Source organism: Rissa tridactyla, chromosome 1 (genome assembly GCF_028500815.1).
Source record: "Rissa tridactyla isolate bRisTri1 chromosome 1, bRisTri1.patW.cur.20221130, whole genome shotgun sequence".
NCBI lineage: Eukaryota > Metazoa > Chordata > Aves > Charadriiformes > Laridae > Rissa > Rissa tridactyla.
Window position 1 is genome coordinate 169,865,153 of NC_071466.1, and position 71,747 is coordinate 169,936,899.

A 71,747-nucleotide genomic window follows, 5' to 3' on the forward strand; every position below is an offset into this window, starting at 1 on the left:
CTCTCTTCTGGTAAACACTGAACAGAGAGAACTTTAAAAAATGGAACACTTATTTATTTCTAAATCATGCTGCTGCATAAAGCAGCTTTTATATTATAAGTCCCACATTGTCTTCTCCCTTAGAGCCAGATCTTCATCTGAATCTGTTGTAAAATGCACTTGAAAGAGAATACACGTACACGGTCTCTATGATAAGGGTTGCATTCCCCATCCACAGGGCTCCCTTATTTTCAGATGAATCTAGAGCACCGCTACAGCTGCCAATCAATATCTTTTCCTTCGTTTTTTTCACAACTTATGTGAACTGTATGCAATACACAATTACTGTCTGCCAATCCAGCTTTATAATCCTGCCTTTTATGAAAAAGTAGAGTTAGTGTTGCTTTGATGTCTGGTAAAAGTGTCCCTCCAAGTAAAGGCAGGGTTTTGCATTAAATGCTTCCAAATGGGCATAAATAATACTCGCCAGTGAATGAAAAGGGGGAGAGCAATTAAATACAGCTATGTTTATTTGAATGTAGACATCTGAGTGTGTTTATTTTTATGTATTAAGAGTATTATATACTTTTGTGTGCTTTTATGGATTCAGTGAATCATGGTTGGTTTGGAATTGCTTAAAATCGAACTTTTAGCAAAATAGAAAAAATAGTATTTTATAGAACTGCTTAGCATATTTTATTGAGCTTCTACAATAAAGCTAGATTGACAATACTCAATTTTGCTAAAAGTACCTGAAGAAGATTTTAACTGATGCAAAATTCCTTTGTTTTTATCATAGAGACAACATAAACCCCCAAGGATTTGGCCAGACTTCATGAAATAAGTAAGTATGAATTAAGATCATTGCTGTGTATTTCATATTCTCTGTGAGATTATGTAATCTTAAATTTTGGTATAAGCTCCTTAGCCTGTAGGGCTTTGTTAGTGGGATATCCTATTGTTTAGTTTTATGTTCATAAATATTCTTTCCATGAATAATGCATTTCACAATTGGGTCCTTAGTATTTTCTCCTCCTTAGTTATGAATTCATTGTCATAATACTCTTGTTTTTCAAGTTTTGAGTTAATTCTGGTAGAAGACTATTTTTGGTGTAAGTGAATGTAATTTGGAGAGACTGTATGAGTTACTAGGCTTGTTCAGTAACAAAGTTATGCCTTCCAGTGATTGCAGTGAAATCCTGCTTTACCCGTAAACATTTAAAATCATGTGCAGTGCCATGAAGACTGTTGTAGTATGAGTAGGCTCTTCATTGGTCCTCGCTCAGTTTCCTGAATAAAATAGGATAAAATATGTCTAGGTTTCAAGGAGTTTGGCTTCTTGGGAAAATAGGACTTCACTGACTCAAAGCTGAGAAAATACCTGAATTGTTTTGGAAGTCTACCTGTGGTTAACATGTTATCCCTCCCATAGCAGCAGCAGCAAGCCTGTACCAAATATCAACTGCCCCAGAGTCCTATTTTAATGTACAGAGGAAATGGGACTGTGAACTTGGTTGCCAAGAGACGGGCACATGTTCTGTTTGGCTAAATCTACTCTGCTTTCCAGCAATGGGGTGAGGTAAAGGGTTGGTAGTGGGATTACGTCAAAACCATGCAGTTCTTTCTGGCAGAGCCTGTCTCTTGGATGTAGGTAGTTGCATTGTATTATTAACAGATGCATCAAAATGGAAGCATAGATGGCCATTTAAGCAATCTTCTTTCCTAATCTAACGGAAGTCTGCTTGGCTAGACTTGGCACTCAAGTCCCACAGAACAGGTCACTTATTTATTATGTTTATTTTGGTATGTTTGTGTAGCCAGGTTACTGACTATTTGAGCCTGTCTATTTCTGATATGACACTATATAAATCCAGTAGAAGAGCTTGTCTGATAATGCACATCTTTTTTTATTGTGTAGAAAAGCATAGTAATTTGTGGCAGAAAAAAAACGGAGGCTTAGCCAAACTGTGCTTTCTGAGGAACTGGGCTACATAGGAGTGGAAGCTATTCTGTGTAGCTCTGAGTTCAAGAAATACTTGAGATAATTCCATGTGAGAAGTAAACAGTGATGAAATTTTACTCTTATATCTGGTTCAATGTCAAAGGTAAATCTTGGTAGTAGAGCATAGCAATTTCTTAAATATCTGAACAATATTTTGAGTGCTGTTCTGTTGCAGGATTCAATCAACTTACTGGAAAAAGTGATTACTGCAAAGGTGTGGTGGCAGAGAAAGCAATAAAAAGCCCTGTATGTTCCTCTCCTCTGTTTTCATCTGAAGGCTTCATTCCAAAATGTTGGCTTTTGACCCTTATGTGTTTAGTCAGGTTTAACCTTCCTTATATGAAGCAACCTTTAAAAAAAGATCAGATCTACAGGTCAATATGGGTGGAGTAGACTCATAATAGGTACCCCACCAATTTTTAATCGTAGTTAGTCATTATCATCTTTATGGGCTACTTGAAAACACCTAGACATGCAAGCTGATCATTGCTGTGTTTTTAAGAAGGGTATATGATGACTGAATGTGTTACCAGCTTTGGAGCCAAATTACAATGGGGCCTGGTATTATGACTTTTATTTCAGTGCTTTTGTTTCAGACCGTGGTCTAGCTACTGTTGCTAAATATATGCATCAGAGCTGTTTGCAGTTTAACAGTTGAACCTCTTAGTGTTAGGAGGGCCAGCAGAAGGTAGCATTTTAAGCTGTGCATAAGGGCTTTGCTGGGGTCAAAGGCACAGATGTGTACCTGTTTTGTTTTTGCATGTCGAGAATTGTGGGCAGTCAGAACATTTGCACGTAAATTTACATGTTGGTAGCAGTAGGAAGTCACTATGGTGAAAATGGCTCTGGATTTTAGCCTAGCAATTTCCATATGCATGGTGTTCTGTTGCTCAGCTTCTGAGCAGGTGGAGTATGTTTTCTGTGTATGGTTACAATAAAATGGCATTGATACGGAGGATGGAGAAAAAAAAAAATACGTTATTAGAGCTATCTAGGACTTCTTTTTTCCCTAGAAAAGAAAGTTTTACTGAGGAATTGTATTTATTTTGACAAACTGTCTCTGGAAAATTTTCCAGAAACAGAATTTGTACTTGAGAAAGATCATCAGAATGGAAAGGTGGTTGGAGCGTTGAGACCCAGTAAGCTTCAAATTAGGAACAGCCAAGAAGGGGACTTCTAGTTGTTTCTCTGACTGTTTTTCTTTATGGCACCATCCATATTTATTATTTATATTTAAATTATTTAAATTGCATGTTTTGATAAGTATCTGTTGAAACTTATTTGTTTATCATTTTGTACGGATTTGGTTTTTTTCCCTCATACAACTAGTATGAGGGGAGTGCAGTATATGGATGCAGGTAGTCTTGAGAATGCATTCACTAGCGCTATACATTTTCTTTATATATCTTAAAACATCTAATTTAAAACATTTAAAACATCCCAAGCTTTAGGAAGATAAATGGGAATTGAAGTTATACAGAATAAAACCAAGTTTTCCTCCTGGAGTTCCTCCCAAAGTTAGTAAATCGGATGTTAGTTACCACATTATCATAACTACTGCTCATTCCCAATAGAAGCTGAGTAAATGGTTACTGAACAATGTCCGGAGAGACAACAAATGCAGGCAGTTTGAAATCAAAGCCTGGGGGTGTTTGATTCTGAAGCGCAACTCCTTATTGAGATGTGTGTTAACATCTTTCAGTGTAATGAGGCTCTGGTTTTACTGTTTCTTGATGACAACTGGTAAAATGTTGATGGGAGTGATGTTTCGTGTAAGTATGCTGTAAATTAATACCTTTTGCATTGTTACTGCTTGTAAAGTTGAATCACAGTAAGAGTTAGTTTGTCCATTGTTTTATTAAAGTTTGCTATTTCCTGAATTTGGGAACACATCCAGCTCTTTCAAACTCCTCCACAGAAAAAAATGTTCTTTAGTGTGGTGATTAAGCCTTTTTCAGGAAGAAGAGGAAAGTCTTGTTATCATTTTAGGATTTTTCTGGTCTGTCTGTTGCTAGTATTGATAGACTGACTATGTCTCTTCAGCTTGTTGCTATTGTATTGTAATTGTCTTTTCGCTCATCTGATGGCTGCTTTTTTTTCATTTATTTACTTTTGCTATATTACTTAATTTGTTGTCTCATAAATTAAATAATTAATGCAACGAATTCCAAACCTCCACTGTGCTTGTGCAAGTTATATAACTTTACCTCACTGACCAAATTAGATACAACTGTTCATGTAATCTTAGTTGACTTATGTTATGACATTGTAGCTCTGTATTTATCATAAGTTTTCCTAAAATGTTGTTTTCAGCTTTATCTCAAGGCTTCCTTATTTGTGTGAGCATGTGTGTGAATTTTCAGGGATGCTGCTGAGTCTACCTGATTCTCAACAAATCAAGTGGGAGCGTAGAGAACTTACAAAGTTTCAACAGTGTTATGCATGTATATCAGTACTAAAATCATACTTTAAAAGCTTCATTTTCCATTTAATATAGATTTTAGTATTGCTTTTACTGGGATAAATGAGCAATAAATGAGTAACATTTCTTATTAAATGAAAATTGATTCTTCTGAATGAGTGCTTAATATTTTCACTCTGGGCAAAGTGTAGGTGAAAAAAAACCTGTAAAATTTCTTAAAAGACAGTGTATCTTAGTCCATAAGCTACATTTATGTAGATTATATACCAAAGTACAACTCTGGCATAAGAATTTAGAACACACCTTATTTCTTATGTTATTTTTGTAGCCAGTTTTAATATTTCTCACAGGACATAGGAGGCCAAAATTGTAAAAGGATGAGGTGGCTTCTGATTTTTATATTATCTCCTGAGCCTTACTATTACCATTTTTAGAGTTTAGATAAAGCATCTTTATATGTATATAAGAAAGACAATTCTGACAATAGCAATGCATCACCAGAAAGATAAACTGTGACACAAACAGCCTCTTTTTTTCTAATGGCAATTATGGACCTGATTTCTGTGATGCACTGTTTATCATGCCTCTCTTCTGCCTTAGCAGAGACTAAGGATCCCATGGATTGCTAGAATTAGCAGGAAACCTACAAGACCAACCCACCTAGGGCAGTGCTTTACTACAGATGTTGTCATTTTGAGTTTTAAAGAGATGAGGTTATTATGGTCTGAATTAAGTTTGGAATAGGGTTTAGAATTTGAGTGTGGATGTATCAAGTTTAGATGGTTAGAAGGCATAAGCTTCACAATTCATATCCTGATTATGTAGATGCTAAAAGATCAGTTGTATTTGCAACTGCAAATTTGTTGCTATTCAAAGTGGTGATGTCTTTTGAAATCATCTATTAGAGTCAAGATTCTTGCCTTGGAATGTGGTTGGAACCAGATTTTGCAACTGGATACTTGGACTCTGCAATCGGGTACTAGTTTTCCCCTGATAGTAGGACCAAAATTGTTGACATAAGTGCAGATAATTCCTAGAGAAGAATCGTAAGTGGCACCAGAGTTCAATAAAATAAATGAAAACTAACCAAATGAATTAAAATACTGTAATATAAATGCTAAGCATGTGCTTTTTAGCCTTTACCTCTCCTTCCTTTTATGATTTTCTCCAATTTTACCAATGATGTTTCCTTTTGTCTTTTATCTTTTTTTTTTTTTTTTCCCCCTTGGGAAGTGTCATCCCCTCTGTATCAGTTTTGTGTCATTCATATCTAGGCTGCTGCCCGATGGACTTTCACAAAGGTCTGTTAAAGTCTTTTGGGACTTCATGTATGTGAAAGTGACCTGAAAAAATTCAATGTAGAATTGGGATTATGCTTTGTAATAGTGCTGTGAGTTTGATCTGTAAGCATTACCCCAGTATTAGAGACGATAAGGCCATTTCATTCTGGAACACTGCAAAATGGCATACTAATTGTATTATGTGGACTCCAGTTGTACGCTTTCCTGGTTCAACAACAGCGGAGCAGTCCCATTTAACTATGAAGTAATGTCTGCTGCTCGATTTGTCCTCAGCTGAACTCAATGTACAGGCATCTTATGTAATAAGGTCTAAAATACAAAGAATGAACATGTAGTAAAAGTACTTTACTACACAAATTTAAAATTCATGCTGACACTACCCATCCTAAAGAGTTTTTAAATATAATGTGCATGCATTATACAGAAAAGTTTGTTTGAGGTAGGATTAGTTATTTTACCAAGTTCCCTGTTAATGATGATTTTGATTCATGCAGAGAAAGTGCTTCAGTAGACTCATTTCTAAAGGTATTGTAAAATTCGTGCTTATGTTAGGGACTATACTTCTACAGATGAAACCATAATATTGCTCTCTTGGCAGACGCTTTAAGAGATCTTTCATGTCTATAGCTATTTGACACCTTAGGCCTTAGGAGCTTTAACTTAATGCGCAGTGTGTTACCTCATTGTATTTCTGAATGAATGGACTTAAAATACTAAAGGCAATTTCAAATGTAAAATGATATAAAGAAACTGGCCTTTCAGGTATTTTCTTTTTGAGTAATGCTTTATGAAATAAGTATTTAGGAGAAAAGTGAATGGAAAGATATGATCCACAGCTGAAGTTCAGCATAAACTGACAATAGAAGTAAGATTTTGGTGTATATCAAGACAACTCACTAAGCTGGGAGCAAAATTTGCATTATGATCAGCAGTCTTCCCCTGCTGTACAGTCAGTGTGCTGTAAACTAAATTTGTAGTGCATCCTGAAAAAAAAAATAAGCCTGACATATCTACAAGTTCTCTTTTACATAACTAGGAAATAAACTAAACTCATTTCACTCGAAGATACAAACTGGATGGGAATCCAACTCCTTAGATAATGTTATTTCATTGTAAGAACACTGTGGAGCACCTGTTAAATGTGGATATAATATAAACTCAAAGAGGATGTTCTTCCATGTTCACTTTTCAAGTGAACCATTGGATGATTCTACTTCGTAGACCGCTCACTAATGCACGCTTCACTTTACCTTTTCTTTCTGTGGTTGCAAGATAACTTCTTAACACATTGAACTTCCGCATTTTTACTAGGTAACATTCATATCTAACAAAACTTTGAAACTCCAGCCTTGAGAGTAGCATATTTCTGCTTTTAAAAATTGAACAGTGCTATAGGAAGAAAAGGGTGTGATTGAGTGAATGTGGGGAAAAGAATGTGCTCAGAAACAGCACATGTAAGGCAATGTGGGTGTTAACCTGGGCGTGTAGGTATGTAGGGTTGTGCCAGGGAATGAGTGAGTCTTCCTGAGTATGCAAAAGTGGCAATAAATATTTGTTAGGGGCAAAGAGAGAGACACAGTTTAATGTTACTGCATAGGAATAACTAGCATTTGTGTGAATGAATTGTCACTGTGTAAGAGCACAAAAATAAGTTAAAAACTCAATTTGAGAAGGAGTAGTAGGTAGCTGGATTACCCTACAGAGTGCTAACAAAGAACAGGTCCTGACTGAGGCTCTAAGAATGAGAGAGAACTGCAGCTGGTAAAGAAAAGACTCATCCAAGGGCCAGAATCAAAGCAAAGAGTGCAATGAAGGTAATGACTGCTGAGGTGGATGGTTAACCCCTCAAAAGCTAAAATGAGGCACAACAGCTAGACAGAAAAGAGTAGTCAAGAATGGAGCAGACCTGTAGCAAGGTCTGCAAGCAAGAAGGGACTCCTGGGGAGCTGGGTGTTGTGGTGGCCTGATTCCTGTTGAAGTTTGGAACTTTATTTCTTAAAAGGAAGAAAAATTGCTACTTAATACAGAACATAAATATGTAAAAAGTTTAAGACTGGGAGAAAACATATAGAATATACATCAAATCACCTTGCTTTTAAAAAATTCTGTGTTCTCAATTTCCTTTCTGCTTTTCCTTTCTTCCCTTTATGCCTGCTTCTTTCTGTAGTGATCAGATTATCCTGGCAGTAAGGAAGTTATGAGCCATAACCATTCCTAATAGAAGGATAATGATCCCTGTTTCACCGTGCGGAAGGGCTGGTCTGTTCAAAGATTACTTTAACTTTTATCATAGTTGATTGTACTCCAACAGACAACAGTAACAAAAAAAAACAACCCAGGAAGCTGCTAATTAATGTATATTTTTAATGTTTCATTTGCATTTTATTTACATTTAATGTATTTAATGCTTCATTGCTCTTCTTCCAGTTCCAGACAGCTTCTCTGAATAGCCTGAATCAGTATTTATCCTTATGGTATACATCAAATACATGCATCTTTGAACACTTCCTATAAAAATGCATAGCTTGGAAAAGACACACAAGCTTTTTTTCCTTCACAGAGGCTCGAAGTCTTCAAACATGTTCATCAACTCTCTTGAAATATGATATGTCTCAGTTACTCTACTGTAGAAAAGCATACAGAATGGTACAGTGTCATCTATGAAAGTCACATCAATCCTACACTAATAACTACAGCTCATCCCCAGGGTGGGTGATCAGTGTTAATGCTGTCCATTCCCCATCAGGAGATCTTTCAGGACATATGTTTTTAGTCAATGGTATAAAGATGTTGCAGAGCTTGGGAGGGAAAATTGGAGGCTGAATTCTAGATGGAAAAAAGCAGAATTAGATTTTTTTTTCTTCTGTGGCTCATTTTGATGAGCTGTATAGCTTAGTCTGTTGCCTTAATCCTTCCTACTAAAAATTTTACCCAGGCTAATTATTGATTGTGTGTGCCGTTTAGAGATTGGAAGTAGGATCTACTTTCTGCCTTCATCTCTTATTATATGTATTGATGACCTTTATAATTTGATGACCATGCTGTCCTTGTCCCTTATTAGTGCTGGATAAAATATTTATTTGATAGGTTTGTGCTAATATGTGCATTAGTGTTTTCTGTATACATTTTTAAGGGAATAGAAGACTTCAAAATACAAAATTAAATGGATGTAGGTGGAAATGTTGTGTAAGCATAATTTGTGTCTTGCTGCACCTAAAAGTGTTCAATATGTGGTAACACTTTTCCCCTACCCACCTTCTGCTACAAAATAAATCAGTCCTGTTTCTGTATTTTTCATTGTCATCATTGAAAACCTGGAGAATTAGGCCCATGGTGATTTTCTCACATTTTGTACTGTTTTATATTACCCAAATTGTTTCTGTATCTGTATTTTGGAATAGCTTTTACTTAACAAAGTAAATGTGGGTATCTTATAAAAGTTCAAATAAAATTAAGCTTTCCATTCTCAACATTCTCTCATCTATCTTTGATAATATGTCTTGCTACATGGATATAGATGAAGAAACCAGGAATAACTGAAGTCAAGTCTGAGAATTCAATGTAAAAATAAAATCATTCCCTGTAACTAAAAAGAGAATTCCCATACAGACAGACGGTTATAGAACTTGTCATAGAATCATTGAATGGTTTAGGTTGGAAGGGACCTTAAGGATCATCATGTTCCAACCCCCCTGCCATGGGCAGGGACACCTTGCACTAGACCAGGTTGCTCAAAGCCCCATCCAGCCTGGCCTTGAACACTTCCAGGGATGGGACATCCACAACTTCTCTGGGCAACCTGTTCCAGTGCCTCACCCCCCTCACAGTAAAGATTTTCTTCCTAATATCGAATCTAAATCTCCCCTCTTTCAGCTTAAAACCTTTACCGCTCGTCCTATCACTACACTCCCTCATAAAGAGTCCCTTCCCATCTTTCCTGTAGGCTCCTTTAGGTACTGGAAGGACGCTATAAGGTCTCCTTGGAGCCTTCTCTTCTCCAGGCTGAACAACCTCAGCCTGTCTTCATAGGAGAGGTGCTCCAGCCTTCTGATCGTTTTCGTGGCCCTCCTCTGGACTCATTCCAACAGGTCCATGTCCTTCCTGTGTTGAGGACTGCAGAGCTGGACGCAGTACTCCAGGTGGGGTCTCATGAGAGCAGAACAGAGGGGCAGAATCACCTCCTTGACCTGCTGTCCACAGTTCTTTTGATGCAGCCCAGGATGTGGTTGGCTTTCTGGGCTGTGAGCGCACCTTGCTGGCTCATCATCCAACAACCATCCACCAACACAGCTTCTCATCAACCAACACCCCCAAATCCTTCTCCTCAGGGTTGTTCTCAATCCATTCTCTGCCCAGCCTGTATTTGTGCTTGAGATTGCCCTGACCCAGGTGCAGGACCTTGCACTTGTCCTTGTTGAACTTCATGAGATTTGCATGGGCCCACCTCTCAAGCCCATCCAGATCCCTTTGGATGGCATCCCTTTCCTGCTACATGTTGACTGCACCACAGCTTGGTGTTATCAGCAAACTTGCTGAGGGTGCACTCATTCCCACTGTCCATGTTGCCAACAAAGATATGAAGCAGTGCTGGTCCCTGAGGAATGCCACTCATCGCTGTTCGCCACTTGGACAAAGAGTTGAGCAGAACTCTTTGAGTGCAACCATCCAGCCAATTCATTAGCCACTGAGTGGTCCATCCATCAAATCCATATCTCTCCAATTTAGAGAGAAGATGTCATGCAGGACAGGACAGGGCTGTCACTTCAGGGCTTCTTATAACCTCCTTTGAAGGATTTTTTTACAAGTGCTCATGGAAACAACAGGATCACTGACTTATCTGTTAGCATTATTGCTATGACTTTAATGATAATCTTGTGCAGGAATGAGCTACAAAATGACTTAAGTAGATCATGTAGACTCACATTAGCCATGACACTGATTTTACCAGTAAGGAATATTTTCAAATAGTAATCCAGGCCAGACTGGCCTGTGTAAATCCTAAACAATTATTTTGCAATGGTAAAGTGAAATTAACCATTTTTACTGTGTTTTGAAATCGTATACAAAATTTTTCAACTTTCTTTTTAAAAGTGCCCCCCCTGCCCCAGCTCTTCCAGCAGTGGAAACATCTCAAATTGCCTGCTGCTGTGCAAAAGAGGACTGGAATAGTGGCAAGTTAACTCCCTCTCTCTTTTTTTTAATTTATTTTATTTTTTTAGCTGTTGCTCCTCAGCTGTTTTCTGGAACAAAATGGTTGTCCTTTGAGAATAAGTAGGCAGCGAGTTCACTGTTGATCTGAAAGTCAGGTGAAGTGGAAGTACAGAAAGAATTTCTGAAAACTAAAGTAACAAGAGTGAGCATCAAGAAAAAGAATGGAACAGAAAGAAAAGGCAGATATGAATGGGGAAAAAAAAAAAAAGAGAACAAAGATGCTTTATGGTGCATACTAGCTACAGCTAGTAAAAATGTTATTTCATTGGTCCATCTGAATTAAGATTTTGGTCGATGAAAGCATGTTTTCTCCTGCTGCCAGCTACCATTTTGGGAACCTCGTTGCATATGGTATTTGTGAGATTTCCTCCTTAACAAAGAGCCAACATTTTGTTCCTAGTGATGACTAAACAGGAGAATGTCTCTGAAAATGTGCTTAAGTTTAATTTTTTTACACTGGGTTTTTTGTTACGTAGAAGTAATCCGTAGAATTGCAGTAAGAAAATACAAATATCTTCAGAAGGGAAACAAGTTCATTCCACACACTGTACATAAATATGCTTAAAATCACATTGTCTTCAGGAGGAACACAAAGCATCCAATTACTTAAATGGCACTTCTGTCACCTGGTAGATTAAACAACATTGATTCCTGTTGTTCATTGGTGAGAAAGGAATATTTGTTTACCTGCGAGCTGGACACGTTGACTTATATGTCTAATGATACCTGTACTTTGGTACAACATTTGTAATAGATGCAGAAAATAAAGCAGGTATTTTTCTGTATTTTTTTATCAGACAATTGTTAGCTGTTCTGATGTGCTGACAGCATACCAAATTTTTGAAAGCCAGTGTAAAAGCCTGCAGACCTAGGCATTCCTGTATTCAGGAATTTTCATACTAAAAGCATCACTTTCAAGGCACAACACTACAGCTTACAATAACCTCCCACAGATCAAACCATGTAATTCAAGTGCAACTCCTAGAGTATCACTCTTCATATTTTTTCCATAATTAGTTTGCAGGGTGGAAACCTTGTCTGGGATCGGGGAGGTTTGGTTTCACTTGTATCTTCTAGTCATCAGATCCAGGCTATTCTAGATACAGACTCAAAAATGCCAAAATATAATTTAAACCCTAACAGTCCTGCCTTGAAGTAGAGGAAGAGGAATGGACCAGATGACATTTCAAGTCCTACTTTTTCAAGTCCTTGTTCTAGAAAGAAAGATTTTTTTCTGATTCTTTGCCCTTGGGAGCAGGCTAATCCAACCAGTAGCTATGTCTCATTTATACAAAAGGAGATAAATTGTCAGTCAGCTGTCACTGCTGAAGATCTGTGATGACACTGTGGCATGCAAAAATAAGCGATGTCTGTGGTGGTATGTCGATAAACCATTTAAGACTTTAAGCATTAAAAGTAACATAAGTACTGGTTATCATTTTGCATATTTCTCTCTGTTTCCGCATCAAGAAGAATTTCTACTTCAAATCAGGGTTTCTTAGGATAAAACCTGTTTTTGGAATGTATTTTCTGCTAATACGCTGGAGAGCAAGACTCAGCATGTGCCTGCATTCTCAATTTTCTTTGACATTCATGATTTCTAGCACAGTTGCTTTTTTTCTTTTCTTTTTCTTAATGGATATCAGATCTTCATAATGCCAGCAAGGATGTCCTGTTGCCAGGCAAAAAAAAAAATAAAAAAAAAATCTTGTGTGTCAGTAAATGGAATTGATGTATTTTTTTTTTTAACTCTTTTTACTCTTAAAGTAACTTGAGTAGCATGCAAGATTTCAGAACAAGATGCAGTATGTGTTTATTTTGGTAATAGCTGCCATGTGCTATTTTTCTTTTTTCTTCGATCATCTCCTCTCATAAGGGGGGTTGAACACTAACAGAACATAATTCTAAAGAGAGTCACCTTAAATACATTCCATTGTGTTATTATAAACTGATGCAATCAAACTGCTTGACAGCCAGGGTAACTATACCCAAATACATTTTGCGTATAAAATAGCTGTTAAACATAACACAAATGCAGGGCCTTACAGCTAGCTTTCAAAGATATCTGAAAGAAAGAGAAGGAGAATAGGGATTTCCTTAATATTGGTCTGTGCTGTCAGAGTTTCTGAAAGAGATAATATAGTAGCAACCAGACAGTGCTGTCACTTACTATTAAAAGCCATACATAATGATATACCTCGTGATATATCTTTTTGTCGTGGCTATGTGGTTATCTCCTTGCAAAACAAACATGAATCATGCCTAAGACATGCATGTATTTTTCTCCTTTTTTCCTCAAAAGGTATTGAGGCAGAAACAGTGTAGGACAAAAGCTTCTCTGCTGCTGGAGTGCAAAGGCAGTAAAGCTGAGACTGCCAAATGCATTTAGGAGCCTGATTCCCATTGAAATCAATAGGAATCGGATGCTTAAGGGCACTTGGAAATGTGAGTCTGACTTCTGGCAAGGCTGCATAACAATGTTATTGGGAGGAACCACGGATGGGATGGGATCAACCAGCACGTTTTGGGTTCCACTTCCATTCTCATGTTGGTCTCTCCCATTGTTTGAACAGTGCTAGTCAGCCCTTGGACCACCATCAACGATGAGATTGCTGACAGCTTGTTCTTTGTGACAGTCAAGTTGAGCTTTCCATTGACAGTAGCCCACAGCAGAGACTCCTTAGTTTCTGTGTGTCATCTTTCCTTATTTTGCTTCCTGCTTCAGCCACGGATGTCTCAGTGCATGATGTATGTTGTCTCTCACTTTTTAGCTTTAAAAGATAGCCCTTTCTGCAACCAGTAGCATGCATTTTGCATTTGTATTTAAGAAAGGGAAAGGTTTCATACTTTGGAAAGCTGTTTGTTTCTTGGGTTGTTTTGTTTATTCTCTATTTGTGTGCAATTAAATCTAAATGTCCCCTCCTCCCCTATTTAAAAAAAAAAAAAAAAAGAAGAAGAAAAGATTTTAATCCTGAATTTGTGTGGTAGCATGATTTGTAGCTATGTCATGAGAGGCTTTTGTATTCTTTTTAATCAGCTGTAACAAAGGTACTTGACCATTTTTATCCACTGCTTTTTCCAGATACGGCACAGTCACCTTGCTTGTAAAGGGGAATACAGTGTTACTATAACAATGTTTATTAGTCTTGTACCAGAGATGGGTGATGTTGGTCTAATCATTTAATCTTAGTTAGCATTAGCTCTACTAGTGATATGCTTGGGGGTTTTGTGATGTAAAAATTCCTACCAGTTTTATTGCAGGGCTACTGAGAACCACAGTTGTTGCAAAAGTGGGGTGACAGCACTGACTCTGGGTCTTCCACTCTGATATTTGTGTCCCATTTCCTGGATGCCCACAGTTCACATGCTCTGAAATTAAATTTAAACTGTGCTCAAATAGTGTTTATATCTACTGTCACTACATTGTGCAAACATAGCCATCAATGTCTTCTGAGCTGCAATGTGCCTTGAAGAATTTCTTGTGGTGCTGCCCACACAAGAGGTTTTGCAGATGGAAGTTGTAGCACAAGCTCCTAGCCTTTGCCTTCTATCCTGAGGTTGAAACTGAAGATAGAATTTGCTTATTGGCAGATAAAAGAACCATAATCATTTGGAACAACCTGGATATATATAAAACAAATTTGTATTATAACAGATGTGGATGTGTGCAAGGTGATATGGAGGCAGTAGCTCTTCCAGCAGCGCCATTCTGGACGGGATGTGTGCTTGGGCTTGGGCAATAGGAAGGTGGCTGTGCTATTTTGTAGCCTGTTCCATCTCCATGTGCAGCATGGCCTCTTGTTTGTTGCTTATAAAAGCATCAGAGCTGAAACTGAGTAGAGGATGAAAATCCCAGAAATTATAAGACATTTTTAAGTTTTAGCATTTTGTTAGCCTTGGTTCTCTCCTGGATGCTTGGATCACCAAAGTATTTTTTTGCAAACAATTTCTCAGTGGGGCTGCATGTGTGTAAAATATGTTCTAGTCTATCTTAAATATATACCTGCACTGCAAAGTAAAATTACACGTTGCTATGATGTAATATATTGCTTTCAGAAAAAGGGCAAGACTGTTGTGTGCATCAAAAGGGAAAATTTATCTTGGCAGACTAATAGAAGCTTCTCATGGCTTAACTGCTTCCCCTCAAATTTCAGTACAACTTGAGCTCATGAGAGCATTAGGTTAGACAATCAAAATGCGGTACAGAGAATGTCTAGCATCTCCTCATTTTGAAATAGCAGTCTTTAGTATGTCTTGGAAGTCTGGCAGTTTTCACTGAGATAGATTTAATTCCCAGTCTGCTTCTCTGCTTTGTCATGTCATTTACCCCATTGCAACGTCCTTCCAGCTGTGATCCGTAGTTTTGGATAAAACCTATCCTAGTCACAAAAATTTAGTGTCTCAAATAGTTGAGAAGGCAAATTGCCAATTTTGGTCTCTATGTGAGTTCAGAGCACTAATGAGCACTATCTGTGACTGTATCTACATTGCAGTTAAAGGTGTGACAGCGATGCATATAGATATTGCTTTGCACATACTGATCTAGCTAGCCTAGGCAACAGCGCTGAAGTTACAAGAGCCTTGAATTTGGCTTCAGCTGTACAAACCTGGGCAGTATCCTGGTACTATGTTGTAACTGAAGCCTCTGCAGTCCTATTTCGCTTGTAGCTGATGAGTTTTCCTGTAAGTCAGCTTCGGTCCTACCTTTGACTGCAACTTACAAGAAGCCTGAAACTCATTCTGAAGAAAGAGGAGATAGTAACAGTACTGAAAAGGATTAATTTGAAGAAAAAAACAGTCAAGATGGAAGAGGTGATGTTGCATCTTATGACTACTTGCTTGATTTTACAACTGCTTTCTTGATAGGGAAGCACTAATGTTGCAGCATCAGCAGCTAGACTATGTCTGTCTGGCTTTTGGTCTCAGCTTGACCAAGAAGCTGTGTTTATATGCAGTTCATATAGACCATCCAACTATTTTCTTAGTCTTTTTCATCTCCAGACTAAACTAATTTCAGCATGCTTTGTGTCAGTTTTTATTATTGCCATTATTGCACTTATTATTGTCATTAATGCCACATATGTGAATCAGATTCCAGGAGCTCATGCAATTTAGAAAAAATCCATGCACACGTGACTTCTGTTTGCTTCCCAAGGTTTTGACTCACTGGAGGTTCACATTTTTAAACTTTTCTTTAGAAGCATGAACTCCATTATAAATCCCTTTTAAAAAGCCCAATGCCCTCGTGCTTCCAAGAACAATGTAACAATCTGGGTTTGAATCCCCTCAGCTGAGTAGTCTCTTACCTCCCTGAGTATGCCAGCCTTTAGACAACCACGTAAAAGGTGGGGGATGCCACCTTCTGCTTTGGTAGCGTTTCTAAGTGAAAGCGTGTGTTATACCCAGTGTTATAATCTGGTCTTGGTGTGGCACTTGTACTACAAGCCTGTCTATTGGGTTGGTCAGCAGCTAAAGCACAGGCCTGACAGCTTGCGATCAGTAGGCATGAGATGGGCCCTTGAAATGCTCAGCTAAACCAAGATCTTGACATGCAGAGTAGTAGAACGTCTGGCACTCAGCTAACTCCACTGGGTGAGAGTTAAAGCACCAATGACTTCTCAGGTGCTAGAGCTTTGAAAGCAGATTTATATTTATAAATACGAATGTTACTCAGAGCAGAGCCATTTGGTATGAGGTAACAAATTACTGTGCCTCAATAGGTCTGTATGCTCTGTGCTCTTGATATGTGGCAGGCACAAGTGATTTCCGTGAGCGTACTCCATAGCGTAGGGAGCTGAGCTGCTGTGAGTTACATTGCACTTTTTTTGTTGACTTGCACAGCCAGTTACTGTAGGTCAGGTGAGGTGTGATACTTGATTAATTTCCAGTAATTAATTTGAACCTTTGAGCCTTCAGACAGCTAAAAATCTCTGTGGATGAGGCACTAATGATGTAGAAGCAACTTATCTGAAACTTCTTTCATCTACTAGTTGATCAGGGAAGACACTTAAGCTTACATTTGTATGAAAGGGGAGCAGCTGGCAGGGCATTTTTCCACACTGCTTTGGAACTCGCACTTCCCCCAATACCAAAATAGTTCTGGGACATGCTGCAGTGGCCCACTTGTTTTTCTTAGCAGTAAGGGCTTGGGAGGATTCTGGTGGAAGATTGTAAATATATCTTTTCAGCTGTTGAGCTATGTTTATTATCAAGTAAAAGGGAGGTACTGCTTTAGTATATCTTTATAACTGACACTCTAAAAATATAATCTCAAGCAAAGGGTAAGCGTCCCTTTCTTCAGAGTGACTGAATTTTTATGGAGTACCAATGAAAAATCATACATCAGAAAGGAGGCAAATCCATTTTGCTGAGAACTGGCAGAATGTGTAGCAGTATATATATATCAAGATACTGAGGATAAGATTTGCTAATGAATTGAGGGTAAGTTCTCAGTGAACCGATATTTACTCTGTAATTTTAGCTACAGTAAATCAACCTAATATTGGATTGCCGTTTGCTTCCTTCCTATGAACATACATAATCACTGTAAGTAGTGAAATATTTAAGGGTGGAATTGTGGTTACAAAAGACAGAAAATGGGTATTATTTTTTCAGCTTATTTTAGTTCTGTAGACTTTATTACTTTCAGTCAAAAAATATCACCTCCCACCACTCTGCACATCATATATTCGCTCCAATAAATGGAAGATAGGAGAAATGATAGTGACTTGAAAATAGGCATTCACATATTAATGGCTGTAATGGCACAATAAATGTCAGGACTGAAACAGTGTCTTACTGAAAACAATGTAACTGCAAATAGTAGTAAAGAGCACAAAACTGCCAGTGGATTGCTCAGTATATGAGAGTAATTTCTCCCACTTTGTTTTACAACTCTCTTACCTCACTCTCCTTCAAAATTTTAGGGAGGGTGGGCAGAAAAATGTAATATTACAAGGCTGTCCTAACTCTATATAGAAGATGATGAGCTTGTATCTCATGAACAAATATATCCCAAGCTTCAAGATGCCACAGGATCATATTTCATTTACATCATAAGTTATAAGTGATCTCTGCATTAGCTTTCCCCCTCCTTCCATCACCTTCTACCTTCCATAGTTCTTCTAAATAGATTACATCTCTTTAGAGTTATATTTGCTTTGCTAATGGTTATTTTTGGCTTATCAAATGGCCTGCTCTACTGCTGAAGCTCTGTTTCAGTGTCTTCTCTAATTTAGGAACTTACTTAGAATGGAAATATCAAAGCCCTGGTGTTCCATTTTCATAAGTGACTGATGAGCCTAAGTCACTTCTGCTACTTTTGAAAATTCTAACCCAGACTTTTTTTTTTTATTTACAGTGAACTAGGTACAAGCAGAGAACAAGTCTGAAAAAAATTTCTCATAGGCATGGTTTAAAATGCAGGTTTATGGTTTGTTTAGAGAAAGCCAAACTCACCTACTCTCTGCTGAGTAGTTTTGTATGTGCTGGACTAACTTGAATTAGATCCTCTAACGCCTAAGATCTTTCTACTTCTTAGGGCATCTTACAGAGGCTGCTGAAGATTTCCTGAGAAAAGCAGTCTGCAGCATCAAAGAATGCGCATGGGTGGAAATACAGTCATAATAAAAAGACTTCAATTGATTTTTGCCTGGAAGCAAAATCTTAATGAAATGGCTGTAGCCAGCATGACATAACCCTATTATTGTGATGAGGATGCACAAAGGTGCCTCACATCTGTTACCCACAATAGTATGGACTGTAAGCATAGTGCAGGTTAAACACGAGTCTCCTATTGTATTACTTTCTCCCATTTAGTCTGGCAGGAGTAATCAAGTGATCTGTTACCTACAGAGAATGAAGAAAATGTTTACAATAGACAGAAAAGAGAGGAAGGCATTAATATCATATTTTTTTTGGAGGAATAATGTGTACCATTCTGCTCTTCCATGTTCATGAAGGATGAATTAAAACTGGAAAAGGTGCAGGGAAAGTCTATGAGAGCGATCACAGGCATGGACAGCATATTATAAGAGCCCATAAAAGCTTTGTTTTCATGCGCTAAATAAGCCAACATCTCTATAAATATATGAGAGGGGAAAATATACTTAGAATGAAAAACAATGTGGGGATAAGAACATGTGGGTGTGAACTAGGCTAAAATAAATTCGAGTAAGGTTTTTAAAACCACCTAACCTTCAAGTAGGAGGTGTGAGAATGGGAGCCCTAACTTCATTTAGGACTGATTAGTTTAAGAAAGCAACACTTTAACATTGAGAATATGACAGCCTGGAGATTGGGGTGATTCTTTTCCACCCCATTCCCATGTAGCTTTTACAAGGAGAAACGGTAGCAAAAATGTTAGCAGTATCTCTGTTTTAGAATTCACAGAATGGTTGAAGTTGAAAGGAACCTCTGGGGATCACATAGTCCAACCCCTCCTCAAGCAGGGTCATCCAGAGCAGGTTGCTTAGGGCCGTGTCCAGATGTGTTTTGAATATGTCCAAGGATGGAGGCTCCACATCCTCTCTTGGCAACCTGGTCCATGGCTTGATCACCCTCACAGAGCAAAAAAAAAATGGTTTTGTGTTCAGATGGAATTTCATGTATTTTAATTTGTCCACATTGACCCTGTCACTGGGCACTACTGAGAAGAGTCTGGCTCCCTCTTCTTTGTTCCCTCCTATCCACTGTTTACACAGATGGATAGGATCCCCCTGAACCTTTTCTTCTCTGGGCTGAACACTTGCATCTCTCAGCCTCTCATGTCAGGTGCTCCAGCGCCTTAATCATCTAAGTTGCCCTTTGCTGGACTCAATCCAGTAAGTCTCTGTCTTGCACTGGGGAGCCTAGCAGTGGACCCAGGACTCCAGCTGTGTATCACCAGGGCTGAATAGGAGGGAAGGATCACTTACCTTGACCTGTTGGCAATGCTATTCCTAATATTGCTGTCTCATGGTCAACACATTGGTTGGAAAGAACCCAAGGTCCTTCTCTGCTGAGCTGCTTTCCAGATAGTCGTTTCCCAGCTTGTATTTGAGCCTGGGGTTATTCATGCCGAGGTGCAGGAGTTCGCATTTCGCTTTATTGAACTTCATGAGGTTTCTCTCTGCCCGTTTCTCCTTCCTGTTGAGGTGCCTCTTGGAAGCAGAGCACCCATCTGGTGTATTAGCCACTCCATCCATTTTTGTATGTTGTATCCATCTGTGAACTTGCTGAGGGTGCATTCTGTCCCTTCATACAAGTCATTAATGAGAGTGTTAGACAGTACTGGCCCCAGTATTGACGCCTGGAGTACACCACCAGTGACCTGCCTTCAGCTGGTCTTTGTGCCACTCACAACCCTCTTGGCCTGGCCTTTCTTGTTGTCAGTCCACCTCACTGTCCACTGATCTAACCTGTATATTGTCAGCTCGTCTATGAGGATGTTAAACAGAGACAGTGTCCCAGGCCTTACTAAAGTTAAGATTGCAAAGTTTCAGTAAGTTGCCAAGAAGTGACTGTTAATAGCACTTAGACAAAGTGGAATAGCATAAGGAAAGTAGTGAGGGTAAGAGAGATGTGGTGATGAGAAATAAAACCCTCGTAAGGATAAAAGTAAAGATCCTTATGTTTTTCAAAGCAAGAACTGAACAGACTGATTCCACAAATTATTTTGTGTACTTTGCACAACAGCTTGAACACCAACAGCTGTTGTCTTTAATGTTATTGATATAGAAATATACAGAATAGGATTCATTAATAAAAATATATATTACAGTTACAACAAATTAGTATGTACAAAAAGTTGATCGCTGTTATCGGTATTAGTCTGTTTCCAGTGGTTGAGCATGGTGAAAAATAAAAAAAATTAATGCCCTTTGCAATGCCATTTGCACCATAAAAGAATGCTCTATCTGTCCAGTGGATAAAGCTGACTTTTGGAAACAGGATTCCTTGATATTTAAATTACAGGAAGAGAAATCGCGTGATAAGAGGGAATGATTGTAGTGAGGTCAAAGGGAGTAGACCAATAATGCAGAGTTATATTTGATTCTGCAGGCAGTTCAAAAACAGCCTTAGGGTATGAGTGTCCTGTACTCCTGCATTAACTGTGATCTACTGATGACACTAAAGTCAGATTTCCAGGTTTAAGTGTTTAAGCATATATTTATGCCCATATGAAGAAGCAATAATGATGGTATTCTAAGAGAACATCAAAAAAGCAGTATCTTCGAGATAATGTAATTACTCTAAAAGAAGTATATTTCATCCTTTTCTGTCAGAAGTTATGTGGATCCAAAGTTTTTAAGCTTTACCAAAGCATTTTAATTAAAAAGCAAAAGCAGAGCTTGGCTTTTTAGAGAACCCAGTGCTGCCAGTTTCAAATGCCATGCTACAAGGCGTGAACAGGTGTTAACAACACTGTTCATCTTTCCATAGGAAAATTAAAGAAGCACAGCTGTATGCAGTATGCCATTTTAAAACAGGCTTTCTGTATAATTTGAACAATGTTTCAAGCTTACTCCATTATATTTTAAGAAGAACAGCTTCTTAAATGACTTTATAAGTGTGGTTTTTTTAACACACGCAGTTTTAGTGAAGTTTGCATAGATACTCTTTTCAAAGCCAGAAAACAATTTTGGTAGTTCTCAGGCATACAGGCTATTCTTTAGTAAAAATAGGTCCTTCCAGCTGAGGTACTTAATGCTGGAAGAAAAGCCAGTCTCAGACACTCCTTCTAAGAAGAGGAAAAAAATGCTTACAAATCCAGTTCAGGCTGTTCAGATGCTCAAATTATGTCATCCTGAGCTTGATGTCTTGAGGTCTAAACAGTCTTTTAGTTGACAGCAGTGCATATATGTATCATGACATGCCTGTTCCCTGAAAAGCTTAAAACAAGAAATGTAGAGATGCCTGTAGACTCAGAAAGCTTGCAGTCTACGCTCACAGAATAGCACATAAAGTATTCATTAAGCCAGAGTTAGCCCTTAGCTTGTCTCAGTCACCAGAGGCATAAATGAGAAGTGACAGCACACCATCACTATCCCAGAAATGCCCCTAATTAAGGAAAACAAAAAAAAAAACCAACCAAAAAAAGAAAAGGAGAGAATTACCCAAAAGATAAGCTTAACTTTGATTATCAAAGTTCATATAACAAGAGGTGTCTACTCAAGACAATGCTAATGGGACTTACAGTTTCTGCATATTCTATTCAGCAATGAAACATCCACCAAGATTTAGCCAAGCTATCACTATACTCCCACCCCCAGGCCAGAAAACATGCTGAAGGAATACCACACTAGTTGTCTCAATCTCATCCTAACCTGCACCTGCTCGATTTGTGCTTTAAATAGTATTTCAGTGGAGGTGGAGCTTTAAAGTAACATTAACCCCAAGAGGTCTCCAAAATATCTTTCTTGCATCCGTCCTACATTTCCTATTTGGAGTTTAGTAAGGCCATAATGGGAAAACTACTTCCTGCAGCCAAAAGAACAGTTACAGATTACCTTCAGTTTAACATACTAGTCATTTCTAACATTTGAGTGATAAAATGTTTATTTTTTGCGTGTTATGTACCACAGGAATACTTTTTTTTAATTGACCTGATTTAATTGTACTCTACTGAGTGATTCTGTTAATTCTTTAGTTTGAACCACTTGTTTTAAAGCAGTAAGCTCAATAAACAAAAATATGTGAATTCATAGCTGAACTTTTGTGTTACCCAGCTAGCTTATAGCTAGACCTGGATGGAGTGTGGTCTTAGGTCTGAGAAGGTGTCCTAGAAATACTGGTTAGAGTAGTGATTTTCAGAACTGACCTGTTGGTGAGGCATAGGTAAAAACATGAAGGTATTGCAAAAAGATTTGTCTATAACAATTATCTAAAAATGTCTTTTGGAGTATTGAGATTTAAATGGGCTGTAGACCAGATTCTCTCTGGCATAGGTGGATATCAGAAATATCTCCTCGCAACAGTGTTGAAGGGGGAAGAAGAAGTAGGTGGGGAGAATATCCATCTCTATTGAACTAACCAACACAAACCTTGAATAGCTGCATTTTTCAACCAGAACTGCACCAAAGTTTAAAGATCTGAGGATTCAGAGGGCTGGCTTACATTGTACTTACTTTGATGGTATTTTTATGTGCTCCATATGACTGTGTGGTAACTACTTTTTAAAGGAAAATTATTTCACTGAAGGTGCAAGTATTACTGAGTATGTGTGCATCTCTAACAGATCCCTTAACAGGTGGATTACTTAACTGATGTCAGGATGAGCCAATCCTGTAACCATTAAAGTCAAAAGCAAAACTCTCACTAACTTGTAAAATGAGGTGATTAAAGAGGATTTCTGAAAGGATTTAAATGAGAAACATAATTCAATTTACATTTTAAGTAAAGTATTTCCATAAACATATTTTCTAATTACCTCGGGCCTTTGCAAGTGTTTGCCTAATAATCTGTACAAACATTTAAAAGAAGGATATTGAATAATAGGAATGGAAAACTTTCTTCAAAATGCTAGTTTCTTACAACTTGAAACTTGGAGAGAAACTTAAAGTTTGTTTTCTTATGCTGATACCTCTCAAAGAACTAAGACCTGCAGAAAGCAAATGGTATTTGGTATATTTCCTTATTAAATTTGAATTATACCTTTAAAAAATAGAATAGATTTTCCAGGAATTACTTCATCTTTCAGGGCTACAGAGTATATTGTTACCTTGATATTTCAACCTACACATACTGAAATTCAGTATGTGTAAATGGTCTCTCTAGGCAGTTTGGTGATGGACACCTCACGTTTCCTCACCAGTTATTGAATGGCTTCAAGGCGATCATGAGGTTCACCCTAGTTTTTGACAAGCTTGCCACCCTAGGAAATCCATCTAATTTTTACCCTCAGCCAGTGCACCCTGGAAATATGTTCTTTCGGATTTTCTCCTAAAATTGGCAGAATTTATTTTGCCTCATTATGAAAATGGGTTCCTGAAACATCTTGCTGCCTTAGAGGTGGTAGACTGTAGTACCTCTAAGTCAGCAGCTGTTTTCATATCTCTTTTTTCTCCTAATGATCTTGATCAACTTGATTTAGTTACTGTTGGGATCTAAAGCAGAACAGATTTGGGAGACAAGAGCTTTCCTAGCTTTAGGATCCTGAACAGAGAACATCTAATTGGAGTTCATTGCAGTGGGGATCACTAACTGTAACTCATCTGGACGGAACCATTTTGCTATTGAATATGTCTGTCCAGTATAAATTTTACAGGACACCAGTAGTTCTGTAAATACTGTATAGTGTTTACCACAGAGAACAAATTATTAATTTTGCTCATGTGGCTTCCGAGGTCAACTTTTCTATAACACTGTTACAATAGTTCTGGTGGACATCATGGAAGTTTTTACATTTTTGCTTGTATCCTAGTATAGGCATAAGAAATGGGATCCATAATCAATTAGTTTCTTATTTCTGTTTGCATACAAACCCCATTGCTACCTTAAGGCGGGCATTGGCTCTTTTGTTATTTCAACAGAGCCCACATTTTAGTCTATATATATCATCATAATATTTGAGCGCTGTCCTGTAGTCCTTTGGGTGATCTGCCCACACATCTGTCCTCTATGTGATCTCTGTCATCCTCTCCCGAGGGGGTGAAGATGATCCGCTAGAGTGTTTAATTTGACAGAAGGTTTGGGTTGTTTGTTTGTTTTGCTGTAGATGTCTTGCTATGAATAAGTTAAAGAAGGCATTGCCAAAATTGTTATAGGTTCATCAATGTACTATAGTTTCTGTAGGGAGGATTCCAGGGTAACTGTAGCTTCCTCGTGCTAACTTTTTGATTTGTCAGCAATTACATCTTCTTCTCTTGCATACTTTTTCATTAATAAAGTCCCTCTTAATAAACCAAAAATGTAAAGTACTTTCTAATGTTTAGCTTTTCTCTTGAAGATAGAAGCAGCTGAAAACACAAAACATTTCTGATAAATTAAATGTTGTAAATTAAATGTATGGGAAAATGGCAAATCAGATGCCTCATCTGAATCTTTTATGTGGTTCAGCACCACATTGTCCTTAGGTTATTCTCTTTCTTTTTCTTTGGATAGACTTTTAAACCCTCCAAAAAAGTTAAATCAGAATCAGTATGTTCTCACAAAGTTCCTTAATCATTGAATTAGGAAACACCAACAACAACGTCTTTTCAGAGAACCTTCAAACACCCTGAATCAGCACTTAGTTTTCCAGCAAGGTAGTTTTATTGTTGGGACTGCAAAAGGCAAAATCCTAGTGTGAAACATAAACAATGATTTACCGGTTTTGGTATCATGTTACATCTGTCCTTTTGATTTGTACTAATGCACAGCCTGTAAAAGGATGGTGTCTGCTGGGTGACACGCTGTAGTAGTAAGCCTGTAATGTCTGTAGCAGCATATGAAACCTTGCAGACTTTTTAAGTAAGTCCACATTTATGGAGTTTAACGTCATCTCATTAGGCACTCCCAGATATTTGCAGCCTTGCATTTCCATGGTTCAGTACGGATGATGGTGTAAATTGACATGTTGACTAGTATTGACTAGTGACTAAAAACAGTTATGAAGATAACCAGTGTCACCTTGTTGGTCGCAAAATGTTAATCCATCCATTTAATACTGGAATCTGACAGAGAGTCTGAAAGACAGTGGAAATCCGCAGCCTTTTCTGCATGAGATCTATCTGGCAAACAGTCAGTTGGCAAAGTGCAGCTAGCAAGTTCTTTTGGCAGAATGCATTCACATTTGGCTGCTTCTGTTGGCAATATATTTCTTCATGGCTTCAGATTGTATTGGCAAAATATATGTAGCATGTAAAAGGATCTTGGTAACTGTCTGTAATGCTGTGCAGTACTCGTCTTGAAGCCGAATGTGCTAACTATTCATTCTGCACTTGTTAGGGTGTCATTATTGCTGAATCTCGGGATACATAAAAGCATCTGATTCTCCAGCAGGAAAAATATTGGGTAGTGCTGGAGTTTTAAAGCTGTTTCAAGAGTGTCCTTACTGCTATGTGGATAGGCTGTGTGCCTGTGTGCCTAATTCAGTTGTCTGTGCAGATAAGATGGTTCCTTGTCCTTAGGAAAGTTGTGTCATCGCTTTCTGTGAAGGGTGGTGGGGTTTGTGGACTATGTGTATAGCCAACTATATTAACATGCCGTTATCTGGTGTGCAACTAGGTGAGGCTACTTTTGAATATTGAATACTGAGTGAGTATCCTTCAAGAACGGAGGGAGCTGTGCGTTAAAGCCACAGAAACTGCTTCCTCAAGGCTGTATTTAGTATTCTCCACACCTGCTCCCATTCCCATCATAAAATCATAAAATTATTTAGGTTGGAAGGAATCTCTGGAAGGTCACCTAGTCCTTGCAGGTGATTCACCATCCCTTGCACAAAACAAGTTCAACAGAGTCAGGTTTCTCAGAGCCCTGCCTGCTTGAGTCTTGACCACCTTCAAGGACATAGATTCTATAACCTCTCTGGGCAAGCATTTTTTTGACTACTTTCTTATATCTACTTGGAATTGCCCCTTGTTCACATAGACATATGTTCAGCTTGTGTCTATTGCCTCTTGTTCTGTTGCTGTGCATTTCTGAGAAGAGTATGTCTCCATCTTCCTTGTGTCCTACAATGAGGTAGTTATAAGCAGCAATAAGGTCTCCTCTAAGTCTTCTCTTCTAAAGAATGGAGAAACACAGTTCTTCCATCCTCTCTATATACATCATGTGCTTTAGCTCCCGATCAACTTGGTAGCCTTCTGCTGGACTCACTCCAGCACATCAATGTCTTTCTTCTGATGGGGAGCCCCAAACTGAACACAGTACTCAAAGCCATCTATAAAATAGCAAAGCTGTACTGATAAGTGGAGTTATCCTTTCTGTTGTAGGATAGGCAAGACTTTGTTCTATAAGCAGAATCAAGATGCCCAGAATGAGTAAACACCAAAGAACAACAATGTCTAATGAGAAGTCTGGTATTCTACAGGTGAAATGGTTCTGATGGTGAATGCCACGTGTTGTATGCTACATAACTTCTGCAACTGTCATGTCCCTTGTGGGCATGTTCAGGTGGAGAAATAAGTTGTTTTTACTAACTGTTGAAGTCAGAGATGCCAGTTCTGTATGCCATATGTACCAATTGTTTGAGGGAGCGTAAAACAGAGTATTGTGATGGTATGCACTAACCAGACAGTGATTTTTTTTGTTATCACACATGCAGAAATTGTTTTATCAATTAATTTGGGGAAATTTCCATCTAATATGAAATAACATAAGGCAGCATTTTCAGAAAATAGACCTTTATCAAGCTCAACTTACAATATGGGCAGTGTAAAGTGCTGGCCTTGGCATCTATAGCTGCTTGTGAGTAGGAAGATTCATAGCAGATCTTCTCCTCCATTGGTCTTCAGTACTGCTATAAAACGTAGCGAGGAAGATGATGTAGCTCTCTGACTAAAGAGGATTATTTATCATGCTGTGTCATGGATTCTGTGTTGCTAGTATTTCAATTTTCTGATCAAGAATGCAGCTTAGTATGTATTTTTTTTTTTAATTTGAAAATTGTAGGATATATTCATGCACTTTCAGTCTTTCAGTTTTTGTTACAAGACTCAGCAATGGGAGGGAGTTATGTTCCCAATTTAGAAAAGAGAGCTTCTCTGATCTATTTCATTCCCATTCACCATGTAAAATATTCTACGTGTAGAGTATTCTACCTGGTAAGGTGTACCCTCCAGATCCTTGGCAGTCCACACAGTAGAATCTGATATCTTAGAAATCCTAGAATAGCTTTGAATGTCTGTGATTCCACTGTCCATCTAGAGCTCATCGTAGAGAGACTCGGGTTGCCCAGCAGTCTGGAAACGATGGAAAGTGTAACAGCTCTAACAAAAGGCCTCTGAGAGGAGTGAATGTATGCCACAGATTTACTGGGTGGGATTCATTTTACCAAACACAGATGATTCCTCGTCTGGACTTCATTTATTGTGTATGGAGGGAAACAGGCATTTCTAGGGCTTGGTTTTTTTCATTTTGCAGCACAATTTATCTTATCCCAATGTCACTGTCTAAAATAAGCCAGATGAATCACTCGTTAAATGCCTGTTTTCTCCATTGATTTCAAAGGAGGCCTGAGATGACTCTTTCAGCTCTGAAAGTCTGTGCCATAGCTGACTAAAGCTGGTGTAATAGGTTGCTTTTTATTGTAATAGCAACAGGCCAAGGGAGAACTTACGTTGCGTGGGGGAACTGGTTTAACTTTCCCAGCTTTTTGCCCCTGGTGTTCCCAGGGGGACTGGAAGTGGGTCAAGAATACACACAGACTTGCGCTGGCTGAAAGTTATTTTTCCTGGTTAAGAGTTCTTTATTGTCTGATGACTGTTCCAGAACAAAGTGTCAAATTCATCCATGCCTCAAGTTTTCAGTGTTTCAACCTGTCTTCCGGGGTTGATTTTTTCGAGCTTATTAGGAAAGTAGACTTCACACTGTCAGATGTTTAGACATTAACTATCACGTTTTCAGTGTACAGGACTTGGTCAAGAGTTTCATATCCTTGAGAACCAAGTAACGAGTGCAAAATCTCACTAGTACTTAGGATACTGGCTTTGCCACATACTTGTTTGAACTCCTCTATTCTGCCTGATGAAGGAATTTGATATGCTTCTGCTTGCTCTTCCTGGGTTCCTCCATCAACAGAATAGCATTGGATATACACATGAAAATGTATTTCCACTTATTTCTGTGAAGAAAGGACATTTCATGAGAGTACTGGGGAAAGACTGTGACCTTTTCAAAACTTAAATCTTGGAAAATTCAGATTTGTATTTGCTAGATTTGGCTAACCTACTGTTAAATCAAAACATTATATAATCTGACTTTCCGATCTTTTCCTGTCTGTTCTCTTTTACTTGCTTTTCCTTCTGTGTTCTGTTTGTGAACTTCCTGTTGAAATAGTTCTTTTTAATCAGTCCTTTAAAAATGTTTTCAGTTTTACTTTTCCATGGTTCCTTTTTCAAATATGGGGTTTTAGTATTTCAGCTAGGGTCTGATGACCGTGTTGGTGGTTGCGACTTTTTGAGCCAGTTGAAAGACTTGACAAAAAAATCAAGAAGCAAAAGAGCCTTAAAAATTGCATTTTTAATTGACTGTGTCTTCACAACTTTGTTGCCTTTGTTTTCTTTTTCAGTCCCCAGATTGAGCTGAATAACTAACCACTGTATATTGATGTTAACTGTATCAGAAGATTCTGTTTGGAAGTAAGAAATTCAGAGGACTTTACAACAGCAGCAGTATAACAGAGACCTCTTGTATATATTTAAACCTAGTGGTCAGCTATTGCTTAATGCCACCACTTTTTGATGCTGGAGATCTGATATCATCTTCCAAGTGACTTATACAATCAGCAGTGCAGATACATGAGGGAAGCTGTAATTGTCAGCAGACAGAAAAGATTAGTAAGTGTAACTTTTAGAAAAATAACTCTTCTACATACTGCTTCTCTTTCGTATCACTTAAAGTGAGTTGATAAGACAGTAAATATCTGTCATTAATACTATTGCCACCCTTGCTTCTGCTCACTTTTGAGTTGCTGTTATTGTTGTTTTTCAGACTGAGGAAATAGGATGGTGAATTTGGGAAGTGAAGTTGACAAGAAGCTGACAGGAAGTTAACACTGTGCTGATAAAGGAAAGGAAGGTATGTTGGGCTGTCTTAACCACAGATGCTGCTTCTGAAATATGCAGAGACTGAAGTTTAGAAATTATCTGTTTCTGTACCCATTCACTGTAGTTCATGCCAGGCAGTTTGTATCAGTAGGTGGATGCAATTTTTAGCAGGAAATTAAGGAAGCCACCTGGCTTCACTGTGTCCCCATTCTCTCATGACATTACCTTTCTTTAATTCTGGCAGCCACAAGAAGGTGCCATATCTTACTACAAAGATATTTACATAGCAATCACATTATGACTCCATCTTACATAGAAATACTTAAATTAGCTTTAAGTTAATTAACATCAGTCCAATACTACTATCAGTATAGGTTCAGCAGCAAAGAATTCAACACAGATTAACTTTCTGAATTTGCTTTTCAGGCAGGCACACAGGTAGTCTCTGTGTCAAATTCTGTAATTTCAGTGCTACGCTGCTTGCAGTCCACATGTTAAGTATATGAAGGATATGATACAGTCATGCCATGCTGGAAATGTAGGCATGCCCTATTAGACTGTATAGCACCAAGCAGAATGGGCTTCTCTCATCGTTACAGTCTTTTACTATAACTTTGAAATACTTAATATAGCTGATATATTTTGTGATTATTCGTGCCTGTAATTTTATGGAAGGAAGTCCAAGTTCCAATGGCATAAAATTAGATGAATGCTGAAATTAAGTTTTGAACGTATAAGCAAAGCAATACCACTAACATTAGTGATTAGAAACAGCAGGGTGGGCCAAAGTTTTGAGGTACACGTATAGAACCGGTGACTGCTGCAAAATATACAAGCTATTAACTATAAGACTGTGGCACTCATTGAATTTCTTGCCATTAGCAATGTACTTTCTAAAGAGATCTGGTTATAATATTTGTTGCCTTGGAATAGTGAAAATACTTGTGTTCAGGAAGGAAGCACTAAATGGACAGTATTGAAAAACTATCAACCAAAAGCTTAACAGCTGCTGAATGCGCATGACTAATAGTCTAAACTAACTGGCTAGGATGACCTTATGAAATTGGAAAGTCTCTTGCTGACTTCTACACTTAAACCAGTTTTCTGAACTGAGTGCTGTGAGATAACTGAGGAATACTTGAGAATATCCCTGGGCACTGTTGAGGCTTTCACACTGAACGCTCACAGATACAATGAACTAGAAATATCCACGTGTCATAATAAAGCATAACTTGCAAAAGCTGTTGTGTGCCGTGAGTTTTTGAGCCAGAACATTTAAAAGTTGCTGTTGCAAAGGAACCTAGTTGCAGCTTAACAGTATTAGAACTGGTTTTCTTAGATGGTGGTAATAACGGACTTATTTTCACAGCCTTTCTTGGATCCATGAGTTACTTGAATGTGAGAGTTAATGCGATTAGTCACAGCAACATTTGCTTAGAAAATATTTTCTAAAAGAAGTCTAAGGAAAAAGACCCTGGATCATCTGTGCTCTAAATGTAAAGGCTTAGGATGAGATACTTCTCTTATAATTTTAGCCAATTAAGAGTACAAAAGTTAGTGCCCCTTTTATAGCAGATATTGTAAAATAAATGGGCTGAATTGCCCTCCAGAGGTGTCATTCCTCTCAGACACCTATTTTAGGGTAGGGGGAATTATCTTATTGAACTCTCAGAACTTTTTCTCTTAGTACAGAGTGTCTGTACAGCTCGTGAGAATGGACATCTAACTTCCATCTAGCTAGACAGATTCATCTGGACAGATGGATCCCACCCATAGTAGTTAAAGTATTATTTTTTTTACACTAAGAAATCATAGAATCATAGAATCATAGAACCATAGGGTTGGAAGGGACCTCTGGAGATCATCTAGTCCAACCCCCCTGCCAGAGCAGGGTCACCTTAGAGCAGGTTGCACAGGAATGTGTCCAGGTGGGTTTTGAATGCCTCCAGAGATGGAGACTCCACCACCTCTCTGGGCAGTCTGCTCCAGTGCTCTGCCACCCTCAAAGTAAAGAAGTTCCTCCTCATGTTTAGGTGGAACTTCCTATGCTCAAGTTTGTGCCCTTTACCTCTTGCTGGGCACCACTGAAAAGAGCCTGGCCCCATCCTTCTGACACCCACCCTTTAAGTATTTATAAGTGCTGATAAGGTCCCCCCATAGCCATCTTTTTTCCAGACTGAAGAGACCCAAATCCCTCAGCCTTTCTTCCTAAGAGAGATGTTCCAGTCCCCTAATCATCTTTGTAGCTCTCTGCTGCACCCTCTCCAGCAGTTCCCTGTCTTTCTTGAACCGGGGAGCCCAGAACTGGACACAGTACTCCAGGTGTGGCCTCACCAGGGCAGAGTAGAGGGGGAGGATGACCTCCCTTGACCTGCTGGCCACACTCTTCTTGATGCACCCCAGGATGCCATGGGCCTTTTTGTCCACAAGGGCACATTGCTGGCTCATGGTCATCGTGTTGTCCACCAGGACTCCCAGGTCTCTTTCCACTGAGCTGCTCTCCAGCAGGTCAGCCCCCAGCCTGTACTGGTGCATGGGGTTACTCCTCCCCAGGTGAAGCACCCTACATTTGCCCTTGTTGAATTTCACAAGGTTCCTCTCTGCACAAATCTCCAACCTGTCCAGGTCTCTCTGTATGGTGGCACAGCCTTCTGGTGTGTCAGCCACCCCTCCCGGCTTTGTGTCATCAACAAACTTGCTGAGGGTGCACTCTATCCCCTTATCCAGGTCATTGATGAATATGTTGAAGAGGACTGGACCCAGTACTGACCCCTGGGGATCACCACTCGTCACTGACCTCCAACTAGACTGTGTGCCCCTAATCACAACCCTCTGAGCTCTGTCTTTCAACCACTTATCTATGCACCTTACTGTCCATTCATCTAACCCCCTCTTCCTAAGCTTCCCTATGAGGATGCTGTGGGAGACCGTGTCGAACGCCTTGCTTAAGTCAAGGTAGACCACATCTACTGCCCTCCCCTCATCTATCCATCCAGTCATGCCATCACAGAAGGCTATCAGATTAGTCAGACATGATTTCCCCTTAGTGAATCCATGTTGAGTACTTCTGATAGCTTTCTTTTCCTCCACATGCCTTGAGATGACGCTCAGAATGAGCTGTTCCGTCATCTTTCCATGATGGAAATCCTAAGTAGTAACCACTGTGTGCTCTCAAAAAAGGGAGAGATCCTATTTCTTAGGGCAACATTTTACTATTTGTTCAAATATAGTGTTTTGAATATATCTATAGGAAATATGCAGTGGGAAATGTAATCCTTTACATTAGGCATAACATGTGGAATATAGATGGAGAGGGGTCCAATTTTCCGTTCCCTGTAAGTTTCATCCAATTTAAAGGCTGCTCTGTATTCTGTCAGTCCCCTAGGGACATTTTCCTAAGGGAATGGGCCAGATTATTGAAGAAATATATACTTCGACTTCTACCCACTTCTGATCCCAATTTAATAATATATTCTCATTTGTTGGCCTGTCACCACTTAGGGGCTTCCATATGGATGGGAGGAATGATGACCACTATCTGTTTTATTAGTTTCACTGAGCAACTCAGAACCAAACATACACAGTTAAGTTTTTGTCCCACTGAGTGCATTAACAAAACTGCCATGGATTTTTAGTGGTATTAAGATTTCACCTCTGCTTTACGGCCACTCTGAACTTTGTTTTCTCTGCACTTCTGCCCTGCTGTGGTTCTTTTTGGAGAACAAGAGGAAGTGGCTACCCCTTTGTTTAAGCCAATAAATCTGAATAGGGTTTTGTTGTGACTGGAGTTAAAGCACTGCTTGAGGTTACTGCTGTAATATATAATAATATGGTGTAACAAGGTACCAGCCTTCGGTTATTTACTGTACCATGTTTCACACATGTGACAGGAATCTAGAGGCACCAGACAGTTGTTCTGACAGGTGATTTGACATCAAACTATTAAAACTGTCATTCAGGTCTTCCCAGACCACAGAACTTATTGAGCAGATGCTGTTTTACTTGCCATTAATTCACTAAAACTTTGAACACTGTTGGAAACTTGCCTGAAGTTTGGAGGACCATTGTCAACTTCGATTATGCTTCTGTCAGAGTATTTTATTTGCCACTGTAACTGAGTGGTGGTGGCTTTACTGGGAGAGTTAAAACAGCTGTAAATCCTACTCCCTGTCCCTGCCTTTAGCACGGCCCGGTGTGGTGCACACTCCTCATCTTATGGTGGGACACTCTCATGTGGCAGTGTGAAGCATATCAATATGTGAAGCACGTGTAATCCAGTGCTGGTTATGACTGAAAACTAGAATAATTGACTGAGCCTTTGGGGTTGGGGCATGTGGGCAAAGGTGAGGGGAGAAAGGAAAATAAACCCCAGTTCTTAAATTGTTTAGGCATTTAATAGTGTTTTCATTATAAACAGAAAAAGGTGAAGAATTAATTATACAAAATGAAGCCTCATGTTTGGAAGCTGTGCAGAGCTCTGTTGACTTAACCAGATGAAATTCCTGCAGAAAGCCTTCTCTTTTGCCAGCTGGGTAAGTCTAATAGCCTTTCAGGCTAAACCAAACATTTAAGGATTTGTAACAACAACTTGCCATGGTACTATAGAGACAACAACATGTGTATAAATTGAAACTAGTCATCTGACAGTGCCCACTTGTCTGACCTACTTTCTACTTGCACTCTGTAAGGAACCACAAGAAGCAAATTTGGGGATGACAGAAAAAGGGGTAGTCGGAGGGGCAGACGAGAGGCAGAAGGTTAAGTAACTTACACACACATTGTATCTCATCTTTAATAACCAAAAGAAAATGAGTGAGGGGGAATGATGAAAGCGTACTAGTGTCTTATGAAACATAAGACTAGAAGAGTGATTCCTTTCTCTTGGCTATCCAGTGGCTGATGTGGGGGTGGCTGTCTCTAGAGTCATTGTAAGAATCTCACTGCTTTTTATCTTCCTGAGATGGATGGAAAAAATAGTCTGTGTTGTGAGAAAAGCTTCTTTCTCAAGTGTTCATGTTCCCCTTGCCAAATGTTGCTATCCCAAAATCCAGGATGGCAGAATGTGTGTCAGCATGTCAGTCATCCCAGTCAACAGTCTGGTTCACAAGGTGGGTTTTGTTTATCTACCAGATGGTGAGGTGGAGCAGCTAAAGCATACTTTGCCACACTGCTGTATGCAGCTAAGTATTGCCTTTTTGGCCTCATTGAATCCGTAGCTGAAGGTTGAGCCTATGTAGTAGCTACTCAGCCACATTCTACACATAGCAGCAATAACAAAATCTTACTGGATGTTGGTTTGGAACGTTTGGCATATAAAACGTGCTGATCAGTGGATTCTTGAAATCCCTGCTCTTTATTACTAAGGCAGGATATCTGTTTTACTCAGAAGCTGAAAGCTAAAAGAAAGCACTGGTCGCTTTCTTTTTCTATTGAACTGAAAACTCAAGCCACTGTTTTCTTAATAATGGTGCTTTTTTCCTGTTCTTTGCAATTACTTATGGCAAATATCCATGGCTAGTTGTTAACCTGCTGCAAAAACTATTAAAAGTCTTACTGAGGAAAGGCAATTTACTATTAATACTAGAGCAGCCTAGATCGTAGCTCTGCTAACACAATGCACATCCTGATCTGCCCTGGCTTTTGACATTCAGGAAAATGATTAACTTGTAAACTTGTATGGTTTTCCTCATGAATGAATTCTGCAAGAGATACATGTGTAATTACAGCTTCAATGCGTAGACAAGGCAAATATGCGAACGTTCAAAAGCACCATTATGTTCTCCAGAATATTTACAGGGCAGGTAAATAAAGTTATGAAAAATGCAGATTCCAACAGACCTATGCGTGAAGGGAGCCCTTGAAGTCAGTGAGAGCTGTACGCTTGGACCTGGTGCAGTACATAGCAGTCGGTTATGAAATAATTGGGCAACAAGACACAGTGACCATGTGAACACAGTAATTAATACACTCAGCAGTGTTTATGTGATGACTGCCCTCTTGCCAGAGCTAAAAACAAGAGCTGTGCCAGTCAGCTAAGGAGCAGAAGTTCTAGAGTAGGGAGCAGGAATCACTCATGTTCTCTCTGGATTTCCAAAGGGGAAAAGGTGTTTCCACACTGGGAGGACTAGAGTGACACTCAGCTTCCCTTCCCCTGAGGGCTGCTGTGCGCTGTCCTGGCTCCACCATCCTTTCCTCTTCCTTCCTTACCTACTCAAGAGACACACTAACTGTTGGGGAACATGGAGGCACTGCTGTTCTCAGCAGCTGTTCCTAAAGTAATATAAAGTCTGTCTTATTCTAAGTCAAATTTTAAATGGACAACATTTTTGTTTAAAGCATTCTCTTGCTTTGCTATTTGCACTGCTATTGCATTTTAACTATATGAGGGATGCTAACCACAGCTGTGCTAGCTTCTGCGGCTTTGCCAGTGAAGTACGTGATACTATGGCAGCTTTCATTAAATCCTTAAAAACGTGTACTTGAGCCTAGGCTATATAAAGCCTAAAGAGGGAAGAAAGGGCTGTAGGGCAGGGCAAGCTGGGAGAGATGGAGACTTTCACCTTCTGGAACATCTAAGAGCTGAGATAATCTGAAGCCATTAGCATTTAACATTTTTTATAGGGCCTTTCTATAATTAGTTGTTGCTTTTATTCTAGCCTACAGCTGACATACTGTAAACAGGACCAATGGGCTAATTAGCAGTCTCAGAGGCCAAAGAATGTCTGGATGTGGGGTCAAACTCTTTCTCTAGTGACTAGAGGTTCTCCAGGGGTGGCAGCATGGCCTGGTTGAAACATCTGAGAAGAACAGGTCATGTCATATTCTATACTGTAGCTTTTCTACATGGGTCAAGATAGCTGCTTTCGTTAGATGGCATCTCTTTGTTTTCCTTTTCAGTTCAGGTTAGGCTGATGTGAAACATTGACTAATGTTTTACGTACTATTTGCACTTTTTTTTTTACACAGCTAATTGTAATACTAGCACATTTTCTTCTGCAGTGAGAAAAAAGGCAGAGCCAGGCAGAGAAGGAAGAGGTTGCTTCTACTTCTTTTGCATCTAGCAGTTAAATGTCTTTGCACAGCAGACACTTTACATCCTTTTGCATAAAGTTAACTCTGCACTGCACACATTGAATCTCTCTCATAAGTGACTGGGGAAATATCTCCAAGTCTGTCCTATTGATGCCTGAGTTAAAGAGCTGTAAATAAAGGTCTGATCCTGCCTCTTCACTTTTCCTAACTAGAACCATGGCAATCTATATCCACATTTTGCTGGTTTATATGATGAACAAAGTGTAAGAAACAGATGCATTAGATCTATAGCAATCTCGTGGCCCTGGACTTTTTTCATTTGCCTTAATTTTGTTATGCATTGAGGTCGTCCTAGTGCCTTGATTCAATCCAGTAAGCTCTTATTGGTATATTGTTGATTTCTGTACTGGCAGTATCACACTGACTGCAGAGTTTTATTAGCAAAAACAGAACACTGACAGATCAGGACCCTCCTTCTCTATCCCTAACAGAAAGCAGGTGCCTCTTTATTAATGTATGAAAAATGTCCTTTAAAAATGTAAAAAAAAAACACCAAAGAGACCAAGGACCTAGCTTTTGTCAGAAACAACCTGAAAAACAATGGAAAAGAGGAAGTCCCCTCCCATGCTAAAAGCATAGGGTCAGTCACTTACAGACAACTTTGTGGTGGTAATGAGAAGGCTTTATAGGCAGGAGCGGAAGTAGTGGGAGGCAGGCTGTGAAATTTCTGGGCATTGGTCTTTCCATTAACTGGTCATGTGTGAGAAACACTTGGCAAAATCCCAACAGGGAGAGCTCATAGCCTCTTTTCACTTATCCTTTTTTCTCCTTTCTTTATGTAGGATCAAATGGGGAAGATCCAATCTCTGATTCTGCCCTGCTGTTCCCTTGGTGAGAGGAAAGCAATCAACAGTAGCTTACTAAAGGAATTGTGTTTTATTATTCTTTTTAATCCAGGCTTGTGGATTAGTCTAACTCAAGCCACAGAAGAAAACAAAGATATACTGCCTGATATAAAATGACCAATATTGACTTCTATACATATCATACCTCTACAGCTATTTTTCTGTGTTTGATATCCATACAAATGCTACTCTGCAGCACGGAGTTTTCAAGCTATACCCCAAATGTGTTAACCAAGCTCGCAGCAGCTTGACAGCTAAACCCGCTGAAGTCTCGTGCTAATCAGCAGGGGTTGGCTGCTAACATGTCATTTGCACTGTTCCTTAGCAAAGGTACTGAAGGTCATAATTTTGTGCAAACCTTAGTGTTGACAGACAAACAAAATAATACTAAAAGCTGGCCTTGTCAAACTAAGATGGGCCTCCATCTTAGAAAGGCCTTTTTATAAGGACCATCTAATGTCTATGGACTCTCGGTCATCAGTGGGATATTCAGTATGAACGTTTTGATAAGGGTCTGGAAAAAAATCGTCTACGATGGACTCTTTTTTTTAAAGTGTATCTTTGGGCCCACAGGGAACCCAGCTGTTTATACTAGTGTCCAGAAACTGCTGCCAAGGTTTTGTTGGTCTAATCTAAGAAAAAGGAGCATTAGGTCAAATGCTCGTGTTACAGCACCGTAGAAAAAATATTTATGAAGGCCTTATGTAGGAGGTTTAATCCACAGTTGTTTGTTTTTTAAAATAGAACTTAAAATAATTCAAAACTTTTCTATAAATATTGTAAGAAAATATAGTATATAATTTAAAAAAAAAAAAGTACTTCACAGTGGTAGGAGAATATCTAGGCATGTGACGAGTTTTAATTTCAGAATCTGGCACTTTATGATGATCTTGATTCAGAAACTGTTTCTCAGCCATAGGGAACACTTGCTGACTGGGTGCAACCTAATGACACAGACTGTCCCTTCAAACTGGACTCCTGTTGCAGCAGATTCAGTCTTGTGCATCTTGACAGTGAGTGAGTGCCTGAATCTGCATCCGTTGAAATGATGCGCTGTATAAATTCTTCCACACTTAAACAGTCTTTCACCATATAAATTCTATACTGGCTCATATGTCAATAAGGTAAGCCACATGACGATTTAACCCCGCACTCTGCTAGTAGATCCTAAAGCAGGTTTAGAGCACAGATACTCACCATTGCACAACTAGCAGTGTTATGATTAAACTGGCTGTCTGCAATGTTGGTGGCTGGGGAAGGAGCAGCAAAAAGCCTGTCAGTAAACAAACTTTATTAATAGAAATCTTATCACAAATGTCAACATATAAAAGCAAACGTGACATTAAAATACAGATGTTAATTCACAAGGATTAATTAAAACTTTTTATAGTTCAAACATCAAATTTTGAGGAACAGCAACAAGCAATAACTCTGGCTGTCTTTTCCAACTACTTAATGCATGTTTCTGAAACAAAATTATTTCCATGGTACTGCACAGATTGAGTTTGGTGCATGAATGGCATGTACAAGCACCTGCACTATGCAGAAGTATCTCCTTGGATCGCGATGATCTCAGCTTTACTGGTCCCTTGTGAACGTGCAGCACTCCCAATGGCATCACTGGCAGTTCCACACGTTCAGGAGAAGGATGGAGTGGTCATGCAGAGGACTAATGTGAGGTGTAGCAGACCTGCTGCAGGTTTCCTTCTTTGATTCTGAGTGGTCATTTAAGCCACTGAACCTTCACTGACTGGGGCCAGTGTGGATTATGTCACTGACTGAAGCAGAGTGGGAAGTCCCCACGTTTGTGCCTATGCTGTGCCCAAGTGGGTTGGATTACTGAGAAACCTAATGCTGGTTTGATCTCTCACCCATTTCTATGAAGCCACATTGTTACCCGCTAGATGCCTTTTGATAAGTGGGTGTGGGTCTCCCAGGCTGTCTAAAACTCCTGTCAGCTGCCTTTGCAATGTGTGATGCCTGAACTCTCTTAAGAGGTGCTTAGCAGCTGTATTGCAAGAAGGACAGACAGACGGGATAAATGTTGATGGCCGGCTAAGTGCAGCCTGGTCACCCTGTCCATATGGTTTGCACACGTGTACACTTGGACCCATGTGAAGGGGAATGTAGGTCTGAGTTTTCTTCCCTCAGTCTTCCCTATATCTACCTCATGTATGTGACTGAATTTAAAAGTTAAACCAAAGCACAATTTTGAGCTCAAAAGATTGTGTAGGTGTAATGTCTGTACTTCAATTCCCCATCTCCAAAAATGGATGAAATAGGACATTGCTGCTGTTTCACTCTTAATGACAGTACCACTGCATATTAAAATGAAAAGCTGAAGTACTTGAGTACTACAGTGACTGGTGTCATAAAAGTACCATACATGACTATGTTGTAGTTATGCTTCTTGTTTCTATAGCAACATTCACCCAAGAATCTCAAGGCCCTTTACAAGTATTCATGAATTAAACCTATGAGGTAAGGGATGGTGATTGTTTTTATTTACAAATAAGGAAATGTAGAGGTTAAACTACTTGATCAAGGTCACACAACAAATCTGTAGCCAAGCCAAGAATAAAAGCTGACTCTGTGGTCTGCGCTTCAGTCACCAGGCTGATATTCTCTGTTGGAAGGCCTGCGCAGGGCTGAGAGGAAAGCCTCGTACAAAGTCTACAGATTTGTTCATTCAAAATGTACATTCCAGCTCAGATTGCCTCACTGAAGTGACCTTATATTTTTATCTCTTTGTCTATCTAAACTTTGCCCTTGTGAAAACATCATTATATCCAGTCAAAGCAGGAGTAACATGATTTATGATTTTGACGAGAGTTTTGCAAATCTCTGACAAAGCAAAACTGAAGTCTATGCTAAAAAAGTGTAACAATCTTTGCATGTATGGTTGCTAATCCTTCAATGGCAATTAGATAAACAGATCCAGTACATGCCTGGTTCATTTAGTGGCTACATAAACCAAAGTAAACAAACATATTTACACCAAGAACAGCTATAAATATTCTCTGAAGTTACCGCAGAGATATGGCATTATATGATGAATAAATGAGGCTTGTTGATAGGCAGCAGGAAAAAAAAGCGCCTACTCTCCTGGGTTTCTTCTTAAAACATAAGAAGGGAAAACCTCTAAACTTGTAAACCTTTTTGGTATCCTGCCTCTGTTCCTCCCTCTGTACGTATTCTTGCCAGCGCCAGAATATTGTAAATGGAGGTATTAGAGGATAACAACAGCCACACCTTTTTAACTCCGTCATCCCACTGGATGCTGTTAGTAGAATCTAAGAGAGGAAAATAGCAAGTATGCTCTTAGGGATGTTCTATTCTAGTCCGGGCTAAATAGTATAAAATGCTTTCTTGCTTCCTGATCTGTTAGGCATATAGATGACTGACCTAAGGCATGATTCTTTTCTTTCTTTCTTCTAGATACCATGCCTTACAGTTATTATGTGGATGTTGATCTACTTGTTAGCTTTATCCTTGCGGTCATGCTCTTTTTTTGTCTGGGTGTCTGTGACTGAAACTTTTACACTGCTTGGAGGAACAGTTTGCTGTTTTTTTCTCAAGATCCCTGGCTACTATGGCTGTATTACAGTTCTGCTGAAGAACAAATCAGCTGGGTGAATGGCAGTAATTTAGTGAGGAAAAGTCTTGTGAGAGCTGAGGATCATGTTTAGCAACGTTTGCAAGTCTGACTAAAAAGTTCACAGATGCGCTAAGCAGAAAGGAGGCTTATTGGACCGGTCTTATTGCTTAAAGGGGGAAAGTAGGGATGGGATAAGGACAGGAATGGGGAGGATCAGCACTGCCCCCCTGAAAAATAAAGCAGGCCTGGAAGCATATAGCCATATATATCCCAGTTTGAATCAATATCTGATAATTTTCTCAGCTTCTCAGAAATACCACATACATAAGCATTGAAATCAGTGAAACACTGAAAGGATAAAGTGTAAGTGTCACACAAGGTCAGGTAATTAATCTGCATTTTGATCACTGTGTTGAGTGACAGCTGCACCTCAGCTGCCACTGTGCCCTCTGAGCTGGGCAGTCAAAGATAGGGATGACTGGAGATCTTCCTCAGTCTCAGTGTAGTGCTACTTCTCAAATTTTTCAGTTTATTTCTCAAACTTTTTACTAGCGTTTTTCTGAAATTTTTGTAGCAGTCAGAGTTGCTTGAGAATTTGTATGCAGCCAAAACACTCAGTATTACCGGTCCTCAGCTTGCGTTACAAAGGATCGCTTCAATGTACAGTGTCTTTGTCAGATAGGTACGGGGCCAGACGTGTCAGCTGATTTAGACTAGCTGTGGATCCAAGTATACTTAAGTTTTACAGGTCAGAGAAAAATCAAATGGGAGAAATGTAGCAATAGAACCTACATGAAACTTTGACTCTCTGCTTGCCAATCTCAGGCTCAGGCCATTAAGTTCTTCTTTTCAAAAACTATATCCACATTAATCCCACATAGATCTTTACAGTTGTGGCAGTAAACATTTAAGTGGGAATACTTCAAAGAAATGAAATGACTGACTTTGTATTAAAAAGATCTAGAGATCTTTCAGTAAATTGAGATTTTTGAGAGACGATGGCTCCTTCTGTATGTATGTAGCTTTGCTCTGCATTCACAGATTGGAGATGAAGCAACCCACTGTAATGAGGTGTGTAGGGAAGCCCACCTTTTAGGTCTTTTGCCTGCTGTCCTGCTACTTATGAAGGAAGAAAATTCTGGTTGCCACTGCATCAGCATATTGCAGCTTGGTGGAAGATGGGCAGTTTAGGAAGTGCTGAGCGGAGGCATTTTGTTCTGCTGAACCCACCGGGTCCATGATCCTCAGGTTGGTTGGTTTCACTCCCTGGGAAATGCCAAGTGCCCAGTGTTTCCCAGACTAACGTGAAATTTCTCCTAACATTGGGCGAGGCTTATCGATGAAGTAAAATGCACCAAAGAAACTCTTGCTGCATTTGGAAACATGAATAATTGTCGATAGACAGGACTCTAATAGTTAACTACATGTCAGTGTAAAGTTATGATCTTCTTTGTCTAGTCAGCCCACAGCGTTGATAAATCTAGTGGAGAGAAAGGTTTCACAGAATGTACAGCTGGGGTCCTGATGGCTGGCATTTTCCTAAATGTTAGTTGAGTGGCTACCCAAACCCACCTGTATTGTGCCTGAAGCTTCCTCTTCTGAACTCTTGTAATCACAGAAGATCCTAGTCAGGGTAATGCACCCCTCTTATTTTTCTGCGGCATTGATGATCAAACAAATTACGGTATTAAACTTATTCTGCTACTTATGAAATTCAGTCTATTGCTATATAACTTTCTGATAGTTGGAAGTGCTTTTCTGAAATGCATCCCTGAAGTTAAGTAGCTCTTAAAGAAGTATAGGAGCCAGCTTATTGATAAATTAGGTCCTTTCTTGCTGTTCAGATTTTCCTTATTCTGGAATGATTTGTGAGATAAAGTCTGAATTGTCATAGCAGTTTAGTGCAAATCTTTTATATCTGTAGAGGGTAGTTGTGAAACTTTATTAGTGATAATAAGGAATGCAAGCTTATCTCTAGTTTATGTAGAGACTAAACCTGAAAAGTAAGAAGACGAACATGAGAATAGTGGTGTTTGTGGAATATACCACAGCTGCCCATCACATATGATGTTATTTTTCTTGTTCTGGTAGAGCAGAGAATGCAGTGGACTAACAGAACCTTGAAAAAGCTGAATGCACCAGATTCTCATCTTTCATGCCTGGTAACACCTCCACGCATGGTCTTATTTAAATGAACATAATAGTCATGTCTGAAGCGAAATACTGCTCAGACAACATGTGACCTTTAGAGAGAAACTAACTGAAGAAATTCTACACTCAGGCTGTCACTCACTCGGTTGTTGACACAACTGTTTGGGGATTGTGAACTGGATCAGGGAACCAGATAAGGTTAAAAATAATGCAAACAAGAAAGGGGCAGGAGAAGGTACCAGCTTACTTCTGTGGAAGGGGGGCCGTTTTGCATGTCTTCCCTGAGCTGAGCTGTGCTTTGTACTGGACTGGCTCTCTCCCCTTCCTGGACAACAGCTTCAATATTTGTCAGACCCTTCTGTGAGCTGATTTAGCTCGCTAGATAGAGCAGCAGAAAACTATCCAACCCTGTTTTTTATTCTGCCATTTTAGCACATTAAATTAGCTCAAAGGAGGGTCTGGTGAGTACCAGAGCTAGTAGGAGATAAATGGCAGAAGCGTGACCTCCTGCTCATAGTTTCAGGGAGCTATTAGTTTAGCTTAGTGCACCTCTGGAAACCCTGTGCAAATAATTGCGTCATTGCCTGTGGGGTAGGAGAGAGCGCCAGTGCTGAGCAAAACAAGTGACTGGCAGAGAGGGCAGAGAAGAATTCCATTGCCAAAACCTTCTGTATCATGAAACTGAGGTGTCAGCATGAGACAGAAGGGCAGCCCTTGTCTTTCTGTATCAGAATGTAAAAATCAGGAGATAAAGGGTTTGGAGAAGACTTAGGGCTTAGAACCTGAAGTGCAGTATTTGGAACTAGCTGTAGGACTTTGAAAGAAATGTAGAGCTGAGTATGAAATAACAAATGGAGATTGTAAAGTAAATGGAGATTTTTTCCCCTTTAAAACCAAAGATAATCAGTGGAAAGATAAAATTTAGATTTGCTTATAGAGTGATTCTCCAATTTATCATTGCCTAGAAAATAATTCATTTCTGATTTCAGTAGCAAATGCCAGATAGCATCACAGACTGGTGGCTAGACAGCCCTTGCTGGATTTCAACTATGCACATTCTGCATGTAGATGTTGTCCTTCTAGCTCTGATGATCTGTCTTCGCCCCCTAGGGACCATCACCAATGGACCAGCTGCATGATTTAAATTCGTAGTACTTCAGCAAACTTAATTTCTTTCCCTTTACAGTGATGGCTGTTTAATTAGAGGAAGCAAACTACCCACAGTACACTGAACTGAATAAGGAGTGTGCAAGTGTAACTAGGACTTATTCAGTCCTGGAGACATAGCAGATAGTCAGTAAGATGAAAGCATTAAACTCTGAGGTTAAAAAACACCAGACAAATAACTAAAGTGCCATGGCTAGCTTATGTCTGCTCAATGCTGCTCAAAGTAAACATGTAGCTTTAATCTGTTTCACAAGGACAGAGGCCAAATAAGATCATAACCACCTCTGACATTGCCACAGCCTATTTATGGTCAGTATTTGTATTGGTGATTTCATGAAGAAGCTAAAGACCGGACATGTCTATAGGAGACATTAAACTGTTTTGTGGATAGAGGACATGATTCCTCAGTTAGCTATGTTTACGGTAATATTCATTTCTGATTATTTGCAATGCATATTAAAGACAAACGCTGAAATGTGACCAGACATGGTTTGCATAAAAGCACATTGGTACACAGAAATTCACCATGAGGATATGGTTTGATACGACAGGGGTGTTGATGGAAACACGGCTTTGTGGGAGTGCCCAGCCTTCCTGAGGGACCTAAAACCCTTGCCAGAGTGAAGGTATTACTCCTAATGCGGATCACCTCTTTGATCTGCTCTCAGTGTAATCGCACAAAGAGTTTCACTGGCACAACAGAAGAGGGGCAGGAGGGAACCACTGTGTTTGCTCAGTTGTGCCACTGAATCTCTCTTGTCATTAGCCTACAGCCAGAGAACTAGAAAGGTAACTTCTTTATCCACCTTCAGCTCTGATCTAAATGGGGAACTGCCAGTTCCTGTTCTTGTGCTGTTGTTCACTCTTTTTTTCAATTGTGCTGTTGGAGTCTATGTGACACTGACTGTAAATTGATCAGTGAAATGGTTCAGGTTGAAAAGCCATTCCCATTCCTTAATTTAAGTTCTGACAGTTCAATTGATATTGTATTAAATGACAGTCCTACATAGGTAGTTGCACAGCACAAATAAGAAGAAAAACAGTTGGACAAGTGTAAAGGACATCATAAAACTCTTTCATTGGTTTGGTTGTGGGTGAAAATGTGAATAAAATTACATTTAAAGGAAAGGTGCAGTTTAAACCGGACTTAGTTTATTAAAACAGTACAGTTTTGTGGCAAGGCCAGTCTTGCGTTTTACATCTTCCTCTGTAAGGCAGGTTTGAATCACTCACTGATATTCATGGAGAGGCTTGCACCAGTTTGCTTATGTGGGTTTGAAACTGGCGCTCTAGTCATACCGATTGTTTAAATTCTTTTCTCCTTGCTTAGTTAAAAGCATTGATCATCTTGCTCTTAATTATCCTTTTATGGCCCAGAAGAGAACGCTGCTTTATGATTACCTTGTTGTTGATCAGGTTCTCTTTCCTTTTGAGTTTATAGAACTCTGATGGGGTGCACAATGTTCATTAATTAGATACAGGAAGAAGCAGCTGTGGGGATGTGATTTTAATTATTACCTAAGATCTGAATACAAGGCAAACTCAGTGTCACACATCCTTGGAAAGATTCCTAGTGAAAACTGTCCTGGAGTGAGCATATCCAGTGAACAAGATTACCCAGGGCAAGGCTTGTCAGTTACTGCAAACTGAGAAGAGGCAGCTTGGAAGAACAAATTGAACTTTGCTGTAGGAAGGAAATTGTGCCAGCGCGTTCTGTGAGAGACTGAGCACATGATGAGAGTGAGGACACCCTCAGAGATGCCCTCCCCAGTGACACTTGAATGGGTCACTGAGGACAGAAGAATTAAAAAAGTCATGATTAATATTCGGTGTCTGTGACATGTCTTGCAGCAATAGAACATTCAAATCCTTTGCAGTGCTCTCATTGTTAATTATAGGTCCTTTCAATCATTAACATCGGCTAGATCACAGAGTCCACATCTCCTTGCAATTTCAAGATATCTTCTTTACCTCAGGTTTTTTTTTTTCCATCTAGTCTAATTTTAAAAATCCAAGTTAACATGACAGTTGGTACCAACAGCATGCCAATTTCTGAACTTCCTGTAGTGTGAGAGGAAAAACCCACACCTTTCTTTTTGAGAGGATTTGAAACTTTTGTGGGCTGAGTATGGATGGGTGCAGCCTCCCCTTTTTCTGCCTAAAAATTACTCAGGCAAAATTACAAATCTTATACTTTTGTACAATGATTTAAATACAAATCCGTAGGGCAGCTGAAAAAATAGCCTAGATTAATTCTTTCTCACAAAACAGGTAAAAATACAGCCTCAAGTTGTAAGTTATGATATTTTTCTTAAAACTCACTGTTGTTTATGAGGTACTGAAGAGGCTTTTCTCCTTAATGATAACACACTGGGTTAACTTTAGCAAGGAACAAGAGCAGATACTAAGTAATGTTGACATTACTTTCCCATAGCTTGAGCACATGGGCTGGATTTTTGCAAGGGATAGCACTACTGCACCAAAACCACCAGCACTGTGGACATTATGCTGCAAAGCAATCCAAACTCCTTGACAGCAAAGCTGGAGGGTCTTCCCATAAACTTCTTTTTCCCAAAGAACAAGACAAACAATTTCAAGTTTGAGTTGACTTGAACAATACTCAAGTATGAGTACTCCCACACTATTTTATGCTATAATTTCATCGATTGCTGTGCTTGTATTAAATTTTTATTTAAGTGAAGAAGCTATGTAAAGCCTGGTTAGTAAAACTTTGCTAAAAGTTTCACTGAGCAATCCCTAATTCATTATTAGCTTTTAATAAAAGTCTAATACATAACATTTCTTAATAGCATATTCCTTCTTCACAAGTACTTCTTTTGGGCTACATGTGAAGAAATAATACACACATGGTGTTTTTTTCCTGCTATGCCAGATACTATGTTTGAGTGAAAAGTTAGGCAGCTGTTTGCATTTTTCTGAGTGCTAAGGTAGGCCTTGATGATCTTGTGTATGGGATGTTGGCTTATAGGCTGGCATCATTATGTTAGGGAGGTGGAAAGATGAGATAGCATGGCTGTAATTTTATCTAACTGTAAAAATTCTAAGTTTTTGAGAAGTGAACATTAATTTGAAATGTTCTATCTTCTGAAGAGATGTGATTTTTTTTAAAAAGTATATTGTAAACTAGCAATATATTGCATCTGCTTTTGTTGTTTGTTTGCTTTGGTGGTGGGATGGGAGGTTCACAGGAGAGAAGTTTAACTACAGAAGTACTTGGTATTTATGTTTTGTTAACATTTGCAAGGGTTTTATTTTGCATTGACCAAGTACAAGTTCATGTTGACAATACATCATTATTTTTCCAGCTGCTCCCCTTCGTGTTAACAAACTAAGATACTTCTTTGACCATCATATCACTTGGATTATTTTGTGCCTTATCCCAAATGTAATATCGAATGGATTTGGAAAATTACAGCTCATGGAGATATTTAAGTATGAAACCTCTTCAAGTATTTAGCTGTTGGACTGTCCATTTGCCTATTGGAAAGTCAACAATAGCCACCACAGGACTGTATTAAAATAATCAAAATCTCCTCTTTAGACATAATGAGTCACGTAAACAAACAGATTATGTATCTTGCAAACTATGTCATTAGTGTTTATTCTTAACATGGTTCTTAGATATTGAAAACACTGAACATATTGTCTGTTGTGCATAAACATTTGTGCAATTAGTACTGCAAACAAGCACAAGCAACATTCTTAACAAGGACTATTAAATTATTTCCACAGCATTCCATGAAAACCTACCTGAATTAGCCTAGCATACTAAAACAGTATATTTTTTCCAATACAAGAGATCCTCTGTGTATTTGAAAGACCAGCTCATATGAATTTGACATCCTGAACTGGAACCCATGTGTCGTCACGCCAGCAAGCCAGCACTGGCCTGGAATCTTGCTGAAGGCATCCTTACTTGATTTTCCTCCATGAAAATCTGCACTGAAGTTACTGTCCTTAATAAAGGACACAGATGAATGACAGTGGCCTCACCATTAGTCTCGCCCTATGGGCCTGTCTCTGGCTTGGTGTTTGGTTCTTGTAAGGAGTCAGAAACAGGAGGCCAGGCACAAGCTTCTCCAGGTCTGCTGAGAGGTGGTAATCACCGAAGTGCCCCTTTGTATCAACAAACACAAGGTAATTGACTAATTTTATCAGGCAGTGAATCATGTTGTTTTACCAAAGGCTAAGAATGTATTGGTTTTGTGGTTTAGCTGATAAACTCTTAAGTTGACTGATGTGTTTGGACCTTAATTAATTCCTTTCCAGTTATACTGGATTGCTTATCACACAATCACAATTCGAAAGAAAATCTTCTCAACCCACTCACTGCAAGACACCAAATAACTCCCATCTCACCCCAGCCTCACCAAACTCATCATCAGAAACAACGTTCCCACAAACCCCATGTATCACTAATGAAACCAAACCGTGTTAGAACAAATGCAAAACTAATGCACAGATCTCTACAGCCACCACAGTAAATGCTCCCTTCTTTGAACGGAAGCATCACTTGTCTTTCATCTCTCCCCACTTTGTCCTATGATCACTCCTCTCGCTATATTCCCCATCTAATCTGCTTGTTTCCATTACTCTTCCCTCTGATATTATCAAATAGGTTAGTGTAACTGAGAAAAATTTAGAGATACTGTCTCCAAAATGTAGTTAGCTTAAGTTTACAACTTCTGTTTTGGACCTGTAGAAGGATTTCTGTCCCTGAAAGCTTGTCTGCTTTCCTTGAGAGCAGCGCTTAGTCTAATGAAAGATCTTTTCTCTCCCCACCAAATGTCCTTCCCAGCTGAGGTGACATCTTCTTTAATTTGCTTGCTTTGGATTCAGGAAAATAAGGAAAATAGTTATTCTATATTTATATTCTTATATTCTATAAATAGAACTGTATCAGTTGAGTGATCCAGTTTACAGAACAGCCCCACAACAGTTGTATGGGTACAACTGATGGGACGTGAGCTATGGTGCAGAAGCAGCATTTGGTGGCTGGGAGAAAGAATGGGAACTTCTTAAGGCAGCTGCTCCGCCTCATTTAGCTGTATCTCTCGGTATTAACTGGGGAGCTTTGTTGCGCACCTAATGCCTTTAAATACAAGTGCTCTAATTTAATATGACAATTTTACTTTTGATCTAAATTATAGATTTCTTGTGATAGGCATGTTATGTGTTCCTTTTATTCCTTAGACTAGACCTTTGGGAAATTTATACTCTGTAGGACTTTTTGACAAAACTGAGGGCCGTTGTTAATTGATTCAAGTAGTGTCAGTTATTCTATTATATTTATTGCATTTCTTTAATATTCCCCTAGTTTCTTCTCTATGGCCCACATCTAAGATGAGTAGCTGGTTTGGTCTTTCTAGTTGAACTATTCTTATCCCCTTCATGGCACTGTTTTTTTTTTTTAATGATATGAACATCAGTTCATGCTGAAACAGTAGCTTTTCAGACTGGTTTCACACCATTGTGTCTGTTGAGATCAGTCCTTTTGATAGTGGTTTTCTGTGCAGTCAGTATGGACAAGAATGGAAGGGACCCTCTGAAGAGTATTATCATTCCCATCATGTATTTGGGAGAACTGAAACCTAGGCACACTGTGACTTCTTGAAGTCACCCAGAACTGAACCTTCTTCCCACTAGTATTGGCCTACACCTTTACATCAAGACTCAGAAAAGCTTTCGATGGGTGAAAAATCAGCCATAGAAATGTGTTTATACAGAACAGAATGAGCTCTGAAGAAAAGTGGAAAAATGTTTTTGTTCATAGCATTTAAAACTGGTTTATAAACATTTGTATTTGATTAACTTCACCCTCAATTATAGCTCTGACTAAGCTTGCAATCCATAATTCTGAGACCACAAAGAAGAATTTCAGCAAAAATACCTAACGTCAGAGTTGACGTTCTGGAAATGTGTAAAGGAAAGGATAAACAAATAAAACCAACCCCCATGTTTTGCGAAGGAACGTTCTGTGCGCTGGAAATACTGTTATCAAGTACAGTCACGGGAATCACATGCAATGGCAAGGAAGAGTAAGCAGTATGAATTACTGGATATACTTTTTGTTTTTTTAAAAATGTTGTATAATCTTTGTGCATGAAAAAAAGAATTAAGAGGATGTCTCTTGGAGGAAAAGTAAATGCCACATTTGAAGGAAGAAGTTAATGAAGATCATCAGTCAAACATCCGTATGTGATGCAATCTAACCCGAGGGCTGATAGAGCTCTGTTAAGCCAAACACAGTAGTCTCCCAAGGCTCTCTGCATTCACAGTTAATTCCACAATCAATACCTTCTTCCAAAATGTGACTAAATATTGCTAAGTTACGGCTCTAAATTGCCCCCAGAAGAGTTCTTCTTTTTCATCAGCTAGATATCAGAATATTACTGCCAGATAGTATAAACAATATATCTGCGTCTCTGCTTTCACCTCTGTAAAGCAGGAATGATAATTCTGGTGAAGCTCTTGGAGAACTAAGGACAAGCTACTGAATGACATATAGGTGTTGCTTTTATTAAAATTGCCCATATGCCAGCTTAGCTATATATGGTATTAAGAGTCTGTGTTATACTACAAAAAAAATTACAGGATGAATTCTCAAAAAGATTTAGGGACTTAAATCCGATTTCCAAGATTGATTTGAAGGAGGGATTTTTTTACTGAAGTGTTGATATCTAGAAATGAGCTACCTCTGAATTCAGGGAAAAGAAGTGGGAGCTTTGTAGGATGTTTCGTTTCATCCTAAAGGCGATGTCCAAAACAAGTCAAGTAAGTCATCGTTGACCAACTCAGGTCTTTTCTTCAGACATCTAATCCAGTGTGATGAATTCTACTTATGGCCATCTAGGGCTTTATTCAGAAGATCTAAGTTCTACCTACAACTGTCAATCAGTTACTTCTTTTGGCACCTCTGAAAGCCTAGATTTGTCAAGAAGGAAACTTCATGCGAAGGAGTTAGGAAATGTTTAAATAGTCTGGCCTGTAGCCTAAGGCCTAAATCTCCTTGACAGTCCAAAGGATTAGGGTCCTAAGTCACTCTGGCAGTTCCAAAATGTTTATTTTTAGTGCTGTTGGAAAAGATGCTGCTTTACATAATAAAACAGCGCTTCAGTTTTGTGAAATACAAGTCTTCATCACATTGACAGTGCACATTGCTGAGCTTTTGTCACATGATTCTGGGCCATCTTTTCACATCTGCTGATGAACCCTTAAGAAAAAATAAAAAGGACAAGAAGGGAAGAGAATTCAATTGTCTGCAGGATTCTCATCTCAATTTTTTTTTTTCATCAGCTGGAAAAGGTCAGTGGACTAACTCTTTTTTTGGTGATGGAGCTCAGAGGTCCAGAAGAATTTCTGCAAATAGAAAATGTAAACATAATCATAAATGTAAGTCAAAAGAACATCCTGTTCTCATTTATCTTGCAGATGAAACTAGAAATTCACAAACCTTTATGCACAGTTGAAAGAGGGTTTAGGACAATCTGTTGTCTGCCTATGATCTGAACAGCTGTTTGTAGGAAAATTTTCCACATAGGTCACTGCAGAAAAAAAGTAAGGTGTTGACAGCCTGATGGATGAGTTGGGCTGGCACGGTGCCCATCCAGTTATACGGCTAAGACTTTCATGTACAGTAAGTATTGCACACATTCGGATTGTCTGTAATATAGTAGCACATCTTCTAAAACTGTAAACTGAAAACAGAAGATCACTTGAGTTCCTGAAGAGCAAGCTACTCTTCTCCTAAATGCTCTGCCGATAAAAAGAGTAGTGAAAGTTCAGAAGATTAAACTTACGAAAAGCTCTTTATGTGAAAGATTGCAGCTGTTAATACGTGGAAAGGATCGTGCTGCTGTGTGCACAGAGTTAAAAGATAAGTAAAGGTCCCATTGCTATGTAAAACTGCTCCCTGTTTCCCAGCTGGGAGCAGCGCTTCTTGTCTTTCAGAATGTTGGTGGCCCTTACGTAGGGAAAATTTTGCTAAATGGTCAGCCAGACATGGACACGCACACAGAGTATCATCATTGTTTCAATTAGTTGTCATTGACTGGTATCTAAAAATCCAGAAATCTCATCCTTTTGCTTTGTGCATGGAACTTAGTATTGCTGCAATACAAGGCACACTTTTCCATAAAGGAAGAGAAAGACATTTTCTTCTTTAGTTTTCACTTCCCAAAAGACAAATATCTGTTTCTGCTAAACCTTTCCTTGATATTTCCTTTCAAAAGAGGAATGGATTACCGCTCCAACATGCTAGACACTTGATCTGTTGACCAGTCCTGGTTTTTTAGGGTATAGAACTGAAAATATGCATTTTATTTTAAGTTTTGCTACTAGGTGGCTCAGTGGCCATATGCAAGTCATCTAACTTCCATGAGGAACCCATGCATACCATGGCAGAGTATGCAGCTTGCTGGTTTAACCTTGGGCTGGAAGTGAATTTGGGAAGGCTTTGTTCTGTGTTTGTCTGCCAGCAACTTACAGCAAAACCAGAATTGAGTTCCTTAACTTTTCCATTCCCCTGTTGCCATATTTGTAAAGTTGCTGTTATATTTAATATTTACCTGCTGATGCAAACTATTGTGAGGCATCTGCAAGGTGAATATGCTACTGTACACAGTGCTCTCTTACTATGAGCTGAACAGCTAAAATGTGGCTGTCATCATCAGCCTGGTAAATACAAAAGCAGTATAAGAGATTTCTCCTCTCCTGTCCCTTCATCATATAGGACAGGATTCTTCATTATCCTAATTGTTTTTTAATAATGTATTATTTTATATATCTTTATACTTAATATATATTAAGCAAGCCTTTGGGATCTCTCTGGTGGGGAGTATTAATCTTAAAGAAGGAAAATGGGTTTTGTCCCTGCTTCTTAGCGCACGGAAAGGACAGCACATGGCACTTAATTTATCTCCACAGCAGAGGCAACTGGAGATGTTTAGCTGCCCTCCTTCCCTGGCTGGGGGAGCCTGCAGTGGTACGTGCAGGGTGAAAGGTTTTTGTAGGTGCTCCACCTTGTTCTGCCCCAGGCCCTTCTAGGACTCTTTCTACCCCCAAGAAAAGAGCCTGTTTGCTGTGTTACACTGGTAGAAGGTAAAGTAGTCTGGTGTCTGCTTAATCTCTGTAGCCATGTAAGGCAAAGGAGAGTGAGACCTGTCTTCATTTTACAGATGTGAAAACGGACAAGGATGTTGCCAAAGGCCTCAAGGAGTATCTGTGCTGGATCAACACTGAGTTACTTCTATCAGGCCTATTATTCTAGGTATGTTCTTGCAGCATTCCTGCCTGAAAGTACACAAAAAAGAGTAACATTTCTTTTGACATCAATACTTTTAATAAGAAGTTGACAGGAGTGATCCCTCCCATGTTGGAAGGTATGTCATGATTTAGTTACATGGCTCTGGCAAGCCTGATTTTATTTTTTTCTTCTTCCTTGTGTCACTTTTTCCTCCTTGGGTTTTTCTGGGAAACCCTTTCTTAATGCTTACTCTGCAGAGGCATCAATATTTTTCTACTTCTTTTGACTACTAGAAATTCCGTACTGTGCTGGCAATCTCACAGTCAGCTGGTATGTTGGCTACTATGTTAGGTAATTAGCTAATTAATTAGGGTGTTGTGGTAGGGGTACAGTAGGGAGTATGTATTTCTCTACAGGAGTTTCTAAGCTACTCATAGAATCATTAACTGTTTTATTTTAGTTCCAGATGCAGGAAAAGGAGCAGGAGAGATGTTAACATTTAGCTTTGTAACAGTGCTTTGTTTCACTGCCCTACTAATAAATAGCCAAAATTTAAAAACACAGCAGAAAGCCATCTTTCCTGCAGAAAGAAATGGAAAACGCTGACAGTACAGACTACAAAAATGATCGCATAGAAAGTGTGTCATGAAACTGGAGAAGAACTTCCCAAATGCTGATTTTTAATTACAGACCCTTCCTTCTGCAATATGCTGTGGCTCAGTGAATGCCCCAGAACCAAAGCCCTGGGCTTGCTAAAGTTTATGCTGTTTGAAACCTAGAATCATTCAGATCTGAAGAAGTCATTCTTGAGTCATCTATGCCCCACCAGATTTTTTACTGGCTTGACAAACTGTTCAAATTAAACTGATGCGGTGTTCTGTGTATAGACAAATCCCAAAGTTTAAGCCAAGGTTGCTAAATCTCACATGCAGTGAGCTGAAACAAAATGTAAACTCTGAGTCAATAGGGAACATTATGGGTTTTGAGCAAATGAGGTACGTTGCCACAATTGCCTTATTAATGTGTGTTACTCTAAACTTTACCAGTGCCTGTAAAAGCTGATCAAAAATGAATTAGGGCATCTGGTGCTTTCACTGTCTGCTAATTGGAAATAAGCATACTCTTGCAGGCTCCTCACCCGCCTCCTTGCTTGAATAAAATGTGTACAGCTTTTATCCCCAGTGGCATGGTTTTAAGTTGTTTCCAAAGCTGTCTTCCTCGGTGACTCTCACCTGCGGAGAGTAGGTTTAATCTTCTCTTTTGCACTGAATTACCACTTCAGGAAGGGTGCTGGGCAGAACTGCTTACTGGCGGATGTTTTTGGGGAGGGGGCACAGTCCTAAGTCATTCAGGTAAAACTAAATAGATTCACAAACAGTAACCTTAGTATCAGAACAGACTTATACAGTTAAAATGCAGTGGATATCGTATCAATTCCTTTTTATCAAGTCTTCCGTATATCAAAGGAAGAAAAAATACTATAAAGAACAGATTACTGTCCTTAACTACCTATATAGCTACATGCATAAGACATGTAAGACATTCAAAAAAAGAGAATGAAGCTTAAAGACTGCTGTCTACCAAAGCTCAGCAGTAATATTTTAACTTAACTTATGTTGATTGTACTTTTGGATTAGTTTGCAAATAAAACAACTGATATGAAAGTTTTGGTGTATAATATAAAGTAGGAGTATAGGACTATAGTATAAACTTGACAGGACTGAAGAAGTAGGTGAGGGTCCATAAATATGATATGCCCTGTAGTAGAGGTCACCTATTTTATGCATACTGAGTAAGACTACCAATCCTAAAACATGAGGAAACATCCAATTTAGATGATTTACCCCATAAGATGCCGTCACCTGTTAGGTCAGATCCTTTTGATAATGTTACAAGAACAGATCTATTTTTACCCAGCTCTGCAAGTGCTTTGGTCCAAAGCCTGAATGAACAGGTGTAAGAACATTATCTGACCAAATATGAACTCATGTATTTTATATATTGTACATGCTCACACTTTTATTTATAAAATGAGTTCACCATCCCTGGCATTTTACTTGCACTGTTTCTGTCTTGTCTGTTGAAATCTGAAATGAAAGAAAGCAGCACCAGAATCTTCTAAACTTTCATGAACTAGCAGAAGTAAAAATTAAGTGAAAGGTGAGAGGTTTTTCCCTCCCAGGTGATTTAGTAAAGGCATATAAAGTTCAGTTTAGTTTTCTATTACTTCAGGAATAAACAAAAATTTTTCATGAGTTGTTGGTTTTGTCTATGTTGCATCTTAGGATTTCTTTTTAAAAGTTTTTGCCTACCAAAACTACAGAGAGAGAGAAGAAAACTCTTTTAAATTCTCTGTAATGTACTTTTTAAAGAGAAAGTAGAATACAAGCAGAATTAACTTAATTTTCATGTTTTTAAGGACACTGTGTGGGAGTTTACATGTTTGTTTACTTTTCAACGAAGTTTTTGAAAGGAATTGCTTAGAACATTAGGGCTATGCAGTCTGTAAGGATCTTTGCAATTCATGTGCGGTCTTTCTTTAATGAAAGCCTGTGAATTTCACATACCTTTCATACCTGTATGCATACCTTTCTTTTTCTGCAAGGCTCAGGGTTCCTAAAGCAACCAACAATTAATTGAAGTTTCCTGGTAAGACACAAAGCAATTACATACAGACAAAATGGAAAAACAAGAAAGAAACAAGTATCATATTGGAAATGTCAGATCATCGAAATTCTAGAAAAACTAGGGTCAAATGTCTGTCTTTAAATCTGTACTTTTAAACGTTTTTTTACAAAGATTTGGTAGCAGATTGGCAGTACAACATTGGCAGGCAAGCTCTGCTGCTTGTTTGCAGGTGACACATAGCTACCACATGCATAAAAGTGGAATTATTTTCAAGCATTTTTAGCAAAGTCTGTGTGTTAAAAGCTGAAGCTGACCCCCCGTTTTATTTAACCAGGGCCAGTATTTTTCACTGAAGCAAAGTTAAAATTAATGGAACTAATGGATATTTACTCAAACCAATAATCTAAATAAAAGCACTACACCTGTATATAACTAAGGTTCCAGGAGAGGCAGGTATCACTGTGTGTTGTTGAGGCTGCACAGCATGTCCCGGTATGATTCTTTCTATTCAGTTGCTCATAACTTTGAGAAGTTTTAACAGTTTTGGCTGCACTTTTCAATAGCTGATGTCTGCTTGAGGTGGGAAACTTTGACAAATAGCAGCCACATGATCAAGCCATTTCTAAAAAAAAGGTTAAGGGGAGAATATGTTGCTTTATTCCTTTAAGAATATTCTTGAAAGGTTGTCTCTGCAGTGTTGTAGTTTGGCCTGGGAGCTGGGGAAAATGGGGAAAGGAATGGGAGGCAGCTGGATGACAAACAGGAGGGAGGCATGGAGATGGTGCAAGAGGAGGGAGAGAGTGAGGAGGGAAGCTGGGGCTGGAGCGGACAACAACTGAGAAGGTTATAGGCTAGGATTTAGCTGGGCAAAAAGGAGGACAGGTAACCACGGGGATGTAGAGGAGCATTCGCATGTCAAAGCCAAGGATGGAGACTGCTTGGGAGAAACACTGAAAGAGAGGCAGGTTGGGCAGGGTCACTGAAGACAAGGCAGGAAGGAGGGAACTGGTACACATCTGAGCAAAAAACTGGGAGGATATGTCAACCCGGGAGCTGCTGGGAGACTGATATTCAAGCCGTGACTTTGGAGGGAAAGGCAAAGGGAGAGAGCTGAGACTGGCTTAGCCAGAACAGCGGGACTCATATAAGAGGCTTGCTGGAGAAAGAGGACACAGATGGATAGGCAAAAGGTATGGGCTTCTGACCAGGAGCTGGTATTACAGAAACCTTTGGATAGGGACAGATATCCCATGGATAGGGACAGTTAGGAAGGGCTGGGCATTGTGAATAAAATCCAAGAAGAGTGGGTGAGAGTTTCACCTGTCAGAACATATTCTTCTTCTGTGATGGAACCTGGTATCCCTGAATTACCTTTCCCATAAGCCAGCAATGGTAGTAAATGTTCTCTGACAAAGTAAACGCCTTGCAACCTCTTCTGCTGGTTCACTGGCAGGAAGGTGGCTTGTCTGGCTCAGGGACACAGACCTGTGCTTTGGGTCCAGAAGCCTTGGCTTGTGGATGTGTGGCAGGCACCTGTAACAGGCACGCAGGAGTTGGTGTAGTGATTTAGTTTGGCATTTCTGTTCTTTTCAGGTTGTGATTTGAGAATAATCTAGGAAACTATACCCAAAATGGTACTTTTAAGACTGCAAAATCAAATGCCTCGAAGTTATTAAGCAGCTAAAAGAGCCTGCTCTGAAATCAGTGTGATTAATTTCCCAATGCGCTTTTTTCTCTTGTGCATTCCTATTGAATTTATTCACTAATACTCCTGTGACGTGATGGGGCTTTAGTACCCTCTCTTTGTTATCTGCACTCATTTATGACTGACATGCCCAGGAGCTGGTTATTTCAGAGTACTCCGTGTTTAGTACTGCAGATACTCAAAGTAAAGCATCCACATAAATCAACTGCAAGCTGACTCTTCAGCTCAGCTACAAATTAGAACCTACCATCTCAAGCCACATACGGGAAAATGGGGAATATGCAATTGCTAAAAAAGTGAAAAGTGTGATTTAAATCACACAGGCTTGGCTGGCACTGCAGAACTCGATGGCAAAAAGCCACATTCATTTGCTTTCGTTGTGATACCTTCTGTTTTCTTCAAGTTCACCTTTAATCACTTGCCAATTTTTGCAACAAATTATACAGAGGGTGTCCAGAAGGGGTAGCCTCCATCACTACATTGTCTGGATTTCGTCACAGAGGAAATGCATGTAGTAAACAAAGTAAGGCAAGGGCCCCCAAAAACTGGTATGTAATAATATATTTTAAGACCTTAATTCAGTGTACATAGGTAATCCTAAACACAGCATCATGTCACGCTCAGGTGCTTTTAGAGCTTGGCAAATACTTAAAAAAACAGGCTTAATGTTTTGGCTTCAGGGTTTTGTGATAACCAGGCCATGCCCTATAATGTGTGCTGTGATGCTACGGCTGCTGGAGGATTGGAACAAAAAATAATGACTTGAGTCTCTGCTTTTATTTGGCAAGTGTATTTTTAAATATAAATATATTCAGAAAAATGACTGCACCTGACATCAACTTTCTGCTTCTAATCCAACACATTCAAGCTGAGCCATACAAAATCAAGCAATATTCTGATAGGACCATTCCAAGGTGGGTTTTATAAGGGTGGACAAGTGCTGGTAGAGGAGTGTTAGCCTGAGTATCTGCTCCCATGTTCCTCTGGGGATCTGGATTGTCCACATGCTGTTGTTATCTGTGACTCTTTTGACCTGATGTGCCACACGTGGCTGGGTTGGTGCATAAGTAGGAATGGTAGTTCTGCTCAGCACCCGAAGAAAGCATGCTTTTCCTCAGCGCATTCCCAAGTCTCACTCCAGTAGGTAATGTACCCCTGCCTGTGGCGAGATACCGACTGTTGGCTTTGTCCTGTAACTTGATGCAGTGGGAGGATTGGCCACCTCTTCTAGCCTCTTCTTGTGGAGGTTAGGTCTAGCCTGGCTATTGTCAGAAACTGTAAGTCCTGCGGTCAGAATTGCGGCAGTTGGCCTGTTAGTGTAGGCAGAAGACTAGAAAAAAGTTTTCTTGCCTCCAGCTGATTCATCTCTGCCATTCCATCAAAAGCAACACTTTGCTAATGTCAATTAAGTTAGAAAATAACCCCTGAACACCCTGGAAGCAGACAAGAAGAGTAATCAGGTATGCATGCCATTTTATAGAGTCACTTCAGTGCCTATGATTGTGCTTTAGAAGAGAAACACCTGAGGGAAAGTCATTAAGAAATTAGTTATGTAGATAAACGTCATGCTTCATTTTTAAATGTAAAAGTGCAACACATAATAAAGATGTGCTAAATTGCTTTATTAGAATGACCAGCACTGTGTGTCTGCTCAGGGCAGGAAGGTACAGAGAATTGGTTCAGTAGTTAATTGGTAAAAGTTTTGTATTTTTAAAGGAGGGGGGAGGGATTTGAATGTAGAAAGGAATTATTTTTAAAACATCAGAGATGGGGGACTGAGACACAGGAGTAAGAGGTCTCAAGAGAGGAGGAGTGAGTATAAAAACCTCAGGAGAGAGAACAAGGGGAGAACTCGGATTTTACTCTTTTCTGGTTTATGGACACCCTGTCTTTTTCTCTCCTGGAGGTGTGGACCCCTGGTTGGTGTTTCTGAGACTATTAACAATAGCTTGTCTTTACAGCTTTCTCAGACTCTCCAGCAATGGTCCACAAACCTTCTGGGAACTGTAGCCCTCTTGCTGAAAATTACTGGCTTGCATAAAGAGGGTAAGTGTTTAATGTTAACAGCAGCACCTTGCTGTGGGTGGAGGAGCCTGAGCCAGGTATCAAAACAATATTCTGTCCCAAAGGAAAGAAACTGGCATTCACTTTTACCTCACCTGCCTGCAGGTACCGCATTTCAGGCTAGTGTTTGGATACAGCTTTGGGACGCATGAAACATATAGGTTAAAACATATTCCCAAAGCGTAGTTTTCCGTCATAAATACGAGAAAACTTAGAGCCAGAACTGCTTCAATAAATCAGTACCAAAGACAGAATGACCTCTGTTACCTTCCACTGAGGTGGAATCCACTGGGAGGGATTTGATCATTTGCCTAGAAATTGCTTCCTCTGTAATTGTTTTCCAACCATTGAACTTTTGGGTGGGAATTTACCCTATCAATGTGTTTTTGTGCCAGATGCCACATTACATTTGTAAAAGACAAACACCTGTATCCTTAACAGGCCTGGTTGCTGCTTCATTGCCCTTCCGGTCACTGATGTTTGATCCTTGCTGTTCCTGTGTCTTTCCATGGTTTAAGAAAGACCCCTCCCTTAAGAAAGACCATGAACAAAGACCCCACTTTAGAAAAGCAGGTAAACAAATAAACAAGTACTCAATGGAGGACAATGATATTTCTTTCTTTAGCTGTTATTTTAGTATTTTCTTCCTCATTGGCAATTTAACTCCATTGTCCTTTTATAAGCAGTTTGTAGGAGTGAACAGAGACTGAGGCTGTCCTGCAGGCATTCTGCCCGACTGTGTGAAGAATGTTCACTATCAGTCAAGTGGTTGAAAATAAAAGGAAACCTTGTACTGAACCTCATTATGTGTAATAAAATGGACTAGCTTGTTATCTTGGAGATACAGACCGCTCTACCCTGTAATAGTGAACTCCTGCAAAACAGAAAAGGAGAAAAATGATGTGCTTGTAGGAGCAGCAGTGTGTTCGCCATAACCAGAATTGCTCCGAGGCAGGGGTGCCTGTGCTTTCAGCCTGGGCAGTCACATAGCTTCTGATAGCTATGTGATAAGAAAAGGTGGGGCCCTTCCTTTGTTAGATAAGTGACCGTGTATATGTCATGTTCTCAAAATCTACCTGCCCTGTCGTTTAGCTGCCACATGTCCAGGTGTGTGTGAAATGAGTCATCTCACTGGAGACTGCGTGTATGTCCTGTTAAGTGGGTAATGCGGGCTTACTCTGTCCTGTGATCAGGGCACAGTGTGTCATATGGCCAGAGGTTGCATATCTATCCTGGCAGACATGCGTACACAGTCCCGCCTTGTGTCTTTCTTGTGGTGGGACGTGCCTTTAGGCTACAGACAAGACGAAAGCAAGTGGTGGAAGGACTGTGAGGCCTTTAGAAGAAATGGTTGGTGCAGCCTGCCCAAGTAATCGCCTGGTTTGTGGCTTGCTGCCTGTCCACATTTCAGGGAAGCTCTGGATGATGGTGTTAAGACTGGGCTGTGGCCTGGAGGAACTGCTTGGCGTGCTGTATTCAGCTCATGAGCTCACCACCCCTGCACTGAAAACACTCTGACTCACTAGGTAGAATTTCATCCATTAGTGTAATTAAAAAGTAAAAAGAAATGAAGCAAAGCTAATGAGCCTTCTTTAATAATCTCAGTGGATATCTCTGAAAGAGAAACATAGGAATAATTTCATTTTGGAATAATTAAACTTTAATTCATTGAAGTTTCAAGAGTGACTAGGTTTTGGAAATGTAACAACCTGGGTTTAACCAAATTCCAAATTCCAAAGCAGAGGTCACAACTTGTTATCAAACACATGAAGTCTCAACATTTTTTCTCATGTTAGGAGTGCAAACAGATGTTTTGAAGGAGTAATACATTCAAGTTGTTTTGTAAGCATGAGACTAGAAAGGGAATGCCTGTCTGGTTTTACCTTGTGTCTTCTGAGGAAGGAAGACAGGCCAGCAAAGGGAACAATGTTCAGATTTTCCTGAAACGAGAACCAACTGTGAGTAGGAAAATCAAAGTATATATGTTACTTGCCTACTTTCCTTTTCTCCTATGCTTTTTTGCAGGCTTCAGCTTGGTTACATAATTAACCTGCTTTTTACTGACCTAAATCTCAGATTTCACTTTGTTGTTATGCAAAAAGCCGTCAAGTATATCAAAACCTGAAAAGCATACAGCGTTTGTGCTGATGTGGTTTTGTGGTTTGTGCTGGACGCTCCTGATTTTATCTGAACCATGTTGGAAAACAAGGTATCAGAAACTGGGAAAGTCATATTTAGTACACTTTAGGATGAAACCTCGCCAGCAAACAGGTTCAGCTGGGAAACTGAGTATCACCCACAGTCAGGCATTGACCAGGAATTAGCACAGCCCCCTGACCTGTAGTCCTGGAAGAACTTCATTCAGGCTGTTGTCCCTTCCCCTAAACTGCGGGTCCCTGCAGTAGCTGAGGATGGCTTAGCTCTAGGACTGTGTCTACTGCAACAGTAACTGTAATAAGAATAAAGTGCTTGAACTGGTGGAAGTGCCTGCTTAAATGTGATGAGCTCTAGGAATGGTTGGATGGGTTTGCATGAAATAAAAATAGCAAAAAACTTTGTAAACAAGTCAGTTCCCTTTTTTATCTTATTACAAAGTGTATATCTTTGGACTTGCAATTCTGCTTGGGAGGATAGGCTGAAAGGCCAAGTGTTTTTTAGGCTGTCCAGTGCTACTGGAGTGGGATGACTTGGAGTGGGGATTAGCTGGCATACTGCTTCCAAAAGGGTCTGCTGATTTTCTCTCTCCTGCTCCTGGCTGCATGGTGCTGCTTCTTCCCTTGTGTCGACTCTTGTGCTTAGCTGCCTCTATGCTGATTCAACTCACTGAAGCAGCAGAAAAAAAATCTGCTTTTCTATTTTGTTTTTTACATTGGTTTTCTGCCTCTTTAGTAAGATGAATTGATTCATTGAAAGACAGCATAAGGTGAAAAAGAAGACCAGATGACTGAGAATGGTATGAGAAAGCTGGGACACCCCCTCCTCTGGTTGCTGTAAGGTGTTAGATATACTCAGGTTGCCTTGTCTTGGGAATTGCCCCCTAAGTATGATCTGCATGAGCATAAATACCTTGTATGCTGATGTAGAGAAGGTGGTTCTTACTGATTCTCCTGAAAACTGCCATGTGCCTAAATGCACATGTGGCTCTTCCCTCAGTCCCTTGGTTCTGTGAGGGCTACCCAGGTTAGCACAAATTCTTATGCCATGTTTGTGGGTGAAGAAGGGGGTGTGGGTTGAACAGGATTATTTTCACAGAATCACACAGAATCACAGAAACTTGAGAGTTGGAAGGGACCTCTAGAGATCATCTAGTCCAACTCCCCTGCTAAAGCAGGATTGCCTAGAGCACATTACTCAGGACTGCATCCAGGCGGGTCTTGAAAATCTCCAGAGAAGGGGACTCCACAACCTCCCTGGGCAGCCTGTTCCAGTGCTCTGTCACCCTCACTGTAAAGAAGTTTTTCCGTGTATTTGAACGGAACTTCCTATGTTCGAACTTGTGCCCATTGCCCCTCGTCCTGTCACTGGGAACCAATGAAAAGAGTCTGGCACCATCCTCCTTCAACCCACCGTTTAGATACTTGTATGCCATAATAAGGTCTCCCCTCAGCCTTCTCTTCTCCAGGCTAAAGAGTCCCAGCTCTCTCAGCCTTTCCTCATAAGGGAGGTGCTCCAGTCCCTCAGTCATCTTAGTTGCCCTACGCTGGACCCGCTCCAGTAGTTCCCTGTCCCTCTTGAACTGGGGAGCCCAAAACTGGACACAGTACTCCAGTTGTGGCCTCACCAGTGCAGAGTAGAGGGGGAGAATGACCTCCTTCGACCTACTGGCCACACTCTTCCCTATGCAGCCCAGGATTCCATTGGCCTTTTTGGTGACAAGGGCACACTGCTGGCTCATGGATAATTTGCTGTCTACCAGGACCCCCAGATCCTTCTCCTCAGAACTACTTCCCAGCAGGTCCACCCCTAACCTATACTGGTGCTTAGCATTCTTCCTCCCCAGGTGGAGGACCTTGCACTTGCTTTTGTTGAACCTCATTAGGTTCTTCTCTGCCCAGCTCTCCAGCCTGTCCAGGTCACGCTGGATGGCAGCACGGCCCTCTGGAGCATCAGCCACCCCTCCCAGTTTGGTATCATCAGCGAACTTGCTGAGGATACACTCTGTCCCATCATCCAAGTCATTAATGAATATACTGAACAAAATTTTGACAATTTTTGAATTTTTTGAACAAAATGATTTTGACAGATCTGAGTGCAGAGCATGTACAGATAAGCAGGCAGGAAGGAATGGAGGAATGGAAACCTCAACTGAGGGATAGAGAGGTGAGGGCAGGAACCTTTCAACTGGAGCATTAGCTTTGATCAGAGACCAAGCTTTTGTAGACAGACAAAGGTGATGTAATATTCCCAGGAGCTGGAAATTACTTCACCTTAAACACTCCTCTGAGTTTGACTCACAGAGAAAATGACTTTATGTGAAATATATGTTGAAAACATTAGGGGGAGGATTTGGATTTTATCACTTACTTAAAAGCCATAAATACAAAGCTTATTTCTGGCACTCCACAAAATCAGTTAGCTTCCATAATGTCACAGAAGTGGGGTAGGAGATTTCCTCTAGATATCTGTACAGTAGAAGTAAGCATTAACATTAAAGATTAAAAATCATGGTCTCTGTTCCTAAAAGGCCCATTTTAAGAGCTTTATAGGTATTGCTATGTGATTGCTTCAAGGGACTGCCATCATAAAAGACAAGGAATCCTTGTATCAGCTGAACCTGGGGATGGAGGGCTGACCCGACAGGCTAGGTGCTCAGTGCTCTCTCTTGCTGAGAAACAGGTACAAGAAGTGCTGCAGAAGCAGAGCAGTCTGTGGCAGTGTGCCTGGGCAGGCAGGTTGTGTCTTGTAAGGACACTGCTCCCTAACTCTACAGGATGGTGGCCATCAGTGGCTAATGCTGGACATTAAGTGGCAGAGAAACCTGGTATTTGTCTGAACTTTCACACAAAATGGGGGATAATAAGTGATTTATTTGTCTTTCTGCCCAATTAAAGTAGTGTGTAAGTATGGCGAAGAAGTTGAACTTTATCAGTAATCAACGCTCCTCTAGCACAGATACTTCTTCAGCTTTTTCTGTAGAAGTGGGAAGTCGGGCTGATGAGTGCAATCAGGGTTGAGGCAATAACTTTGAGCTGTGGAGTGTTTCAGAGGAAAGCAATGGAGCTGGCTGTAGCACTGACAAATTAATTTCCACCCTCTGGAAAGAATCACTGACTTCCCCTCTGTGTCTTTGGGCCAGGAAGAAGTACCCAGAACAATGAGATTAGAAACAGATGGAACCACCGTTATGTTAGGAGTTGGAAATCCCGTTTTTTGCGAAGTTTTAGGAAGAGGAATCAAAGATTTTTCAAGTTCATTTTACAAGTAAGGTTGCAGTGCTCTGTACAGCTGATGCACATAAGCTTTTCCCAAATACTATAGACATTAATTACAGCTTTTCAGTAACTGAAAGAGGATACGACTTTAGCAAGAATGTCAAGCATTTGTAGGAGCAAATAGTTTGAAAACACAACAGCTTGCCCTCGCCAGGTGGCTAAGTTTGCTTGATTGCGTTGACAGGAGAGTAAAGCAATACAACGCACTGCATAGTTTGTGCCGGTTACCAGATGAGACTGGCTGGTACTGGCTGAACAGTAACTGGCTGTTGCTGCAGCTTTCCTCTCACCAACTTTTATCTTCATCCATCCTATTTTTCCTTTCTTTACCAATTGCAAGAACAGCTCCCTTAAACAGCTCCTTTCTACCTCTAGCTTTGCTCTAAAACACTGTGACCTTGTAATGTCTACGAACCTACTGTATTACAGTGCAAGCACTAGCATCTGTTGATAAAATCAGAAGCGTGGAGCAGCAAGAACCCAACAGCAGGGACAGGACATGCAGGTGAGGCTTAGAAAAGCTGTCCAGCAGGAAGAGGAACAAGGGCTGTAAGTCTGAGAGCTCGAAGGGGAAGAGAAACAGGGCCATCTGACATAGGAGGCACTGCTAATTGCAGTGGAATCACTAACAGTGGAAACAGCCTCTGCACTTCGGTAGAGTCAGGAAGAAAAAGGTGTTGGGGAACAGGCAAGCAGGCAAGGGAGATGTGGCCACATCCCTGTCTGCACCTCACTTATCTCTTTTGGTCTGACTGTTGTGTACGCAGAAGTCTGCACAGCTTCCTTTTTTGAAGGTGTGTAGGAGAGCAATGGAGGGTCTGTGCCAATCTCTGAAATGCTCCATGTTATGTTCAGGATAGGAAGTTCAATTGCTTTTGGGGGGCAAAACCTTTCTTGCCATCATGCACATCAACCGGGCCCTTGTTCATCCTCTGTCTTTGCATAGTTCTTGAATGCTAGTACCAAGGCATGCAGGACACTGCTACCGAGACTGTGAACTCAGAGAGAGATCAGATGGGGAGATGAACTGAAACCGCAATTACTAGTGCACCAAAATAATCTCAGAAGAGTGGAGCAAGCATCGGTTAAGCTGATGGCGGAAGCATCCACTCATCACAGATGAACTAGAGAAGAGAGAGAGGAATGGCAGGAAAAGTGTGAGAAGCGCTCCTCCAAGGCAGTGGCTGCCAAAGTGGGTCCTGATGTCCAAATATTTTTCTGCGCCATATCTTCCACAGTGTAATACTGGCTGAGTGTCAGTGGGGAATAAGGTGTTAGTATTATGACTTCTTTTCAACTTCTGGTGATCTCAGTATCTTCTCTGTATTGGTAGGGTTTGCATGCATTGTCTAGCAGAGTGCTTAACAGCCAAGATCTTCCTTCATCTACACTAGATTTTTGCTAAGAAAAGGTGATGATCCCTTTATGGTGTGCCAACCTGTTGCTGACTGATGCCACTGAACTGGGCCTTTGGCAGTAAATATTTTATTGGTTTTGGAATTAATTGCAGAAAGTGCCTGCAGATTTGTCCTTGCACAGTCTGGGCACTCTGAATACAGTGAGCTGAGGCTCACTGGTAGCAGTGAGAAAGAAATCAAACCAGTTGTTTGTCTCTCTTGGGAGAAAGACAAAGAAGAGGAATATATGTGTGAGGGGAGAGGGATAATGAGGGGGAAGGGGACAAAACAACAGTTTAAGCAGTGTGTGCTGACTTAAAATTTTTGGAAACATTCTTCTCAGGTGGCATGTGCGTTTGATGAGGTCTGTGCTTGCAAATGCTGTAACTACCTGTGCATATCAACTCAGTGTGATCTTTTGTGGGGTTAATAGCAGTAAATGATCAACTTAGATTTTCCAGATTGTCTGGAAGTTAAATTTATTTAAATCCCTTTGGGTGGAGGTAAAGCAAGTGCATAGCTCAGGCTCTGTGCTGTGACCTGTAACAGGATCTTGCTGGAATACGCTAGCATGGGTGGCCTTCAGGAAGGCAGGCAGATGTTTATTGATATGAGGGGAGTGCAAGGGGGAGTAGAGGGAAGTTTAAAAATTAACAGAAAAAACTCAGCTTTATAATTCCAAATAAGACCTTTCAGCTGTGACTATCAGTAAGAAATTGAATAGCAGACCTGCCACAAACTGTGTGAAAAGCACATGAAGAGTAGCGACACTGGAGCATCCTGAAGTCTGAGCAAATCAAGTTTACATGCCCTAAATTGCATGTATGGTACACTTATATTACTAATATGCATGAGGTGGGTGTAGCACAACAGTTGTGCAACCCACCAACAATGGTGGGTGCTTGGAGGCACCTCCCAGGTGGGCACGGTGGTGGCCCTGGGAACAGTCTCTGGCAGTCACAGATGAGGCGTCAACTGGATACAGATAATCAGATGTTCCTTATTAAGTGCTGACAGAAGCTGAAGGAGTGGGGACAGAAGACTGCCAAGGGTGGATTAGCATTAGGGAAGTTTTGCTAAATGGAGGGTAACATTACCATGTAAGAAACTGGAGTACAGGCCTTGGAGCAGAAGAGGTGAGCAGGGCAGGACAGGCTGTGTAGAGCCCAGCAAGCTCACTCGCTGACAGGGACTCCCTCAGTCCCCTGCCTCCTCATGCCCCTTCGTTGTTGCAGCTGGTATCTCCATTTCACCCAGCACTGCGAGGTTTCTCCTGCTCCATGACTCTGTGCACTTTGTGTGTTCTTGCGGGCTCTATTTGCCACGTGGGTGTTGCAGAGGGAAAAGCCGGTGAGATACGCATCTCCAAGCCAGGGATTGTATGTTCTCCTTGTTCTCTCTGCACCCCCATCCCATATGCCAGTCTCCCATCCCACTGACTGGCCTTTCCCCCCACTGCTGTCAATACCCCACGTTCCTTCTCCCACAGGCCATGGCTCTGTGAGCTCCTCCAGCCCCCTTGGCTTCTCCAGCATTGATGCTGTACATCTCTTCTGCTGTCTTCTCCCTAAGCATTCTCTCCTTTCTTTTCTCCCAACCTTCAGTACAAGTTGTCTCTTCAAGGATGTGCAAGACTTGCAAAGCTGAGCTACCAAGACAGGGTGAGATGGAGATGGCATTAAGGATAGGGTGTGTTCATGGCTCCCTTGAAGACTCCTGGAAGTTCATGGTAACATGGAAGTGGTTGAAAAAAACAAGCTCAGGTCAGCAGAGGTAGCCTCTAGTTTTTTGCTTTCTTTTCAAATTTTCAGCTAGTAAGAATGAAATGTTCCTCTAAAATGTGAGGATTGATCAGAAACGATGTCCCAAAGTTGCAGCTTTATATACAGACAATCAGAGAATTGCTGTTGAGCAGAGTACTAGGTCATGCTTTCCTTGCCTAAGATGTTTTGGATTCTTTTTTATGTAGCTGGCAGATGCTCTTTACTTGCACTCAGCTCTTAAGTAAAACCGGCTCCTTTCCGTTTTGCACAGAACTATTATTAACAGGAATTTGGAAGCAGAACAAATTTGATACACCATGAGAAGTTGTGCAAATCTCTTTTTTTCTGTGTAGGGAAGCTGAGGCACAGACAATCTCAGTGCTAAATGTTGCACAGTGAATCATGTAGCCGAACTAAAATTGAATGTGAATTTCTGATTTCAGGTTTTCTGCTTGCCTTTTAGCTTATACTGCTGTTTTGCAATGCTGATAACACCAGTGTGATGTTTTTGGCTGGTTAGAGCTGAGGTATATGTATTTTCTGTGCTTACTTCAACCTGGTATATTTACCAAAGCTGAGTTTCTTAGTTCTTGGTTTATTCATATCTTCTGCAGAGGTCGATGTAAGATTAATATGGTTACTAACCTTGTAGGGAGCTTGTGTCCTTGTGCACTGAATTTTACAGGATGCTTTTTAGTCATTTGCAGGCTACAGGCTTTTTTTTTTTTCAATATATGGTAAACCTCGTAAATAAAAAGATCTTCTGCACCTAAGAGCATCAGAAGGAAACAGTGTTCTTAGCGGAAAAGAGAGATTGTCCAAAATAATTATGTCAATCTAGGAGGAATAAGACTTGGAGAATCTTATTTAAAATAATTTGTCATGTAAATCAAACCTACTGGATATGCATATACCTGCTGGATCCCTAGATTTCAGTCAGATGGAATGTTGACAAAAATAATCATTGTGATGAAGTTTCTTGTGCACTGTGTGTCCTTAATTTCAAATAGTTTTAATCGTTGTATTTCTTTCTGGAATGGAGCTTTCATATAGTGTCTGTGCTACTGTTTGCAATCAAGTCCTGCAATTGTGATAACAATCTTGATAATATCTATCAATCTCAGATTACATTATCTGAGAATTATTAAATCTGTATGTAAGTGTCCTGTACTTGATTTTAGTGAGGCTTCAGGACAGTACTTAGGCACATGTGTAAGCACTTTAAAATACTATTTAGTCATCACAGTCAATGTGGTGTTACATACACTTTTTTGGAATGTATGTTGGTTTCTTTATCAGGCGTTCCGTGTGATGCATCCGCCCTGTGTGTCTAGTAAGAGAGAGCATCTAAGAAAATAAATTTGTCTTCCTTAACACAATGAGAATAGCGTCTGGTGGGTATTAAAGAAGCTGTCTTCTAGTTCACAGAAATTCAAGATAAGAATGAACAATTAGTTATTTCTGACAAAAGAAGTTTGGCCTATAATGCATTTTCAAAATTCGGGACAGAATTCAAGTGGCAATACTACGTATTTAGCAGAAGCTTCTTGGGGATTATTTTTTTTCCTCAAAATTCACAGTTTTCTCATTATTTTAAGTAACTACATAATTGTCATGTACAATGCATGGGATCTCAGAGCTGTCTCACGGGGACTAAATCCAAGTTCTCCAAGCATACAATGCTAGTGTGATGTCTGAGCTATGGGACCGCTGTGGTGTCCTTCAGAGAGCATGTTTTAAGTGTAGTTAAGCCAACTTGGGTGTCAATTCATGTTGCATTCTACATTATGCAAAAGGGTGATTTTACAGAGTGGGGAAGCCAGATGTTGAAATCTCATTGACTTTTGGAAAAAAGTTGTGAACATAAATTCCCTTTGTGCTTTTTTTCAAAACTAAGCATGGAGTTCATGTAGTTTTGCTTTCTTTCCCCCTTGCTCATATGATCTCTTTCTGGTGTTAATCAGAACTATTGTTCTCACATGGGCTGGTCCTACAGGGTGGCGAGTTGTTAATCGAATGGTGCATGTCATCTGCTTTAAACCATGTACAATATTCCAGGGGTAACCAGGGATAAGCGCTCTGAAGTTGGTTTCCTGTTATCATCTCTCTTTTATGAAATGGGCAGCCTCCTAAGCCTGTCCAAATAAACAGAATTGAAAAATACTTGTTTTGAAGGCTGGGTGTTGGAGATGTATGTACCAGTGCTTGTTTTTCTTTCCCTGGGCATGATGAAATGGTACATCATAGCCACCTTATTTTGCTTGGCCATGCTCCTTAGTTTCTCTTATGTGGATGCAAAATAATATAAAAGAACTTAGGCCAGATCATATTTGGGAGCTTTTCATTTAAAACATGTCCCTTTGCACAGATTTGCACCACACGGTAGAAAATGTGAACAACAACTATTTTATCTGTTTTGATATAAGATTCTATAGGAAATACTCTCACACTGAGGTTTCCTTGAGGTCTTGCATACCTTTTTGGCTTCCTTTTCTTTTAAGTGTTTTTTTTACTCCAGTTGTTTTTGTTAAACCGATTTTCAGTTCAACATAGAAACAGTTTTATCAGCACGCTTGAGGGACGGGCAAAGAAGCCGCAGGAGGGACAGGGACTTCCTGAGTTGGCTTCGCTGCTGGATGTGATGTGTTGTAAGACTGGGATTGAGGTCACAGTACCTGTGTTTGTGCGGCAGTGTCAGGCTTTCTTATCCTTGTGGTATTTTAAGTGTCATTCTGTGTATTTCTTAAATGCCACTGTCAACTTAATCAACTGCTCCCAGCTTCCTATTCATGTCCATGAAGTGCTTCTTCCACTGTGCTGTCAGATCTGTTTGGGCACTTGCATGCTTAACAGGACTGGGAATGGATCCATCTGAAAACAGCCATTTATTTTGCTGGGTTCTTTTACAGATGGATCAGCTCTCTGATCAAGTTCATTGCGTGGTTGCTCAAACAGCTAGGCTGGCAGAGCAGAGCGCGAGCTTCAAACTGGCTGAAATAGTGCTGTTGACAGACGTGAAACCCATCTCTTATTGCACTGCTATGAACTGCTTGTTTT

At 39.9% G+C, this 71,747-nt stretch overlaps 1 long non-coding RNA gene across 2 annotated transcripts; it reads left to right on the top strand.

The window, feature by feature from the left end:
- Nucleotides 1–778: 778 nt before the first annotated feature.
- Nucleotides 779–34,115, top strand: LOC128918647 (uncharacterized). Of its 2 annotated transcripts, XR_008469656.1 has the most exons (4): nt 779–823; nt 29,106–29,373; nt 29,528–29,614; nt 34,001–34,115. It is a non-coding gene; the product is annotated as an uncharacterized LOC128918647 (long non-coding RNA). The 2 variants fall into 2 exon arrangements; XR_008469658.1 differs by lacking the exon at nt 29,106–29,373 and having other exon boundaries at nt 785–823.
- Nucleotides 34,116–71,747: the final 37,632 nt, after the last annotated feature.